The following is a 72,089-nucleotide window of genomic DNA, read 5'->3' on the forward strand; positions in this document are numbered from 1 at the left end:
CTTCCACTTTGCTTGTTGCTTGCACTCCACCCTCCACCTCTAGTTGTGGCTCCACCATACTCAATACACCAATCTCATCTTTTGTTGACCTTTGTCCCAGGATTTCAAGGCTAATCGACTGACTTGTTACACTCGTCACCTAACCCACATTGACATCCTTTGTCACTCTCTAAGCTTTTCCAATGGTCTTCCCTAGAGAATACATCTCCCCTTCCTTTATCACTACTTCTAACACACTTTTCATCACCCTAGGTAGACTACTCTCTACTTGTATCATGGGATCATCACCCAGTTCCTCCTACAATACTCACTGCACTATACTCCTTGACAATATCATTAATGCTCACAAAGGAGTTTCTTCCACCCTAACTCTAGAATCCCCTAACTATGTTTGTGCCAACCCTCCATGACTCAACTCGCCCTACTCACGAACTAGCACTTGGAGCTTAGGTTGATACAATAGTTCACTTGATGTGTATTAGATACGCTTCACCCTTTGTCCTTGCCCAACCAATCCTCCTTGGCTAACATCCCCCATCTATGCCTCCTACTATGACTGATCTAGCGAGCTTGCCATGTTTTCAAATGCACAATCACTTCACCTCTTGAACAAATGAATCTCCCAACAGCTGCACTACTTGTCCCTTCACCTTTTTTTTTATATGCACATACTCATCTATTTATGGCCATTACCCAACACACACTAATCTTCATTGACCTTGCCACACATTTACTCTATGCAACCCATCACACTAGTACCAAGTACACTTGCCACTCTGCTCTAACATTACGATGTCTCAATCCCCCCCAGCACATATCTTCCAAAGCAATCACCATACATTCCATTGGACGATTGTCACTAGCACACCCCACAACTTGTTACTAGAATCCTACAACAACTTTATCCCCGAAGAATTGAACAAACTTAACACTATTGCACACAACTGTTGACACTGTTGATCTGCAAATACTAACTTTTCTACTATTATCAGCTTCTAGTACGTCGATGATTTAAGTAACTAGAGGTGCTAGGATGAAACCATGATCTTTTATTTTCTTTTAGTTTTCACTATTTTTATCTAGTGACCCTTTGATCTTATGTATTATTAGTCTCCACTTGTAAGTACCTCCTCTTGTTTGGAAGGCCATGTGTATGTCAACTAGTTTTGCATGACATCTTAGGTGAGGTTCTTCATCTAACATGTGTCTATTTGCATGTTTGTTTTCATTCCATGCAATAGTTATTTTTGTTCTTAATGGTTATCATATCCTTTATGTACATTATTTGTTTTTGGGTCATGATTCTCGATGTGATAGAGTATTCATATTACCATAGCTGAGCTCAATGATGACATTTAATTTGCATCTCTTTACAAAATATGATAGTTAGCTGCATCCATCTAGTTTGTATTCCATCTTGGGTATCTTAAAAATAATTAGTTTTCACATAAATCAAGATTACACAAGCATGTCTACACAACATCATCCAAAAAATCCGTAACAAAACCAAGATACAACTATCAAATGGCAGACAACAACATCAACATCACTATGAGCTTTTGAACACTCAAGTATTATGAACTTTATGTCATCACAACACCACCAGCATTCATCACACTTCATTATCCCATAATATCCATTCCACCTATTGCATTATGTGACCTTCGAATCTCAAAAGTTTAGGTCACTATTTCCCTCATTACCTCGTACCTTTCATATCATCCATTGCATTATGTGACCTTTGAATCTCAAAAGTTCCATTCATTATTTCCTTATCCCACACTTCTTTTTCTACCATTATCCATCATATTATATGTATTCCCTATTTCGCACTCCTCATTGAGGCCTCGAGGTTCCTTTGTGGCCTTCGAATCTAAAATTTCAATTTACATCTATTCATCTCATTTCATCTCCAATTATCATCTTTCTCTAATGTTTCTTATTACATTCTCATGTCATCTATTATATTTCTTTATATTCCTTCTTATTTATCCTAAATCATTTACATTCCCTATACATTTTTCATTTTTTTTTTTATACCATTTCATATTTATTTCATTTGTTCATTTTCATTTTCTATTTTCACTATTTTATTTTCTTATTCCCCATTTCATTATCATCATCTCATTTTCTGTCATCAACCCATCTTATTGCATTACATTTTCATTGTCATTCATTTCCATTCTCATGTTCATTATTGTTTCACTAATTCATTCTTCCTCAATTATTCATTTTACATCATAATCATTTTTCATCACATATTATTTTTATTACATTCACCCATTTGATTCATTTTGGTCATCATCTTTAGTTTCTCTTATTTCCATATCATCTTTTTATTAAAAAACTTTCATTACCATCTATTCCATTGTCCTATTTTTCATGTCATTTCATTATATCACATTTCATTCATACATTTCATTTATACACTTCATTTCTACATTCATTATCCATGTATCATGTCATTACATTAAGCATATATCCACTACATTAATCATATGCATAACTACATTAATCATCAAAATTACATTAATATCTACGACTATCATATAAATTAAATAATAAAATCACATACATTCATCCATGACATCAAATATATAAAGTCCATGATACAAAAAGTGCAAAATTCTAAACATCAAAAAGCTCAAATAAATCGTACATCAAAAAGATTAAATCATCATACATCAAAAGGTCATCATCATACATGATACACATGATAAGTCAATAATATGCAATACAACACAGATCACCCATGTGTCTCACCACCTACATCATTAGTGTGTGTCTGGTCAAGAGGTGCCTGATCATTGGGGGAACTCATCTCATCTTGTAGAGCCTAATCTGTTGGATCTATAGCATGTGTCCCCTAACTAGTAGTCACCCCATCTGTCCTTGATGATGGTGGAGGTGGAGGTCTCAGTGCCATCAAAACTATAAATAGTTGCACTGCACTAGTCAACTAGGTCATCTGTGTCCCCATCAATCTGACCTGTGTCTCCATGACACTCATACGAGTCTCAATATTTTCTGGCCCACCCGATCTCACTAGTGGTGGCTCTGTAGCTACAAAAACTTGTGGCTGCCCCTGTGGTTGTGAGATCTAAGCCCCTGTAATAGGAACATGTACACATGGCCTCAATCTCCTAACAAACTAAACATCATCTAATAACATGGTCTTGGTATGAGCTAGCCTACCTATACCCAAATGACTTGTCCTCCTGCTTAGCCTTGTTTTGCTACCTATGACGCCTCTCATCACCACCCCACCTCACCCTTGGACTCCTTTGGGTCTATCTACTCCAACATCTCCTGGCCCTTGCATCAAGCCCCATATAAGAATCCTTTATTGTGGCAATGTTGTTGCCCTGCCTCGGCCCCCATACCTCCCCCACACTCTGGCTCTACCTCACGCTCAACCTCTAACCCTACCTCTCCCTCATCCACCACCACCACCATCATCTCCTTGTTAGATTGTGGTGACTGATCAGGAAAGTACTGTACATACTTCATAAATAGTGAATTTTTTTTTTTTGGAAGTAGCCGACATGGTAGCTGACATGGTAGCCGACATATTATGGCCGACATATGGCCGACATGTTATAACCCTAAAGAAGTTTAATACTTGTATAAAAAGGGCTTAGGGTTGGGTATTTTTAATGTGTGGTGATATGAAATTGGTTCTTGCGGCGGTATTGAGCTGTAAGGGATTACGGATTGTAATCAGGTTGTAATCACTGGATTGTAATAAGATCGGACTTGCTGTTTGGTGGACGTAGCCCAGGGATTGGGTGAACCACGTTAAATCTTGGTGCCTTGTGTTCATTTCTGTGTGTTCTATTATTTTTGTTATTGGTTATATTTGCATGTAGTTTTTATTTCTATCCGTGGTTTATCTTAACAAGTGGTATCAGAGCCTAGTTATTTCTCAGTTATCCTCTGCAGGAAAGTCTCACAGTTAAGTGGGAGTCTCACGGTTGAGTGGAAGCAATGGCAGATGATGGTAAGCTGAGGGTTGATAGGTTTAATGGGCAGAACTTCCAGTTATGGAAGATGCAAATGGAAGACTATTTATATCAGAAGGATTTATGGAAGCCGTTGGAAGGAAAAGCCAAGAATCAGGGAACTATGTCAGAGGCTGAATGGGATCTTTTGGACAGAAAGGCACTCGGAAGCATTCGGTTATGCTTGGCACCATTGGTGGCATTTAATATTACAAAAGCAAAGACGACAAAAGATTTGATGAAAACCCTAGCGACACTGTATGAAAAGCCCTCCGCTTCAAATAAGGTATTTCTCATGAAGCGTTTATTTAATATAAAAATGGCAGAAGGTGGATCTGTTGCAGATCATTTAAATGAGTTTAATACTATTACTAGTCAATTATCTTCTGTGGGTATCAATTTTGATGAAGAAATTAGGGCTCTCTTGATTTTGTGTTCTTTGCCTGAAAGCTGGAATGGCTTGGTAATGGTGGTGAGTAATTCTGTTCCTAGATCAAGTACCCTAAAATATGATGATGTGATCGGTGTTATTTTAAGTGAGGAAACTCGTAGAAAATCCTCAGGTGGATCTACATCAGGAAGTGCTTTAAATGCACAAAGCAGGGGCAGAACGACTAAAAGAGGAAGTAACTCTGGAAATCGTGGGAAATCAAGAGGAAAGTCAAAGGGGAGGAGGTCTCAATCGAGAGGACCTAATGATTGCTGGTACTGTGGGAAACCAGGGCACAAAAAGAAAGATTGATGGACTCGAAAGAAAAATGAAGGAGATAAATCAGATGGAGACAAAGAGGCAAATGTGGTAAGTAATAAATCCGAAGAGGATGCTTTGCTTTTGTCTTTAGAGAGTGTTGATGATTCATGGGTTTTAGATTCTGGTGCTTCTTTTCATGCTACACCTCATAGAGGTTATTTCATTGATTATGTCCAAGGGGATTTTGGGCTTGTTTATTTGGGGGATAATGAACCCTGTCAGATTGTTGGAAAGGGAAAAATTAAGATTAAGTTGCAGAATGGGAATCATTGGCTACTACGTGAGGTAAGACATGTTCCAAAGCTGAGTAGGAATTTAATTTCAGCAGGGCAACTCGGTGATGAGGGTTGTGTAATTACTTTTAATGATAAAAATTGGAAGGTTTCAAAAGGTTCCCTTGTAGTATCAAAAGGTGTGAAAGTAGGCACCTTATATCTTTGTACAGGTCATATTGTTCCTTCTACTTTGATTGTTTTAGAGAAAAATGAATATTCAGGAACAATTACTGCAGTTGAGCAGGGAGAACAAATAGCTGCTGTAGATTCTGATACAACGTTGTGGCACAATAGACTTGGGCACATGAGTGAGAAAGGTATGAAAGTACTTCATTCAAGGAAAGTTTTACCAGGTCTAAAATGTGTGAATATGGATTTCTGTGAAAGTTGTGTGTATGGAAAACAAAAGAGAGTGAGTTTTGTAAAGACAGGGAAGGAAAACAAAAAGGAGAAATTAGAGCTTGTGCATACAGATGTATGGGGACCGGCTCAGGTATCTTCCCTTGGTGGCTCTCATTATTATGTTACATTTATTGATGACGCAACTAGAAAAGTATGGGTTTATTACCTTAGATAGAAATCTGATGTATTTCAAACTTTTAAGAAATGGAAATGCTTGGTTGAAAATGAGACTGGTAAGAAATTAAAATGTCTCAGATCTGATAATGGTGGTGAGTATTACAGTCATGAATTTGAAGATTATTGCTCCACTAATGGTCTTCGTAGACAAAAAACTATTCCAAGGACTCCACAGGAAAATGGAGTGGCTGAACGCATGAACAGGACTATAATGGAGCGTGCAAGGAGCATGAGGTTGCATGCTGGGTTGCCCTTACACATGTGGGCGGAGGCTGTCAATACTGCAGTATATTTGATTAATAGAGGTCCCTCTACTCCTTTGGGCTATGGTATTCCAGAGGAAGCATGGACTGGTAAGAAGGTGAGTTATTCTTTTCTCAAGACCTTCGGTTGTGAAGCTTTTGCTCATATAGACTCTGAAAATAGAACCAAGCTAGAAGCGAAATCAAAGAAATGTGTCTTTGTTGGATATGGCATTAATGAATTTGGCTATAGGCTTTGGGATTTTGAAAATCATAAAATTATAAGAAGTCGGGATGTCATATTCAATGAAAAAGTGTTGTACAAAGATCTGTTGTAGCAACATGAGAAGAAAGAAGATGATTATGTAGTGCTGGATGATACTCCAAAAGCTGATGTTCCAGCCATTCCTCATGATGTGCAACAACTGCAACAACAAATACCACACACACCAGTGAATGTTAGACGATCAACAAGGCCAATTAGACCTCCACAAAGGTTTTCTCCCTCTTTGTATTCTATTTTACTTACTGATGCTGGTGAACCTAAAAGTTATGATGAAGCTGTGCAGGTGGATACTAAGATTCAGTGGGAGTCTGCAATGAAAGATGAAATGGACTCTTTGCTGAAAAATAAGACATGGGATTTGTGCAAGTTGCCTGCAGGTAAAAAGGCTTTACAGAATAAATGGGTTTACAAGTTGAAAGAAGAGGAAGGAGGTAAGAAAAGATTTAAGGCCAGGTTAGTTGTAAAAGGATTTGCACAGAAAAAGGGAATTGATTTTGATGAGATATTTTCTCCTGTTGTTAAAATGACTTCTATTCGTACTGTTTTAAGTCTTGTGGCTATTGAAGATTTGCGTTTAGAGCAGATGGATGTTAAAACAACCTTTCTTCATGGTGATTTGGATGAAGAAATATATATGGCTCAGCCACAGGGTTTTGAGGTCAAAGGTAAGGAGAACTTAGTGTGCAAATTGAAGAAAAGTTTATATGGCCTGAAGCAAGCACCTCGGCAATGGTATCTGAAATTTGACAGTTTTATGCATGAGCATGGATATATCAGGTGTCATTCAGATTACTGTGTTTATTTTAAGAGGTTGGATGATGATAGCTACATTATTTTATGTCTATATGTTGATGATATGCTTATAGCTGGGTCTAACATGCATCATATTAAGGGGCTAAAATGCCAGTTAGCACATGCATTTGCTATGAAGGATTTGGGGGCAGCAAAACAAATCCTTGGTATGAAGATTTGTAGAGATAGGAAGAACAGAACATTGACGCTATCTCAAACTGATTATGTTGAGAAGGTGTTGCAACGTTTCTCTATGGAGAATGCTAAAGCTGTCAGCACACCTTTACCTAGTCATTTGAAATTGACTAAGGAGATGTGTCCCAAGACACATGAAGAGGAGGATAAGATGTCCAAGGTACCCTATGCTTCAGCTGTAGGAAGTTTGATGTATGCTATGGTATGCACTAGGCCAGATATTGCACATGCAGTGGGAGTCGTTAGCAGGTATATGAGTCATCCAGGTTTTGAGCATTGGAATGTTGTCAAGTGGATTCTCAGATATTTGAGAGGAACATCCAATAAGTGTTTACACTTTGGGGGCTCTACTACTGATTTACAGGGCTATGTTGACTCAGATTTGGCTGGGGATATTGATACCAGGCGGAGTACTATAGGTTATGTCTTTACTGTTGGTGGGGCAGCCGTGAGCTAGGTTTCTAGGCTACAGAAGATTAATGCTCTCTCCACTACAGAGGCAGAGTATGTTGTTGCTACAGAGGCAGCCAAAGAGATGATATGGCTTCAGTTCTTCTTGGAAGAATTGGGACATCCTTAGAAGGATAATTATTTGTTCACAGATAGTCAGAGTGCCATTCATCTTGCTAAGAATTCAGCTCTGCATTCTAAGACCAAACACATACAGTTGCGGTACCATTTCATTCGGTCAGTTTTGGAGGATGGACAGTTAAAGCTGGAGAAGATACATACCAATGAAAATCCAGTAGATATGTTGACAAAGGTTGTCACAAGGGAGAAGCTGAACTCCTCTTCAGCTTCAGTTGGTCTTTTAGACTAAAATGTGAATAAAAGAACAACAGAGTCCAGGGTGGTTTGATCAAGTGGGAGCCCCATGCGGTAGTTGTATTGCTACAGGATCAGTCTCCAAGTGGGAGATTATTGTTTAGTGTGGAGCCTGATCAGTCCCCAAGTGGGAGATTGTTAGATTGTGGTGAATGATTAGGAAAGTACTGTACATACTTCATAAATAGTGGGAATTTTTTTTTTTTTAGAAGTAGCCGACATGGTAGCCGACATATTATGGCCGACATATGGCCGACATGTTATAACCCTAAAGCAGTTTAATACTTGTATAAAAAGGGCTTAGGATTGGGTATTTTTAATGTGTGGTGATATGAAATTGGTTCTTGTGGCGGTATTGAGCTGTAAGGGATTACGGATTGTAATCAGGTTGTAATCACTGGATTGTAATAAGATCGGACTTGCTGTTTGGTGGACGTAGCCCAGGGATTGGGTGAACCACGTTAAATCTTGGTGCCTTGTGTTCATTTCTGTGTGTTCTATTATTTTTGTTATTGGTTATATTTGCATGTAGTTTTTATTTTTGTCCGTGGTTTATCCTAACACTCCTCCACTAGACTGCTCCTCTATCCCAGGTATCAGCTTCGCTAAATCTGTGTACCTTAGAAATGGATTCTCTTTGAACCACCAAGCATAATCTCCTCCATCCTTGCATCTACCTCCCCATCCCTTAAAGCCCATACATGCAGAGTCTTTATCATCTACATAAAGGGCTCTTAGAAGGCCTCATACTCCAATGTCAGACCCCATATGGACTTGTCTTTCTAAACTCGAGCATAATGTGTCACTCCCTGGGGCATCCCTTGTTGACAACCGAATTGTTAGACTACCCACCTAAATAAGAATCTCTCAATCACCATTGGGATCCAACCAAGCAAATATCAAGGAGCAAAGAAATAGACCATCTCATAATCATCCTCTACCCATATCTCTATAAATCTATACAGTCTCCACATGACCTCATCAAGGTCATCCAACATATGACTCCTATACTTTGTCTTTCCCAGATGGGGCTAGATAATCACACCTATATATATATAAATATACGACATATCCTATGGGAGCTGGCACACACATATCATCTAGGTAATGGGGAGATGCTCCCATGTCCATATTTGTAATAACACAACCCTATTGATAGTGAAGCAACTCTCGAATGCACCACTTGATGTAAATCATGATATAAGTGGGCTAATATTCAAATCCCCCAAGAAAATCTCTATGGTCAGTTGATCATATCTTGAATAATATGGCCCCATCCAATGGGACATCCACACCCTTGACTATTTGGCAATAGAAATCCCCTATCAACCCATCTAATACCTCAAGAAATGACTCATACTGTGACATTTGGAACCATGGCACATTGTCATCACCAATGCCATCATCCCCAAATACATCCCTGAATGTTGTCCCATTGATAGTTTGATCATAAAATACAAGATCCCCCATAGTAGGGATCCAAAGAATTTGGTATACATCCTTAGGAGTAATCGTCATCTCTCCTAGGGCCATGTGAAAGGTGTTGTGGTCTAAGTGCCACCACTTGGCCACATCTGTCAATAATCCTCTATTCACTCAGAACTGAGGTATCTGCATAAGGTATGTGAACCCACATTTATCAATCACCTGTCGCTCAACTGCTAACAATCTTCCTATAGACTCCAATAGCCACAGATACAATCCTCGAACCATGAGCTTTTGCCCACATACCTATTTCATCAAACAACCAAACAAAAACATTAGTTTTTCATCACAAGTGATTATCCTACATCAATCAAAACCAAAGACCTAGCTATCCAACTAATGGTTCTATCTTTAACCTATTATTTGCTTTGCTTTGTATCTAGAGATGGACATGTTAGTTTTCCCTACTTTGTATCCTAAGGGGGGAACTTTTGCCATCTATCCAATATCACCAGATTGATCCTTCACATCATTTTGTAAGTATACATTCCTTATTGTTTGCCTCATTATGTGAACCAACCCTTACAACAAATCTATACTTTTGAATTCCATGTCAGGATTCTACCCTATACTTTGAGAAATGTTACGTGCATTCAACTCTACCTATCTGGACATTCTACTATTGGCCAACCCTTAAACTAGCCATTTGTGCTATCCAAGACAACAAATGTGTCACAATAATTCTATGTGCTATTTTATTCATGATTTGTACTACTATACAAAATGTATGTGCTTCAAACTTCAAATGTGCTATTACTTAGATCAAATGCACTATTCCCTAACACAGTTCTACTACCATAGGTATAAGCGCTAGTAATAGTGGTGTATGTGCTATTAAATAGACCATATGTGTTACGACATGTAAAGATGCTACTCCATTCATCGTATGTGCTACAAAATTAAATGAATGCACTACAAAAGAAAAAAGCACTAGGAAAACTAGAATATGCACTACAAAAAATGCATCCAACTTGACATTCATCATCATTTTAGACCAACAAACCCTAACTATCAGATGCACTATTCTATAAGGCATATGCACTCATGAATCTCATATGTGCTAAAAGACTTAAATGTGCTACACCATCATCCATATGTGCTATGGTTCTATAATACGTGCTAATTGAAAAACCTAGGCTTCCTATTAAAGTGTTATTTCGACCCACAGACGCACTCTCCTAAGTGATGAATGCGCTAAAATAAACTTTGAATGCGCTAAAATGTTGGATTTAAGCATTTATGGGGAAAATTTGAGTAAAAATCTAAAATTTCATACAAAAGTTCAAAAAAAATTAATTACAAAGAATCTCAATGACTTATTGGGGCACTGTAGTTGCCCGAGTGCTCATATCTATGACCCCTCTCGAATCTCTACTCTCACAATGGGACAATCATCCTTGGTGGCTCAAAGCTCCAAGACACAAAAAATAAATGGGGGTGTATAAAATGAAATGGGTAAAAGGTCTTTTGACCTATTTAACCCTCCCTTGGGGCATGTTATGATATTTTTCAGCATTCTACGTCCAAATTATTGCCTTTTTGACCCATTTCTTTGACCTAGGTATTATTCCATTTCAACTCAAATATTTTTGTCAACGCTAGTCTCCTATCAAACTTTATCATAAGAAATTTTCAGAAATCAAATTAGAATCTCCCATATTTCTGATCATTTCTTTCCAATTTAATTTTTGAAGGGGCATTATAACCTACATCAAATCAAAGCATCATAGTGTTCCAAACATTAAAAAAATTTCTACCCCAGCCAATTTCAATGACAATCAAACAAAATTGGGGCATCCAAGCAAGTTATCCTAAACAAAGGATTTTAAAAATCACAATATTGAATCAAACATCAAATTATCAACAATCAGGCATCATATCAACCTTGAATCAACAAAATATCATCGATCAGACACACAAACCTCAAATTGGCTTAAAATCATAAAATCAAGACAGTCTTTTAAACTGAAATGTTTTGTAGATTAGCTCAAAGAGGGGCATTTGTAGACACCCTAAAATTGGAAAAGACCTAAAATAATGAGAATTTTGATCAAGCAATGAAAATTAAGGACAAAATTAGATAATATAAGAAAATAATAGACTTTCAAATCAATGGTAACATCAGGTCATTTGAGCAATTGAATCAATCAATCACCTATCTAAAAGGACCAAAATCACTTTAAAAAGAGGAAAAATAATTCATAAAATCATAAAACAAAAAAAAAGGAAAAAGGTAAACAAAAGTTGAAAGTAAATACAACATTTAATAAATCAACAAAAGCCATTTATCCTCTCAAAAGTGAAAATCCTCCTTTTTAAAATTAAAAGAATTGAAAAATCTTCATTTATCCTTACAAACTAAGTTTGTTGGAATTTTCCTTTTGGTGCTTCATAAGATATTTCTAGTTTTACCATTACCCTCTAGTAAAAAGTAAAATCCTAATCCTTACCCCAACCCCCCTCCCAAAATCCTATAAATAGGAGGGAAAACCAAGAGCAAAAGGGACCAAAGTTTGTAGGCATCCATACTATAGGCATTTAGAGTTATAATTTAGCATTATTGTGTTGGAAATATATGATAGGCTAAGTTACTAAGAAGGGAGGGGTGAATCGGTAACTTATAAAACTTAATCAATTAATCCTTCATGTGTATTTGGATTTAATTGCATACATGAAAATTGAAAGCATTAAAACATTCATAACACTTTGACACACAATATGGTGACCCAGAAACCTTCCAAATAGGTGGGGATGATACCCACAATCTTTAGTACTGTAGTATAAAGTTGGCTTGTTAAGGCTTACAATGATCACTTCTGATGATCTGCTTTGTTAGGAGCAATAAGGACTTTTAGGTCCACCTTGCAAAAGGATTTATAAACATACAGTGAAGTATGCACTCTGTAAAGAGATTTACAAAAGACTACTAAGTCTACCTTGTGAAAGCATTTAACTATTCCACCTATTAGGATGAACTAGTGACTGATCTTTGATCTACAACTTGATTTGTTGAATGAGATTCCTTTGAGTGTAATGATCACCTTGATGCAATAGATAAATATTTGTTGCTCCTTATACTGTTGTAGCCCTTTTACTTTGCACTTTTATTATTATTAAATTCACATCATACTCATGTCATATCTTCTTTGGATGTGATATAATACATCACATATATACCAATCCAATTTACAAAACAACAAAGTCAACCACAATACAAGTTTCGCCAAAATACACAAAATTAGCCCAACTGTAGGAACTCAGGTTCTAAAGACTAATTTGGTGAGGTCTGATAGTTGACAGCCATCACCAATGCTCAACATCATCATGCATTTGGTATATGTAGAAGCTCAATCCATATTGATCACTTCCAAGTAGTCTAAACTCAGTTGGTACTGGTGACTCGATGAATGCTGCAAAACTCAACATATAAATAGAATCACTTGATTCACACTGCATAGCTCATTCAATGCTATTACTATGAGCTTAGTATAAATTGAATCACTTGGTTGACATTGTATGGCTTGGTCAACACTAGATTCACATTGCTGAATCTGTGAACTCGGTAACCACTGTAGTACTCAGTTTGCACTAAGTGACTCGATAAACACTATAAAGCTCAGTTTAAGTTGATAATCACTAAGTTGGTAGAAACTGCTTGACACAAACTGAATACTATTCCTGATACTTGGTAGCAACTGTAGAACTCAAAAGAGTTTGAATTACTTGGTTAATACTATTAATTGTACAATAAGCTAAGTAACTGTTGGCTATCTGGATAAGTGTGTGTCACTAATAAAGAAACTTGACTGTAATGTCAACAATCTCCCACTTTGGCATTAGTGATAAAAACACTTATCAATCAAAACTAAATTCTCAAAAAATTCAAAACAATCTTTATTCTTCATCCCGTGTCTTCAACTTGGTAGTGTTTTTGTAAGATACGTTTCTCTAAATATCTGTTCATGTAAATAATATGATATTATGATGCTCCCCCATACATATATACTCTTTATAAATTATACATCTTCACATCTTTTCCCCTTTATTGCATCTAATATCACATCTTCTTCCCCTTATGCATTATATGCTATATACATCTTCTCCCCCTATTTGACACAAATGCCAAAGGTGTAGTTTACATGGTTATTCCAAATTGTGACAAGAAGTCAAAGTGTACCTTTAGAATCAATGACAATGTCTTGTCCCAATTTTATTGCAACACCTTACTTGCATGCAATGCAATTTGCACTTTTGTTGATAATTCTATCATGTGGTCAGCAATGGAGAAGTTGTTATCATGGATGAGGGTTTTAGCATGTGTAATATGTTTCTACAATGCATCCATTTTTGGAAGGATCATGCCTTGTATGTCTACTAGTGTAGCTCTTATCCTGGCTCCTTCCCTTAGTAATTATGCCTACATGTTAGTTAGAAATCTGATCTTTGTATAGTGAGTAGAACTATAACTTGGGTCAGGTAACAACTGGTGTGCACTTGCCTTCAGGTCTTGATAAATCTTGGAGAGTTTTTATTTAATATCCTATGTAAAAATGGATGTGTCATAGAGTTTACTAAATAGAGAAGTCACATTGTTGCAAGAGGATTCTAATGATCCTAGAATTGTAGACATATCCACTTGGTATATGGCAATCTTGTGTACAATAAGCTCCAATACCTTATTTTCAAATTTCTTCTCTAATCTTTGCAATAATTTCTCTTGTCCATTCAAATTTTCATTGAATTTTTGGACCACTTCTACTAATTGTGCCAAAATAGGTTGAGAAGTGTCAACTTTAGTGTTGAGTGCTTGTACAGGAGTGTTCTTTGCATCTTCAAGAACTAGAAATTCTTTCTTTCTTTCTTATCTAAGCCTCTATTGCTTAAATTTCTTCTATAGTAGCTCTCCTACTATATGCATTTGATTAGGATTTAGATTGGAGATATCCCAATTTGGGATAACTATCTCATCATCAAGATCAATGTATTCTTCCTTTTCTTTACCTTTAAAAACTTTTGTACTTGGTTGAGGCTTGGTCTCAACTGTCCTTGTACTTATTATTTGCATGCTAGGAATAGAAACAATGGTAGAAATAGAAGATTTAGCAGAGAAAGTAGATATTGCACTAATTGAAGGAATACCTTGATGCTAAGAGACCAAAATTGATGGAGGAAGTACTAACTACTTGGTAGATGAAGTGCTGGTCACTTTTGTCAATGAAATACTAAGTTGTACAGGTGTGAAGATTGGTTGAGTTCTTGGATTAGTAGTGTTTGACACAACCAAATTAGAAGTAGCTTTCTCTAAGCTAGATGGCTTTGAAACTTTTCTCAGAGAATGAGGAAGTGACACAATAATTGTTGTTGCAATCTTCTCTAGATTGGTCTCCTCAATGCTCTAAATCTCATGGAGATTCTCCTCGGTAGCTTCTTATTCCTATTCCTCATCATCTATATTCTCATCATTTGTTTCTTCTCCATCATTATTTCCTTCTTCTTCCTTGTCATCTTCACCATCATCATCCTTATCACTAACATGAACCACAAAATCACTTTTCTTATGAAGATCAAAAATGTTCTTCCATGTGTTTTTGGCATTCCTTACCACATGTTTAATGTCATTAAGCAATATCAAGCAAGTGTTAAACTTCAAAGTAAGTTTCTCTTCATTCTACTTGATGAACTCATTAACTTCTTTATCACTCTAGCTTGGCATGAGTTGTCTCAGGGTTTTCTCATATATGTCTTTAGCAATTTTCATAGCATGTTCCCATCTTGGCTCAATTTTTTCCATTAAATCACTGGGAATCTATTGTGCAATTTGATCAGGAGAATATTTCCATCTACCCATCTTAGACATAACCATGTCTTCAACTTGCTTCTTCTCCTCTACAATTCTTATCTCATATCTTAATGATTTGAAATTTGCCATGCTGGCTTCTGAATCAATTTCTTTCAACTTTTCTTGGAATGTGGGTGGTGACTGTTTGAAGATCACATCTCCTCCTTTACCAAGTTTCTTTCTAGATGCCCTCCTTGTAAACACTGCAGTAGATGGTTTGGTAGGTTTGGTTATAATAACCTTACCTTCCTTCTTTAACGGATCTTCTTCTTTTGATTTTTCTTCATCTTTTGCATTATCTTCTTCTATGTCATCTGCTTTACCTTCTGCCAATAGGAGAGTGGTGCTGGATTATTTCAATTTTGCTATTCTTTTCTTCCCTTTGTTGACCACCCAAGGGAGTTTTATTTCTAATTCTATTCTTGCTTTAGCTTCATCATATGTCCCAAAATATGTAGCCTTTGAATCAACAAGTTCATTTAACAATGCCTTAATGATGTCTCTGGTTTCATCAATATTAACCCCATAACCTAGAGGCTTGACCCATACAATTCTTGGTCTGACTACTTGTATATACACTCTATCACAATCAACCATAAAAAATATATCATATTTGTAGTCTTCAACAAGTTTCTTTGGGATTCTCAATTTGTTATTCATCTTATCTTTAAATGCATCAAAGTAATTGTCCACGATACTAACACAATTCTCTCCCATTTCTGCTATATACTCATTGATTTGATAAATAATAGGTACATCTTTTTTCCATACAACTGTGTCTTTTGATGGGAAGAATTTTTTCACAAAGAAAAATAAATAGGTTAAGAGTGAATTGAAATTACAAGGGTTATTCTTTAAAATTTTGATACTCTCCATGTTCTTGTTGAGCTGGTTCAACATCAACTTTGCAAGGTCAAATGACATATTATTCTTGACCACTTTGAACACAAGATCCACAACTTTACATGACACACTGTTGAGATGGCTAGAGTTGTATATCTTATGTGCCATTACATATATTTTGAATTTTAGTTCCATATCATTGACACAACTCACTTTCATACCCCTTCCATCCCATTTAGTAAGGGTTTTCTTCTCTAGTTCCACTTGACTTAGGGTTTTGGTGGTTTTAGCCATTGCCAACATTGGAAGCCCTATGATCCTATGAATCATTTTTATTCATTATTAAAATAGTTTGCTCCAACCATAATTACCCATTATGCACGTGACTAAGGATAAATCTTATCCACTTTATCTGAAAGTCTTAGGGTATGTGTGGAATGTGAGTCAAACCCTTCACTTCCAAGTGTTGATGTTTTGGTTTCAACACACCATTCACACATAGCTTTTCCAAAGTTTCATCCATTTCCAGGGTTCCTATATCTTGAATTAAACATTGAGAATGTGAACGAATATCATTAATCAACAATCCCTTAGATGGAATTTGAGATTGAGCTCCACTTGGATTGAGGGTTTCTACAGTAGCCGGACTAAGCTTGAAATCTAGTGCTTTCTATTGAATGCCCCAAACTAACATTTCAAATCCTTTCTTTTTCTTACTATTAGAGGATGCCATCGTTTAGTAGGGTTTGAGAAAATATGGAAATAATTCACATAGATTGCTCGGATGCACAAAAATCACTCTTCGCAAATAGCTCTTGGAAATTCACAGTAACAAATGAATTTGATTTCGCCTTTTTATCAAAATTTTCCTTTCAATTTCCATAAATTCCTGGTATGATTGCTTGGTTGATGATAGATTATCTTCCACTTGACTTGAATTAAATGCTTAGTAGGAACATTCATGACTTGGTGTCCACAAAAAACTTAGTTACTCCTGACCTTGCTCGGTAGGGTCTTGCAACCCAACCTTGCTCGGTAATGTCTATAATTCTTTAGAGACTTTGTGATCCCTTTGCATCTTAAATGCTAATATGGATCTTTCTTTTCTACTGACTAGAACTAATGTAAGATGTCTGCTTCAAAATCCTAGTTCCAGTTCTCCTTGAGAAAGATCAAGTAGAAATGCTTGAGTCACCCAATTCTTGAGTGATGTGTGTTTCATTGCTCGGACTTGCATTCTTAGAAGATTTTAGAATCCATTGTTGTCTCATCTACTTTCTAATGTTGTTAGTCTTGGCTTTCTTTTCATCCTCAAATCTTCCAGTATTCATATAGTTCTTGGCAAGATGACCAAGTTCTGTACAAATGAAACATCTTTTAGTGGTGTCCCTTGTCCTCATGTGATTTTTTACACAATTCATTCTAATGTATCCAAATTCTCCATAATAATGACATCTAAACCAAGTGTTGTAGTCCCAACCAAATATAGCTTTTACAATCTTTTATGCTAGATTCAATATCTTAGTTTTGCATTAAGAAGATTTGTGCCCAAGCTTCTTGCATTTGTGACACTTGCCCTAAAATTTAGGTTTCTCTTTGCATTCATTAACTCTATGACCATATTGATAGAAATTGTAATATTTTCTATTGAATTTAGCTTTCCCATTGCTCCAACATTTGTTTGATGTGTGACCTAGTTTACCACAGTGACTGCCAGTAGGTTTTCAATTCTCTTGAGCTCCTTGCTTGGATGATTCACCTTCTTCCATATATCTAATTCTTGCTTTTCCTTTTTGTCTGTATTGGATTTTTTCATTTAGTTGATCCATGGCTACTTGAGATTTCATCATCCTCCTGTTAGTTTGCCTTTTAGTGTTTAGATCATTCTACAATCTTTCATTCTCTGATCTTAGATTCATGATCTCTTCATTTGCATTAGTAAGCTGATCAATGAAGTCTTCTTGTTGAAGGGATAGATGCTGAATTTCATTATTATTTCCTTCTAACTCTTCTTTTATGTTGTTTTCCTCTTCCATGACTTCACACAATCTTACTGATTGAATTTCTTGCTTTCTTCTTATCTTTCTTATTTCTTCTTGAAGTGTGACATTCTTTTCTAATAGTTCTCTAATTGCTTCATTTGCTTCATTTGAATTACTTTCTAAATAGATGTCTTCAATTATTTTTTCAATGTAGAGTTGGTCATTCATGTCTACTGCAAGATCTTTTTTTCTTTTCAAGGATTGAGAGAATTTCTCTTTTGCTTTCTTGAGTTGTCCAATAGCCAATTCCAAGTCAAGCTTTTCATTGTCAATAGCCTTATCAAGTTTGAATACCTCCATAGCTTTTGATCTTTGCTCAAGCTATTAAACTTCTTCTCTAAGAACCACAAAGCTCTGATACCAATTGTTGGAAAATATGATAGGCTAAGTTACTGAGAGGGGAGGGGTGAATCAGTAACTTATAAAACTTAATCAATTAATCCTTCATGTGTATTCTAATTTAATTGCATACATGAAAAACTGAAAGCATTAAAAAATTCATAACACTTTGACACACAATATGGTGACCCAAAAAACTTCCAAATAGGTGGGGATGATACCCAAAATCTTTAGTACTGTAGTATAAAGTTGGCTTGTTAATGCTTACAATGATCACTTCTGATGATCTACCTTGTTAGGAGCAATAAGGACTGCTAGGTCCACCTTGCAAAAGGATTTATAAACATATAGTGAAGTATGCACTTTGTAAAGAGATTTACAAAAGATTACTAAGTCTACCTTATGAAACCATTTAGCTATTCCACCTATTAGGATGAACTAGTGGCTGATCTATGATCAACAACTTGATTTGCTGAATGAGATTCCTTTGAGTGCAATGATCACCTTGTTGCAATAGATAAATCTTTGCTACTCCTTATATTGTTGTAGCCCTTTTACTTTGCACTTTTATTCTTATTAAATTCACATCATACTCATGTCATATCTTGTTTGGATGTGATACAATACATTACATATATACCAATCCAATTTACAAAACAACACAGTAGACTACAATACAAGTTTTGCCAAAATACATAAAGTCGGCCTAACTACAGGAACTCGAGTTCTAAATAATAACTTGGTGAAATTTTGATAGTTGACATCCATCGTTAATGCTCAACATCATCATGCATTTGGTAGATGTAGAAGCTTGATCCATACTGATCACTTCGAAGTAGTCTAAACTTGGTCGACACTGGTGACTTGATGAATGCTATGAAACTCAACATATAAACAGAATCACCTGATTCACAATGCATAGCTCGGTCAATGCTATTACTACAAGCTTAGTATGAATTGAATCACTTGGTTGACACTATATGGCTTGGTCAACACTAGATTCACATTGTTGAATCTGCAAACTCGGTAACTACTGTAGTACTCGATTTGCACAGAGTGACTCAGTAAACACTATAAAGCTTGGTTTACATTGATAATCACCAACTTGGTAGAAACTGCTCAACACAAACTGAATACTGTTCTTGATACTTGGTAGCAACTATAAAACTCGGTAGAGTCTGAATTACTTGGTTAATACTATTAACTATACAATAAGCTCGGTAACTATTGGCTATTTGAAAAAGTGTGTGTCACTAATAAACAAACTTGACTGTAATGTCAACACATTGTTGTTGTGACTTAATGTCATGTTAGCTTCATTTTAGTATCATTTTGATATCTATTTAGCATTGTTAAACATTTTATTTATTCTTATACATGCACTTATCATAGCATTTTAGTGTTATTATCTTCATATAGTTGGCATTTCATATAGATCTACATTAATACTATGCAATTATTTTAGAACCATCACTACAATGCTGGTCTGAGAGAAATTTTAGTAGTTATAGTTAGGGAAATATGAGATTTTCCTAGAGTAATTATTTAACAATGATTTCTTGGGTCCATATTAGTTCATTATCATTCTGATTGCACTCTACACTAAAGTTGCATGAATACATGATTCCACCATGTACAACCACTTTAGCATTTTAGTTATCTAGTTTGAGCATAATTTGTCTATCCACCTAGAGTTTATAGTGAGATTTTTGCCAGCATGAATGATAGTGATATTTCTTTGGGGGGTTATCCTAAGCATTGGAGAGTTTGTTAACATGATTGACACGTTGCATTCATGACTGTGTTTTTCATTGATGTCAACATAGTATTACTTCTATAAAGACTGATAGAGTGCAAATAGATTATGAGGTTGTATGAACTGTGTATTGATGATGAGGTCAACTGCAGTTAAGAAAATGTTCTACATTATGTCTTGATGAAGTGGATAGGTGAATGTACAGAGAGTCAAGTACATGAATTAGTTATTCAAGAATTACAGAGGACAATGTGCAGATGGAGTATGATAGAAATGGTTTTTTATTTTTGGATTGTATCTCTTAATAGGGATAGAATCACGATGAGAAAAGTTAGATAGTGATAGTAGACAACTTGATGATGATGTCAATGAGTGCACAAGATCAAAGGTTACACAAGTGAAGAATTGTATTTACTATGAGTAGACAATGTTTTGTAATTATGAAAAGATGTAATGAATTGTAATATCTTAATGAGGTTCTATTATAATTAATTGGGAAAGCCTCAAGGGAAACTCAAGGAATTATTTTGAGGATATCGTATAAAGGAAATTTATTTTTTGTGTAATTAAAATAATTATATTGCATGTGAGAAAGTGATATGCAAAGTTATTGGTAAATGTGTGTATGTGATCCAAGAGATTATTGGATGTGAAGTTGGCAATCTGTTATTGAGATCAAAAGAGGTTTAGTTTGGTCAAGAGGATAGAGAAGGAGTTTAGTTTATTATATTTATATTATTCTACAAGGAATAATATAGAGATTAGTTGGATAGTGAGTTTGGTGGTCTTGCCCTAAAGCTATTTGGACAATGGGCCCATCTACCTTCTACAACTCCTAACATGATTGGCACAATTCCTAATAGGGTTAGAATCTCCTAAAATGGATTATGTTAGAGTTTTAGGTGACTCTACAACACCCCCAGGATCAAATGAAAGACCAAGATAACTTCCACAAGATAATGGAAACAAAATTGCATGAAGATGCAAGAATTCTATTATTGATAATGGACTTGATTGACATCCAATAGATTGATTTTATAATAGGCCTCTTTATATAGGTGAGGTGATAAGAGACAATGATAAGGAGAAGATAAGCTATCACCCACACAAAGTGGAATCACATGTCCAAGAAAGGTGGATCGTCCTCCATTATGCAATAAAGTATTTGTGATGATGAGGATGATAATGTGATAAGTACACTAAAGGTGGAATGAGATAACAACTATGACCACATAGAGTGGAATTATCCTACACCATGTATTTGATTGAGGTGCAAACTCCTAAATGTTTCAATCAAAAACTACTATGCAATACATTATCCTAAGTAAGCTTAAGAGTGTAATTAGTGAATATTTAATTATAGCAACACCCCCCTTAAGTGCAACTTAGGGGAATGCACTTAAACTCATAATGTAAAATGGGTCTCGTCTACAAGGCCATTTTAGGTACCCATGTACAATATGAAAAGAAATACATGAAATTTAATCTCTCATAAAGTGGAGAAAGAGAGAAAGCCTCATGGGAAAAAGCCCTCCTCCAAAAAGAGAGAACAAAAAAAGATGCATGGATGGATGGAGTACTCAAGAACCCCCAAAAATTTCATACATCATGTATATACAAAGAATGATCCATCCATAGGAAGGAAATAAGGAGACATGATATCCCCCCCATAATGAAGAAGCTCCAATGTAGATGAAGAGTACCTGCAAGATAAATATAATCCAATGCCTACAAGAAACATGTCTCCCATGATCAAGAAGCCACTCCATGTAAAAAGTAAGGAAGGAGGAAGAAGGTCTCCAGTATGCATCTTTGAAGATTGAATAGGTGTCTCCAAGCTAAAAGATTATATCACACCATCAAGATGACCTATGAGATGTGAAAAATCAAGAGAATATGAAGAGTTGGGAAATCCAATCTCCAAAGAAGGTGAAGAAGTATCTCGAAGAGAAACTCCCTCAGATGCATTAACCAAATCTACATTATGAGACTTATCTGAAAGAGCATCTAGGAATTCATCCCACATTACAAGATCTAAAGCATAAAGATCATCTTGCTAAATAGTAGAACTCATGTTTGAAGAAGCAAGAGGTGGAGGAGTAGGAAGTTCAACACTTGTCTCAAGAACAAATGATTCAAGTGTCTAATGCTCTCCTCACATGAATTATTCACCCTTGATAAAGGGTTAAGTACATCATGAATATCATCATCATTATCAACAAAATGTGCAAAAGAATACAAGCATGATGTATGATTAACAGATCCCATAGCTATGACATCTCTAGTCTCCATGTCCCTAATATAGACATAACCAGGAGTGAACTCAACAATTTTACCTTGTGCCCCATGAGTAATTTGGTAAATGGAAAGGATATTAGTGGTCAAGGATGTACACAAAGAACATCATTAAATGTACCCTGTCCCATAGGAATAGAACCTTTTCCACAAATTTTCATGTATGTATTATTACCCATCAATATAGGTGGAGAATTACAAGGTTCAATAGAAGAAAACATATCCATAGAAGATGTCATATGATGTGATGCACTTGAATCAAGAAGCCATTTACCTTACTCAAGATGTGTGGAAGCAATGAGTGCTTGTCCTTTTCCTCTAGATGATGTTGTAGATGTAGCATCTGCCTGATATTAAGAAGCAGTAGAAGACACTGATGAGGGCAACTGTATATTGTTCTTTTGAAGAATGTGAGTAAGCTCATCAATCTTCTTATGGAAACATTTATGCTCATCATGTCCTAACTTTTTGCAATAAGCACATTTATCTCTCTTTCTTCTAGATGATGTGAAGAACCTCCTTATAGCAATATCGTGAGAATTCTCGAAATAACAGAATACAAAGTGATAGCAGAACTCAGAATGAATCTACTGATCGCAGGCCACTTCGAGGGGGTAACCTCCTTTGAGCAAGCTCAATACAATAAATTCGTCCGTGCCCATCAAGGGCCTCAACCTATTCTTATATACTGGGTACGATCTAGAAAAGTAATACTACCTATGCATGTGGGATAATAAAATATACTCACGGGACGACTTACAAAGCATATGCGTCCAAAAACACTACTCTAATAAACAGAAGGAACACACAGGTTCCTAACATCCCCTCTCCCTTAGAAAAAAGCTTTGTCCTCAAAGCTTAAGGTGTGGAAATTGTTGTTGAATCTGAAGAAGGGGTTCCCAGGTAGCATCCTCTGGTTGCACGCCATGCCACTGAATCAAGACCTCAGAGATGGAGTGAGAGCGAAGCTGGCGAGTGCGCTGGTCAATGATTGCCACCGGCTCCAGGATAATGGATCCTTCCGTATCCATTTCAGGGAGAGTAGTTTGTGCTCTGACAGTGGTACCCAGAACTTTCTTTAGACAAGAAACATGAAAGACTGGATGAATGCGGGAAGAAGGAGGAAGTTCCAGTTTATAAGCAACTGAACCAATCTTCTGCAGAACCTTATAAGGCCCATAAAATTTTGGGGCCAGCTTATGACGCCCTTTCAGCTTTAGGGAGGATTGTTTGTATGGCTGTAGACGAAGAAAAACCATATCCCCAACTTGAAATGAGCGCTCAGAACGGTGTTGATCTGTTTGCTGTTTCATCCGATTACGGGCCATGTGAAGATTATCCTGTAAGGTACGAAGAATCTGATCCCTGCTGCGGAGAACTATGTCAACTGCCTGGACTGGTGAGCTGTTGGGAGTGTAGGGAAGGAGCACTGGAGGTGCCTGACCATAGACTGCTTCATATGGAGTCATTTTAGAGGCAGTGTGGTAAGAGGTATTGTACCACCATTCAGCTAAAGGGAGCCACTTGGCCCACTGATGTTGCTGTTCGGAAGTGAAGCAACAAAGATAAGTTTCCAAGCATTTATTGACAATTTCAGTTTGACCATCAGTTTGTGGGTGATAGCCCGAACTCATCTTCAGTTTGGTGCTAGTTTTCTGAAACAGTTCAGTCCAAAAATGACTGGTAAAAGTTGCATCACGATCAGAGACAATGGAAGAAGGGAGTCCATGAAGACGAAATATCTGGTCCATGAAGATTTGTGCAACAGAGGAGGCAGTATAGGGGTGGCTGAGGGCACAAAAATGACTATATTTCGAGAGACGATCAACCACAACCAAGATCACTGTCTTGCCACCGGATTTAGGAAGCCCTTCAATGAAATCCATAGAAATATCAGTCCAAATCCGTGTAGGGATGGGCAATGGTTCGAGCAAGCCAGGAAGGAGGGTCGTTTCACCCTTGTGGCGTTGGCAAGTATCACATTCAGCCACCATCTGTTGAATCGTCTGTTTCATCCCTTTCCAAAAGAAGTTTCTCCTTGCTCGCTCATAAGTTTTGAGGAAGCCTAAGTGCCCTGCTGAAGGAGAAGCATGGAGTTCATAAAAAATAGCCTGATGTAGAGCTGGGTTCTGAGGAAGCACTAGCCGACCCTTGTATCGAAGAGAAGCACCATCCCAAGAGTAATGTGGTATAGCAGAAGGATTATTGGCTAGTTGGTGAATGATTTGAGATAAAGAAGAGTCACTATCATAGCCCTGCTGAACAGACGCTAACCAATTGGGAATGGGCATAGAAATAGCGGAAAGGGAAGCTTGATTATCAAATGTGCGAGAAAGAGCATCTACCACAATATTCTCCTTACCCTTCTTGTAGGTGATCTCATAATCATACCCCATGAGTTTGCTGACCCATTTCTGTTGTGTAGGAGAGGATACCCGTTGTTCCAGGAAGTATTTCAGACTTTGGTGATCGGTTCTGATGCAAAAATGACTCCCTAAGAGGTATGGCCGCCACTTCTGTACAGCATGCAAAATAGCCATCATTTCTTTTTTATAAGTAGAGAGGGCTAGATTCTTACCAGAGAGGGCTTTGCTAGTGAACGCAATAGGATGGTCATCTTGCAGGAGAACAGCACCCAATCCATTGCCGCAAGCATCACTCTCAATAGTGAAGGGTTTGGAAAAATCTGGCATCGCGAGAACAGGTGTACTGCACATAGCCTGTTTCAGTTGTTCAAATGCAGTCTCAGCAACAGGGGTCCAGGAAAAGGCATCCTTTTTTAACAGAGCTGTCAATGGTGCTGCAATTTTTCCGTAATCTTTGACAAACTTGCGGTAGTAGCCAGTCAACCCCAAAAAACTCCGAAGGCTCTTGAGAGTTTTAGGATGCGGCCAAGTTTTCATGGCATCTATTTTTGTAGGATCCACCCGCACTCCATGGTGTGCAACAATATGCCTGAGATACTCCACTTCCTCCTGGCCAAACACACATTTAGATAGTTTTGCACAGAGTTGATGATCAGAGAGAAGTTGCAAGACAAGCTCCAGATGATGGAGATGCTCAGCCCAAGTTTTGCTATATATGAGGATATCATCAAAGAAGACCAGAATGAATTTCTGGAGGTATGGTCGAAATATGTTATTCATCACTGCCTGAAATGTTGAAGGAGCATTCGTGAGGCCAAAGGGCATGACTAAAAATTCATAGTGACCATCATGTGTGCGGAAGGCAGTTTTAGGTATATCCTCCTCATTAACCCGAATTTGATGATACCCAGAACGAAGATCTAGCTTGGAGAAAAAATGAGCCCCATGAAGTTCATCAAGAAGTTCATCAACAACTGGAATGGGAAACTTGTCCTTTATAGTGAGATGATTAAGTGCTCGAAAATCAATGCAGAGTCGCCATGACCCATCTTTTTTGCGAACAAGCAGAACTGGAGAAGAAAAGGAACTGGTACTAGGGCGAATAATACCTTGCTTCAGTAAGTCACAGACAAGTATCTCGATTTCGGTCTTCTGATGAAATGGGTAGCGGTAGGGCCTGATGTTGGGCGGAACACTGCCAGGAAGGAGCTGAATACGGTGGTCCTCTGGACGAGAAGGAGGTAATCCCACAGGTTCAGCAAATATACCAGAATACTTGTCCAAAATGTGTTGGAGATCGGCAGGAGTGCTAGAGACTGCTGATGGCTGCATCTGAATGGAATGGAGCTGAGCGATGACACCATGTGAATTCTTCTTAAAAAGTTTTTCCATACGGTGTGAACTGATGATGCTGAGAGACCCTGGTTGTAAGCCTTTCAAAGTGTGTTGGTGCCCCTCGGCTGAAAACTGCATCCAAAGTTCAGCAAAATCCCAGAGAATGGGGCCAAGAGTGCGTAACCATTGGGCACCCAAAACCACATCACAGCCACCTAAGGGTAAGGCAAACATGTCAGAGCGCATGTTATAATCTCCAATAGAGAGACGCACATTGCGACATTTCCCTTTACAAGGTAAAGTGCCCCCATTGGCAATCATGACTTCAAAGCTAGAGCAGGGATGGATAAAGCAATCAGCCTGTTTGGCTATTCGTGGATCAATGAAGTTATGAGTGCTACCAGAATCAATGAGTATAGTAAGAGGGATCTTCTTGAAGAAACCCTGGATCTGCATGGTTTGTGGAGTAGTGACTCCTGCCAAAGCATGGACAGATATCTCTGGTGGAGCTTCTGGTGAAGGAGGTTCAGGTTGGTGAGGCTCAACTTCAGCATCCACTGTTTCCTGAGCATCTACATATTCTTCCAGTTCCGGTGGAGAATCCACATCCAAGAGATAGAGCTTTTGCTGAACACATCTATGGCCCCGAGACCATTTCTCATCACAATTATAACAAAGCCCTTTGTCTCGCCTGACTCGCATCTCTATTTCAGACAAGTGCTTGATCGGAGTAGTTCTGGGAGCTGGTATGACTGGAGGGTTGTGAGAACCTGTATTTCTGAATGGAACAAAATTAGATTTGGAGCGTTGTAGAGCACTAATCTTGTCTTCCGCTAACTTAGCCAACCCAAGGGCTTCCATCATTGTAGTAGGTTGAAACATTTTGACTTCTGAGCGAAGTGCATCCTTCAGACCACTGACAAAACAACTACGGAAGAATTCATCAGACAAGCCCTCTGTGTGATTAGCTAATTTTTCAAACTCTGTCTGGTATTCTCTTACAGTGCCTGTTTGACGCAGTTTAGTGAGTGCTCCTGTGAAATCATCAAAGGAACTAGGGCCAAAGCGCTCCAAAATGAGGGTGCACAATTCTCTCCACGTTGGGCCTACATTAGCCTTGATGTACCAACAGAACCATTGAAGAGCTTCATGTTCCAAATGAAAAGATGCAAGGGGGACTTTGTGGTTATCCAAAGTATTATGCAAGCTGAAATACTGCTCTGCCCTATAGATCCATCCAGTCGGATCAGAACCATCGAAGCGTGGAAAATCAAGCTTTGGTCCACGGAAATTGCCAGAAGAGGACCCAGTATCTCCTGAATGGTTTCGGCTCAGGGCGGACTGCTGAAAGTTAAGACCCAGAATTTTGTCATCCAGATCTTGAAGTTTGGTTTTGAGGGATGCAATTTCCTCTTCCATGATTTTTGCTCCTGTACGCGTAACAACCATAAAACAAGGTTTTTTTTTTTTTTTTTTTTTTTTTTTTGGAATGGGTAGAAGATGAGAAACAAAAACTTTTTTAGTTACAGCAAACTTGGATTTGGGTAAAACTCATATAGGAAATGGGTGTTCGACGGGTGGTGGGAGACTATCTGGGGACAAGGGAAAAAGAAAAATAAGGGTTTCAAGGGTAGGGAGGCGAAATGAGGCGAACAGTCCAAGAGGGATAAGGGAGCAAAATGAGGAATTGAATCTTGTGGCTCAGTTTGGTGGCGATTGGATGAGAGGTGAAAAAGATAGGGCAAACCCTAAAATTAGATAAATGAGGGATTTAGGGCTTTGATATGTAAAATTTGGGGTTGGGTCGCCAAGGAGGGAAGTATGCGAAATGATATTGCAGACGTTCTGCGGAAGTATGAGCAGAAACAGAAAGCAAACAAGGAAGCTACGACTAAAAAACAGAAAAATTTTTACTCCTTTTTTTTTTTTTTTTTTTTTTGAACAGTCGACTTAGAAAAATTCACTCACAGACAGAACAACTGAAAAGAGTTATTGCAATAACAAGAGATATTAGAAGTGAGAGGAACCTGAAGGCCACGACAGAAAAAAAAATTTGATGTAATTTCCACCCAGCGAGCCCAAGAGAGTGCTCTGATACCAGATGTGAAGAACCTCCTTATAGCAATATCGTGAGAATGCTCGAAATAACAGAATACAAAGTGATAGCAGAACTCAGAATGAATCTACTGATCGCAGGCCACTTCGAGGGGGTAACCTCCTTTGAGCAAGCTCAATACAATAAATTCGTCCGTGCCCATCAAGGGCCTCAACCTATTCTTATATACTGGGTACGATCTAGAAAAGTAATACTACCTATGCATGTGGGATAATAAAATATACTCACGGGACGACTTACAAAGCATATGCGTCCAACAACACTACTCTAATAAACAGAAGGAACACACAGGTTCCTAACAGATGATTCCTCTCTTGAAGAGGACTTGTATTCAATATTATCTTGTGGAGAGTCATCACCTTTTTCATGTTACTTAGGATTCTTGTGTTGTTTGTTTCCCTTTCCTTAGGGGACTTTTGGAGAGGAGTCATTTGTAACCAATTTTTGATACTTGGAAGGCTTAAATTGACCTATGTGTGCTAACTTTGCTTGTTCCTTTGTGAGATGAGCTGCAAATTCATGAAGAGAAGGCATTTTGTATGCACTACCAAGAGCATCCATAGTAGCATAGAATGTGGAAACAAAGATTGAATATTTAGGACCTAGCTTGGGAAGAATAGATAATATCAATTGCTCATCATCTTTAGTAATGCCACAATTAGAAAGATCCAATCTAATGGAATTGAACTTAGAGAAAAAGTCTTGAATATTGTCAAAATCACATGGACTTAGAACTATAAGCTCATTCTCCAATTTGAATTCTCTTATTCTATCAGGTTTACCAAAGATTCCTTCCAAAGTAGTCCAGGCATCATGAGGATGTGTGCAGGATGTAATATGATATAGCAAATCATTGGAGATGGTAGATCTAAGAGAGCCAAGTGCTTTATCCCTTCTATCAAACTATTTCCTCCTTTTTGTAACACATGTAGCTCGTTCTAGATCCTATCCAAGAATCATTCTAAGCTATCTAATACTCATCAACTGATTAGAAACTGCTTGCTTCCATTCATGATAGTTATATGGAGTGAGTAATGGAACTTTTAAAAAATCCATAATGAATCAAAGAATGACTGAAATCAACTGATAACTCCTTCAAATTACTAATTCAATTAAGAAAATTGAAATCCAAGTATTCACCCAGTCTAAATATAGCCAAAAAAGACCTATTTTTGAATGTGATATGCCTAATCCAAATCACTAAAATCTGATTATAGATCTGGAAAGTATAGGAAACGTCATGCACTTAAAAAAAATATTGCACCTAAAAATGTTACTGAATGTACCCAAATAGAGCCTTGAAAGTTGCAAAAAATGGGATTTACAATTTAAAAAAAAAATCAAAGATAGAGATCCAAAATCACCTAGACCTATATAGATTGTGAAATTCTACCCCAAAACAAAAAAAATTACTTAGTAAAAGGAGTCCGTATGAGGGAGATACCACTGTTTGAAAATTGGCTATGAAATTATTTTTTCTAAATTGCCGCCACTGTACCTTCAAAAATCAAATGGCTCTAGATTTGGCCTTAGATGTCCGATTTGGATGAAACAAAATTTGATTTAGGAGTTTTTGGACCTCCTCTATATGATGCCAACTTATGATTTACACTAGAAAGCTCAAATTTTTTCTTGTAATAGAAGGTCACAAAATAGGACTCCCAAAATCTCCTCCAAATTGTGATGTCCAAATTGCCAAATGTTACACAAACAATGAGTCAAGCAAAGATTGCACTTCTTGAGAAGAAGTCTTTACACCATGAGAGCTTAGATACCATGTTAGAGTTTTAGGTGACTCTACAACACCCCCAGGATCAAATGAAAAACCAAGATAACTTCCACAAGAATGAAAAGACAATTGCATGAAGATGTAAGAATGCTATTATTGATAATGGACATGATTGACATCCAGTGGATTGATTTGAAATGTACATAATAGGCCTCCTTATATAGGTGAGGCAATAATAGACAATGATAAGGAGAAGATAAGCTATGACCCACACAAGGTGGAATCACATGTCCATGAAAGGTGGATCATCCTCCATTATGCAATGAAGTATGTGTGATGATGAGGATGATAATGTGATAAGTAGACTAAAGGTGGAGTAAGATAACAACTATGACCACCCAAAGTGGAATTCTCCTACACCATGTGTTTAATTGAAGTGCAAACTCCTACGTGTCTCAATCACAAACTACTATGCAATGCATTATCCTAAGTAAGCTTAAGTAAGTGTAATTAGTGAATATTTAATTACACAAACAGATTCAAAGTCTCATAAAAAAGATTGATATGTACTAAATGTATTTCATTGGCTCCTAATAATGTTCATCCTCTTACAATAAACTTTTATATTAGTACATCATTTTGTGGGCACCATCCCCACTGAGGTTTTCCCTCTGCTCAAGGGTCCCTAGTTAACATATCTGGTGCTATTGTGTATGTGTATCTTCTTATGGTTGTTGGTTATATTATTCACATGGTTAAGGATTAATAAGGTTGATAAATGTTTTAATAGTTGTATAACTAATTCACCCCCCGGTTATCTTGGTGGAATTTAATTTCTAAGAATTGGTATCAGAGTATTAGGTCCTTGAAGAAAAATCTTAACAACTTAAGGAGACCAATGGCTAGTCATTTCAGAAAAGAAAGTCCTAAGTTTGATGGAGTTAACTATGATAGTTGGAAGGAGAAGATGAAGACTCATCTGCTATGTATAGCTCTAGGATATTGGCTAATGAAAAAGAATGAGAAGAAGATTATGGAAGAAAGAAAACTTGATGAATGCAGTGAAGTTGAAAGAGATATATTTATGTGCAATATGCTTGCTAGAGAAGCATTATTGTTAGCTCTTCCTGAAAACAAATATAGTCATGTAAAATATTTAGAGACATCTCATGAAATTTGGAAAGGTTTAGAATCTACAATTTAAAGTGATGTCCATGTAAAAGGAATCAAATTACACAATTGGATATGTTTGTTTCAAATGCTAAGATGATGGAAGATGAATCTGTAAGAAGTTATATAGGTAGAAGTGATCTTAAAGCAATCTAAAGAATTTCCAAGAGTGGAAATAACTTTTAGCACATTAAGTGTTCATCATTCCTTTTCAAGAAGTGCAAGCATTAGTGGAGACTATGCTAGCACATTAAAGAAGGAACTGCCCTACTTGTAAGGAGAGAACTAGATGGTAAGAGAATTTGACTTGTAATGAATTTGGTCATTATGCTTCTAAGTGCCTAAAAGAGAGAAAAAGTATAAAGATAATTTCAAATATAGAGACCTAGAGATTTTTTACATGCAAATGAAGATGATGAATCCGATGAAAGAGTTTAGAGTAAAAGTAATGATGAGCTAGGATTTGTAGCTATTAAAGAAGATGTCAGAGAAGAGAAAGCCCTAGTTTTGCAAGTTGAAAAGAAAGTTGATTGGATCATAGATAGTGGTTTTTCTCATCATATGACTAGTGACATGAATAAATTTGTTAAGTTTAGTAGTCATGATGGAGGGATTGTTAGGGTTGGTAACAATGCAACTTGTCATATCAAGGGAATATGATCTATTACTCTTGATGGAAAGACTAACATTGATGATGTTTATTTTATTGATGGATTAAACCATAACATATTGAGCATTGGATAGTTGGTTAATAGGGGATACCGGTTATAATTCACAAAGAAGACATGCATTAAAGACAAAGATGGTAATTTTATTGGCACTAGTACAACATCCAGAGGTAATGTTTTTCATCTGAACCCTACATAAATAAATGTTTGGTTACAAAGGTGGAGGTTAACTTCTCTAACTCTATTTGGCATGGTTTCCACCCATATTATTAGTATGAGGGTTTGGGGACAAAACCCCTTGCAAGGTCTTGGTGTAGAGCCCCAGGTGCACTCCTTGTTGGAGTAGAGGGTAGGGTCGAGGGGTAATGCCCCCATGGGGATTTTGGGGGAAGCACCTCTAAAGAAAGAAATGACCTGATTATTTTAAAAAGTGCCAGCTACTATATTTCTATTGGACAACTTATTCTAGCTCTAATTTTTTAAGCTTCAAAAGCTTGTAGAAAATGACTTAGGGTTAGGGATTTCATAATGTATGATGAAATTGTAGCTTCTTGTGACAATATTGAGTTGTAAGGGATTGTAAATTGTAATTGCTAGATAATTATAATACTGGACTTCCTGTTGGTGGATGTAGCCCAGTGATTGGGTGAACCACAAAAATCTTTGTATTTTGTGTTTTTTTCTATGCGATTTATTATTTTATGATCTTGGTTATATTTGCATATAATTGCTATTTATGTCTATTGTTAATCCTAACCAAAAGTCCTTAGTCATACATTGAGCATCTTGAAGGATTTCCTTTGATATAAGAAAATGATATGGTATGTAGATTGAAGAAAACATTGTATAGTCTAAAGCAAGCACCTAGAAAGTAATATGTGAAATTGGACAAGTATTTGGAAAATTTGGGATTTGCTAAAGGTATGGCAGATAGCAATTTGTATTTGAAAGAAATTGAGAGTAGATTTTTAGTTATTGTGATATTTTTGGATGACATAATCTTTGGAGATGATGATAAAGCAAGTGAAAAATTTGTTGATGAAATGAAGAATGAATTTGAGATGAGTATGATTGGTGAGATGAAATATTTCTTAGGTCTACAGATCTTGTAGAACAATGATGATATCTTCCTACCACAGACTAAGTATTTGAAAGACTTGTTGAGAAGATTTGTCTTGGAAAGTTGTAAGCCTCTTGGTACACCTATAATTATTGGTCACAAATTATCTAGAAAAGATGAGATACTTATAGTTGAACATAAGAAGTATGAATCCATGATTGGAGTTTTGCAATATCTTACTCACACTAGATAAGATATAGAAAATGCAGTTAGTATATTAGAAAGATTTCAAGCAGATCCTAGAAAAGCACATTATGCAAAAATATAGAGAATATTCAGATATTTGAAGGGTACACCTAATTTTGGAATGTGGTATGATAGATCAAGTGACTTTACTTTGTGTACAAATATAGATGTAGATTGGGAAGGCAATATAGATGCCACAAAATGTACAAGTTTTGGAGCATTTTTACTTAGAGGAAGATCTATTTCTTGGTTAAGAAAGAAATAGGATTATATCTCACAAAGAACAATAGAAGAAGAATATGTAGCAACAACAAATAATTATAATCAGATCATGTGGATGAAGCAGATGGTGAAGGACATTGGGATAGATATTTCAAAACTTGTTATCATGTGTTGTAATAACACAAGTATAATAAGTATGTCTAAGAATTATGTTTTACATTATAAGACTAAGCATATATCCATTAAGTATCATGTTTTGAGAGAGAAAGTTGTTGAGAAAGAAACTTGGCTAGAGTATGCTAATACAAAAGAGAAGATTGCAAATATCTTTACAAAGCCTTTGCCTAAGGATAAATTTGAGTATTTGCGAGGTACGTCAAGGTTATTCCCTTGGCTACTTCTGAGTAGATGATGTAGAGAGTGTATTAGTCCAATGGTACACAACACTATTGTTTATCTGGACTGAGTGTTGATGCTTCTAGTATGGGTGAGTATCTGTAATGAGCAGAGTTATCAAGGACTCTTGGTAGTTGGTACAGAACAATGCCTTTGGATACTTGAGCTAGTTAAAGACTTTAATCAATTCATTTACAAAATGATGCCTTTGTAATTGATGTCAATGGAGGAGAATTATACATGAAAAACATCTTTTGGAAGTATGTTGGATATGTATGTATGAGGAAGAAATTATTCATGGATAGATAGATTGAGTTATATCAATAGGGGAGAAGTGTGAACAACTAATACTGATCCATGTAAGAATGAGGAAGCACAGATGGAGAGTTGCTCCTATGAGTTTTAGATTTGATTGATGAAGAGGATTTTAAAAGAAGAGAGTAACAACAATAATAGATATTGATTTGGTATTCATGGACTTAGATGTTTTTCATCTATGCTACCATCAATGAGAAAGGGGGAGATTGTTAGCATGAATATTGATGGTATTCCTTTGGGTGATTATCCTAAGCATTGGAAAGTTTGTTAGCATGATAGACATGTTACATTTATGAGTGTGTTTGTCATTGATGTCAACATAGTATTATTTCTGTAAAGATTGGTAGAGTAGAAGTCAAAGAACAAGGTCATATAGATTGTGCATTGATGATGAGGTCAAGTGATTAAGGAAATGTTATACACTGTGTCCTAAAAAAGTGGACAAGTGTGCATATGGAGAGTCTAAGACATGCAAGAATTATTCAAGAATTACAAAGGATAGAGAGTAGATAGAGTACCTAAGAAGTGGTTTCTAGTGTTTGGATTGTATCTCTTAACAGGGATAAAATCATGATGAGAAAAGTTAGACAGTGATAGTAGACAACCTGATAATGACATCAACAGGTGCACAAGGTGAAAGGTTAGAGTGAAGAATTATATTTACTATGAGTTGATAGTATTTTGTAATTGTGAAGATGTAATGAATTGTAATATCTTAATGAGATCCTATTATAATTAATTGGAAAAGCCTCAAGGCTAACTCAGGGAATTATTTTTAGGATATGGTATAAATGAAAGATATTTTCCTTATGATGAAAATAATTCTATTTCATCTGAAAAAGTGATATGTGAAGTTGGTAAATGCATATAAGTGATCTAAGGGATTACTGGATGTGAACTTGGTGATATGGTATTAAGATCAAAAGAGGTTTGGTCTAGTCATGAGGACTAAGAAAGAGTTCAAGTTATTTCATTTCTATTATTCTACAAGGAATACATAGATAAGTTGGATAGTGAGTTCAGTGGTCTTTCCATGAAGATGTTTGGACATTGGGTTCATCTACCTTCTACAACTCCTAATAGGTTTGGCACAACTCCTAATATGGATTCAAAGTCTCCTAACAGGGATTGATATTTATTGAATGTATTTCATTGGCTCCCAAAAAAGTCCATCCTCTTACAAGGAACTTTTATATTGCTACATCATTTTGCGGCTACCATCCCATTGGGATTTTCTCTCTAATCAATGGTTTCCCTAGTTAAAATATCTAGTGTTATTGTGTATGTGTATCTTTTTGTGGTTGTTGGTTATATTTTTTACATGGTTAAGAATTAATAACGTTGATAAATATTTTAATAGTTGGATAAGTCATTCACACCCCCCCACAACTCTTAGTTATCTTGGTGGACTTTACTTTTTAACACTTTCTTCCATCTTTTTCCAACTTAGTATTGGAAACTTACAATTAAAACAATTGTTATTTTGTCATTGATGTCAAATCTACTAATAATACATGTTCCTATTTGATCTAAATGTCATATCTATTTTGATTGATGAAGAGGATTTGAGAGATTTCTCATAACAATAACACCTAGAGAAAAGGTTGAGTTATGAAAAGGAAGCTACAATGGAAATTTGATTAGTTAGACTTTGACAAACCAAAGTGATTGTTTATATCGTGAATAAGTAAAATATTAATGTATGCTGAGTGATGCTAGTGTTAACCAAGCTCTAGTGAAAGTTGAAAAAAATCTAGTGTTTACTGAGCATCAGTATCGACTGAGAAAGTTAGTTGATTCCAAGCTAGAAGTTCTATAGTGGCTAGCAATTAAATGATGACCAAGTTTAGAACCTAGTGATTTTCCAGTAACAAAATTTTGAATATATTTGAGGAATCATGATTTTTAGCTGACTTAATTGATTTCTTGGGATATGGAAACTTTGTTGAAGATAAGATTGATAAGTTGGATCATTAAATCCAAGGAGAGGATTAGGTAAAGACCTAATAGATAGACTCTAGATAAGTTTCTAGAGGATGATCAAGAAGGTGAATAGATTCAATGAACATGCTGAACTAGATGAACCGTAAGATCTACAATGATTATGGAAAATGACAAAGAGAGAATTACCTATATAAGGAGGTGAACATGTGAACTTCTAGAGTGTGTGTGTGAATCTATGGATGCATGTAAAGCTCTATAGTTAGATTAGATAAACTATTCATAGAAGGAGATCAAGAGTGATCTAGTGTGTAATGCCTTCCCCAGAGATCCTTGGAACAAGCATTCAATACAAGCGAAGATATTTTCTTTTCTTTTCTTTACAAGTATGAATGCACGTGACAACATTATACTATTGGAAATATTATGATAGGCTAAGTTACTGAGAGGGGAGGGGTGAATCAGTAACTTATAAAATTTTAATCTTTAATTAGCAATTAATTCTTCATGTATATTCATATCTAATTGCATGCATGAGAAGCTGAAAACATTAAAGCATACATAAAACTTTTGACACACAATTTGGTGACCTAGAAACCTTCCAAATAGAAAGTAAAATTGGGGTGGGGATGATACCCACAAGATTTAGTACTACAGTATAAAGTTGGCCTATTAAGGCTTATAATGATCATTTATAATGATCTACAGTATTAGGAGCAATAAGGACTACTAGGTTCACCTTGTAAAAGGATTTATAAACATGTAATGAAGTATGCACTTGATAAAGAGATTTACACAGGACTGTTAGCTCTACCTTGTTAAAGGATTTGACTGATCCACCTGTTAGGATGAATAAGTGGTTGATCTATAATCTGCACCTTGGTTTGCTGAATGAATTTCCTCTAAGTATACAAATCACCTTGGTATGATAGATAAATCTTTGTTGCTCCTTATACTATTGTAGCCTTTGTAATTCATCCTACTGCTCTTCTCTAATTATTACATTACTTCCATGCCATATTTTGCATTAGATGTGACACAATACATTACATATATACCAATCCAATTATAAATTACAAAGTTGGCCACAATATGGGTTTACACAAGAATCACAAAGTTGGGAAAAGTGTAGGAACTCAAGTTCTAAAGACTAACTTGGTGAGGTTCTAATACTCAACATCCACTGTCAATGCTTAGCATCATCATGCACTCGGTAGACATAGAAGCTTAGTCCATACTAATCACTCCAAGTAGTCTTGAACTTAGTCTGCATTGGTTACTTAGCGAATACTATAAAACTTGACATATAAATCGAATCACTTGATTCAGACTGCATAGCTCGATCAACGCTATCACTACAATCTCGGTATAAACTAGGTCACTTGGTTAACACTAAGTAGCTTGGTTAACACTAGACTTGCATCTTATCAACTATGAACTCAATAAGCACTGCATAACTCAATTTGTATTGGTAAAATTGGTATATACTAAGATGCTTAGTTTACACTGTTGATCATCACCATAGTAGTAACTACTTGGCGCAAATTGAAATTTATCCAAAGGATTCACTAGCAACTATAGAACTCAGTAGATACTTATAATCTGAATAAGTGTATGTCACTAATAACAAATATGACTAGAATGTCAACAATCTGCCCCTTTGGCATTAGTGACAAAAACACTTATCAGTCAAAACTAAATTCAAGAATGTTCATGAACATCTTATATCTATCACCTTATGTCTCCAACTCAGTAGAGTATACTATTTTTGAGATTTTTCAAAATTGATTTTGTAAGAGATATATTTTTGTACATGGTAATGCTCCCCCATACATAATATACAGTATACTATACATCTAATATATACTTTTTTTCTCCTTTAATATACATTTTCTCTATAATCTTTAATCTTCTCCCATCTTCTTTCTCCAATCTTCCTTCAATCTTTCCCCCTTTCTCCTTACATCTTCTCCCCCTTTTTGACATTAATTCCAAAGATTTGTGCTATATATATATTTATACAGTAATGCCCAAATGTGACAAGAAATCTAAATGTACCTTCAAGATAAGTGCCAAAGTATTGTCCCAATTCTCTTGCAACACCTTGCATGTGGGCAATGCAATCTTCACTTCTACTGACAATTTTATCATATGGTCTGCAATGGAGAAATTGTTGTCATGGATGAGCATTTTTTCTTGTGCAATGCGTTTCTATAGTGCATCCATGTTTGGGAGAATCATGTTCTAAATGTCTATCAATGTAGATCTTATCCTGGCCTCTTCTCTTAGCAATTATGCTTGTATATCTGTTAGAAATCTGATCTTGTTGAAGTGGGTAGGGCTTGAACTCAGGTCAAGTTGCAACTGCTGTGCACTTGCCTTTAGATCCTCATCAATCTTTGGAAATTTATCTCTTATTTCCTTAGTGATTTCATGCCCAAAATAAATTCCTAAGCTCTCCTTTTCCTAATTCCCATCTACCCTACCCTTTACTCATGTGGGAGCTATCTAAGAGAAGGCTAGGGAGGGATAGGGGAGGGCCCACTTGTCTATTCACTCCTTTAAGGAGGTGGGAGGTGGAAATTCACATGGGTTGGTAGGTGGGATTTTTTCCCAAGTTTTTTAATTGATTTTTTTTTGAAAACTTCCTAACTCCTTTCTAAAAGCATGGTCATCCATTTTGGGCTATTTTTTAATTAAAAAAAATGCTGCTACATTTAAGGTGCTGTTAGCTCCTACCAAGGGCTGAACTCACAAGTGAAGATTGATATATCACAAAGTTTACCAAAAGGTAAAGATACATTGATGCAAGAGGTCTTCAATGAGCCTAGAATAATAGATAATTCTACTTGATGAATAGAAATTTGCTGAGAAACAAATTCTAAAACTTTATTCTCAAAGTTTTTCTTAGCTTTCTGCAATGATTTGTCCTGTCCATCCAAATCTTCATTATATTTTTGGACTACCTCTACTAACTAATACAAAATTGGTTGAGAAGTATCAACCTCTATGCCTAGAGCCTCTGCTAGGATATTCTTAGCAGCCTCAATTATCTTAAATTCCTTGTTTCTTTCCTCTCTAGGCCTTTGTTGTTTAGCTTTCTTTTGAAGAAGTTCTCCAAAAATATGCATTTGATAAGGATTGAGATTAGAGATGTCCCAATTAGGAATGACAATCTCCTCATCAAGATCTATATCTTCTTCCTTCTCTTTGAATTTTCCCAAAAAATTTGTGCTCGAGTGATGCTTGGTCTCAACTATCCTTGCACTTATTACTTGCATGGTAGGAATGGAAACAATTGTTGAAATGGTAGAACTTGCTAAAAAAGTGGATACTGCACTCATTGAAATACCAGTATTAGAAATACCTGATGTAGCCAAAATTGATGTAGAGGGAAGTGCATGCTTCTCGATAGATGAAGTGCTTGACACTTCTATCAATGAAGTATTGAGCTGGACAGGTGTAAAGATTGATTGAGTGATCGTGCTTTTAGTGTTGGTTAATCTTGCTAAAGCTTTCTCTAGGCTTGGTGATTTCAATGTTTTTCTTGGAGAATGAGGAAGTAAGGCTATGATTGCTACAACAATCTTTACTAGGTCGATCTCCTTAGTGTGATGCACATTTGGTAAGTCTTCTTCGGTAGCTTCCTACTCCTGTTCTTCTTCATTAACTACATTATTAAAATGAGTGACTTTTTCATTATCAATCTCTTCATCTTTCTCTTGATCATCATCATCATCATCCTTGTCACTTACACTAACTTCAAAATCACTTGGCTTGTGAAGAAGATAAACATTCTTCCATGTGTTTGTAACATTTTTCACAATATGCTCAATGTCTTTCAATAGTACAAGTTAAGAGTTGAATCTTAAAGTTAGCTTTTCTTCATTTTTCTTCAAGGACTCTTTTATTTTCTTGTCATCTGAATTTGGCATGAGTTTCCTTAGGGTTTTCTCTTATATATCTTTTGCAATTTTCATGGCATGCTCCCATCTTGGCTTGACTCTCTCCATTAGAACATTAGGAATCTGCTAAGCAAGCTAGTCTAGGGAGTATTTCCACTTACCCATTTTAGTTATTAACATTTCTTCTATTTGCTTTTTCTCATCTGTAGTCTTGATCTCATATTTCAGTGGCTTGAAGTTTTTTATGCTAGATCTTGATTCTAATTCTTTCATCCTTTCCTTAAAGGTGGGTGGAGACCTCTTGAAGATTATATCTCCTCCTTTATCTACTTTCTTCTAGGATGATATTCTAGTGAACACAACAGTAGATGTTTTGGTAGGCTTGGTAATAATTACCTTACCTTTCTTCTTTAGTGGCTCTTCTTCCTCTAACTTTTCTTCATCTTTTGCTTCTTCATCCTCTCCTTTTCCTTCATTCAATAGAAGAGTGGAACTACTTTTCAATTTAGCAATTCTCTTCTTGCCCTTGTTGACTATCTGAGGAAGTTTGATTTCCAGTTCTATTCTGGCCTTTGCCTCAACATAGGTGCCAAAGTAAGTAGCTTTAGGATCAACAGGCTCATTTATCAATGCCTCAATTATGTCTTTGGTTTTGTCAATGTTCACCTCATATCCTAGAGGTCTTACCCATGCTATTCTTGGCCTAACTACTTGAATGTATACTTTGTCACTATCAACCATGAAACAAACATCATCTTTGTAATATTCAACTAACTTCTTTGGAATCTTGAATCTATTATTCATCCTTTTTTTGAATGCATCAAAGTAATTATCCATAATACTTGCATAATTCTCTCCCATTTCAGTAATATAATCTGATAAAGAACGGGTACATATTTTCTCAAAACTACTATACCTTTTGATGGGAAGAACTTCTGAACATAGAAAAATCAAACAAGTCAAGAATGAACTAAACTTACATGGATTGTTCTTGGAAGTTTTGAACTGGTTCAACAATAACTCGACAAGGTCAAGTGATAGGTTATTCTTGACCACCTTGTATGCTAAATCAACTACTTCACAAGATACATTGTTCAACCTACTCAAGCTGTAGATTTTGTGAGTGATGACATGTATGTTGAACTTCAATTCCATATTAGTAACACAACTTATCTTCATTCCCTTTCCATCCCATTCAACAAGGGTTTTCTTTTCTAGTTCAACCTAACCTAGGGTTTTAGTCATTTTTGTTGGAAATATTCAAGACTATGCTAAGTTACTAAGAGGGAAGGGGTGAATCAGTAACTTCTAAAACTTCAACAATTTCAACTCTTAATCCAACAATCCAATTGGCATTTAATCCATCATGTGTAACCCGATCTAATTACATGCATAAGAAAGTAAAAACATGAAAGCATTCATAACACTATGACACAAAGATTTGGTGACCCAGAAACCTTCCAAATGGAAAGTAAAACTAGGGTGGGGATGATACCCACAAACTTTAGTATTGTAACATAAAGTTAGCCTGTTAAAGCTTATATTGATCGCTTTTGGCGATCTACCCTTTTAGGAGCAATAAGGACTACTAGGTCCACCTTGTGAAAGGATTTAGAAACATACAATTAAGTATGCACTCAATAAAGAGATTTACAAAAAGCTGTTAAGTCTACCTTGTTAAAGGATTTAACTAATCCACCTATTAGGATGAAATAGTAGATGATCTCTAATCTACAACTTGGTTTTCTAAATGAGTTTCCTTTAAGTAAAAATCACCTTATTGTGATAGATATGACTTTGCCACTCCTTATATTGCTATAACCTTTGTAATTCTCTCTTTCTACTCTTCTTTGATTATATTGCATTCACATTGACATCTTCATAATACTTTTACACTTTGGATATGATACAATACATTACATATATACCAATCCAATTATATAAATTACAAAGTCGGCCACAATACAAGTTAACACAAATATTACAAAGTCAGCCCATATGAAGACACTTGGGTTACAAAGACTGACTCAGTGAGGTTTTGATACTTGGCATCCACTATCAATGCTTGACATTGTCATGCACTTGGTGGATGTAGAAGCTCAGTCCATACTAATCATTTCCAAGTAGTCTTGAACTTAGTCTACACTGGTGACTTGGTAGATATTGTGGAACTCGTCATGTAAATTGAATCACTTGTTTACCATGGCATGACTTAGTAAACACTATCACCTCAAGCTCAGTATAAACTAAGTCACTTGGTTAACACTGGACTTGCATCACATACATTGTAAACTCGGTGAACACTGCATAACTCAGCTTGCATTGGTAAATTTGACATACTCTGAGATGCATGGTTTACACTACTGATCTTCACTGTAACTGTGATTGCTCGATAACCATTAGGATTTTTCCAAAGGACTCGGTAGCATCTGTAGAACTCGGTAACAACTAAAATGCTTGGCAAACACTAATAGCTATACAATAAGCTCAGTAGCTATATACAATCTGAATAAGTGTGTCTCACTACTAACAAACTTGACTGATATGTCAACAATCTCCCCTTTGGCATTAGTGACAAAAACACTTATCAACCAAAATTGAAGTCAAAAAGTTTCCTAAATACCTTTTATCCATCACCTTGTGATACTAGCTCGGTAGAGTATATTGTTTTTAAGATTTTTCAAAATTGATTTTGTAAGGTATATATTTGTACATGGTAAGGCCCTTTTCATACAATATACTATACATCTTCTTTCTATATACAACATATCTTACTCCCCCATTATTTTTACAACTTATTATGTGTTCCCCATAACATATGTCTTTCTCCCCCTTTTTGACATTAATGCCAAAGATTTATTTTATTTACTTACATAGTAACACCAAAATGAGATAAAAAATTTAAATGTACCTTGAGAATGATTGCCAAGGTTTTTTTTGGAAATATAGATGGAGTAACTGAGGGGTGGGGGGTGAATCAGTTACCACAAAAACAAATCCACAGATCCCTTAGATGCCTTCTAAAACTAGTTACTGTTGTCACTCAGTAACCACACAAAAAAATGCTGTAACTTGGTAGATGTATTGTATGTTAACTTATTACTGATCTTTAAGCATTCACAGACATTTAACATGCATGCATAAAAGAAATAACATGAACATAAGAGACACCAAATTTAACGTGGAAACCCAATATGAGAAAAACCACCAAGTAACTAGCTATTGATTTTCACTCTTCTAAAGTGAGCCCTGTTAGGAGCCAACCTTGTTAAAGGTTACAAAACATACTATTAGGTGTGACCCTGTTAGAGGATTTAATCACCCTATTAGGAGTGGCCTTGCTAGAGGACATTAGAACAATTCGATAGAACTGTCACCTTGTTAGAGGATTTACAAACTAGCTGTTAAATGAACTCTGTTAAGAGATTTATGAATCAATGCTACAATGGTGAGAAAGTAACAATGAATTGACATGAATGAGATGCAACTGAATTGCTGATATAGATCTCTATTCTACTCCACTAGATCCTCTTTGATTGAATACAACTTTGTTGCTCCTCAAGGATATTTGATCCTTCTTCAAAATTCACTCACACTTTCCTCTTCACACACTCAACACAATTGCATGCTCGCTCATTACAATTTAGAATTCACAACTTGACCTTTTATTTATACCTTACAAATTGTCAAGTCGGCTCATTTACAAGTTACAATTATCAATAATCATTACCTTAGTTGGCTACAATTATTACATAAAACAATTAAGCTTAACAATGAAATCCTTCATTGGTTGACCCTACTCGGTAAACACTGTTCCAGAACTGATTTCCATTGTTAACCAACTGAAGCTTGGTTAATGCAATGAACCCTGCAAAATCCTCTGGAGACTGAGTGAGCTAGGTAAACACTGTCTTTCCTTTGCTAACCTTGTGAGCTCAGTTACCACTAACTTCTGCCACAAAATCCTTCGATAGAAAACTGTTTCCATAGAGTATTTTTTAGGAACGCTCGGTAGACACTAGAATTTGTTTTACTAACCAACTGAGCTCGGTAGACTCTATCTACTGATTGATATGACATTTGTGTGATGTTAAAGACAACACAAAATTGAACAATTGTATCCAAAAATCTCCCTCTTTGGCATTGATGGCAACACAACATGTCATAGCACAATGAAATTTGAGAACAAGTATTTTCTTGACAAAACATTTCTCCCTCTTAGATTTTATGCCAAAAGCTTCTCTAATGTAGTAATCTCCCTTTGTGAAGGAATTACATAGCTTCTTTTGAAACAACAAACTCTCCACAAACAAATTCAAATTTTAGAAAGATATGACAGTACACTCTCCCTCTTTGACAATACATGCCAAAGACAACACATACCAAATGAGTAGCAATGTACCTTAAGTACTGATTCATATGCAATTTTTCCATAGCTATGCTGCATCAAGTGATAGATCTTTAACTTGGTTCCTGTTGATGCATTACTAAATGTTTATTTTAGTGAGCTTTAGATAGGGGAATGGCCCCTAGCTTACCTCTTAGATACAATAATGCATCCTTAAGTAATGGCTTGGTGAATATGTTAGCAATTTGTTCTTTTGTATGGACATATTCCAATCTGATCTCCTTATCCTGTACCAATTCTCTGATAAAGTGATACTTTATTGCAATGTGCTTGGTTTTGGAATGCACCACTGGATTCTTCGATATGTTGACTGTACTTGTATTATCACAAAACATAACAACTGGTTCATTGATTTCAACTTTCATGCCTTCCAACAACTGTTTAAACTAAACAATATTGGGACAATTTACTGCTGTTGCAACATACTCTACTTCTATTGTAGATTGGGATGTACAATTTTTCTTTTTACTAGTCCAAGATACCAACCTCTTTCCAAGAAAGAATGCTCCACCACTTGTAGTCTTTCTGTCATCAATGTTTCCTACCCAATCAACATTAGTAAATACTTTCAAGTCCAGATTACCTCCAAAATTGTACCACAATCCATAATATTCAGTGCCTTTCAGGTATCTCAAGATCCTTTTGATTGCCATCATGTCATTTTCTCTTGGTTTTGCTAAAAATTTTGCTACTATACCAACTACAAGAGCAATATCAGGCCTTGTATGAACTACATATTGCAACTTTCCAATCATTGATCTATATAAGGTCTAATCTACCTCTTTTGATTCGTCATCCTTGGTAAGCTTTAGTCCAGTAGACATGGGAGTTCCAAATGGTTTTGAATCTTCTATACCAAACTTCTTGATTATTTCCTTGATGTACTTAGACTAAGTGATGTAGATACCATTCTTGCTTTGCTAAATCTGTAGACCAACAAAGAATTTAATCTCACCAAACATAGACATCTCAAATTTCTTGTTCATTTTCTCTAAAAAATTCTTTGCATAGATCATCATTCCCTGTAAAAAAATTATCATCCACAAATATTTCTGCCAAAACAATCTTGTTATCTAGTCCTTCCTTGATATACAAGCTACTGTTATCATTAGTTCTCTGAAAACCAATCTGAATAAGATAGTTATGCAATCTTTCATACCATGCTTAGGGGCTTGTTTTAGACCATACAATTCTTGGTGTAATTTGTAGACGATATCCTTCTTGTCTAGATCAACAAAACCTTTAGGTTGCTCAATGTAGACTTCTTCATCCAGAATACCATTGAGAAATACAGATTTGACATCCATCTGATATACCTTAAATCTTTTGTATGCAGCATATGCAAGCAAGGTCCTGACACCTTCTAATCTTACAATAGGAGAAAAGGTATCTCCATAGTCTATTCCTTCTTCTTGAGAGTAGCCCTTACATACCAATCTAGGTTTGTTCCTTGATACCTTGCCATCTTCATTCAACTTCTTTCTGAATACCCACTTAGTTCCAATCACATTTTTATCTTTAGGCCTAGGTACAAGAGTCCATGTTTTATTCTTTTGTATTTTATCTATCTCTTCATTCATAGCCTCAATCCAACTGTCATTTTCCAATGCATCTTTGACACTTCTAGGTTCAAAATTAGCAAGTAAACAAGTACTTTTTAGCTTACTTCTTGTCATAGTACCTTCAAATTTGTGTCCAATAATCTGATCTAGTGCATGATGTCTCCTAACATACTTGGCCAATACAAGTTCCTTGCCTTTTGACTGAGTTCTGCTCTCTTCATTTTGGTTTTCAATTTTTGGCTCTAGTTGATCTATCTACAGCTCGATTCCTTCAAACTCGATAGGCATTGGCTTAGTAGCATTTGAATGCGACTCAGGTTCCTACAACTCGGTTTGAACTTCTTAAAACTCGATGACCGAGGAAGACTTGGGAGTAGAAGTCACTTGATTGATAGAAGTATCTAGTACTGTATCAGGTTCAATGAAAACAAATCTCTTGCAGTATTGTGGTTTCTTTTTTCTTTCTTCTTTAGTCCTTTATGCAAACTCATCAACTTTCACATGTGCACTTTCTATGATTTTGTGAGTAGACAAATTCAAACATCTATATGCCTTACTCTTGCAAGAATATCCCAAAAATATGCCTTCATCACCCTTCACATCAAATTTTCCTTTTCTAGATTATTTTAAGATATAACATTTTCTTCCAAATTCTTTTAGGTAACTTACATTGGGTTTATAGCCATACCATAACTCATAGGGGGTTTTGAATGAGTCCTTCTTCAACTGTACTCGATTCAAAGTATGAACTGCAATGTTGATAACTTCCTTCTAGTATTTGATAGCAATGTTCTTTTCAATCATTAGAGTTCTTGCACAATCCATGATGGATCTATTCCTCCTTTCAGCTATTCCATTCTGCTCAGGAGTTCCAGGAGCTGATACCTATCTTTTGATTCCTCTTTCTATGCAAAAGTTATTGAATTCATGGGAGATGAATTCACCACCTCTGTATGATCTCAAACATTTCAATCTTTTTCCTATTTTCTTCTCTACTCTGGCCAAATACCATTTGAACTTCTCAAATGCTTCTGACTTCTCTCTCAGATACACGATAGTCATCATTCTAGAGTAGTCATCAATAAAAAGAATGAAATTTTTTTCTCTAGTATAGCTCTCAATTCTAATAGGTCCACACAAATCAGTATGCATAATTTCAAAAATTTTCTCAGACTGATGGTTTTTACTTTTAAAGCTAGTCTTTCCCATCTTACCAATCTAACAATTCTTGCATAGACCAACATTAGGTTTCTTTAAACTAGAAATGCCTCTTACTTTCCTGAATTTTCTTATTTTCACCAGGTTATCAAAATTCACATGACATAAATTTTTGTGCCATAACCAACTTTCTTCAACTTGAGCAATAAAACATTAACATTCACCAAGTTCAAGAAAGAACAAGTTACCTTTTGTTTGTATGCCTGATCCAATTAGCTTTCCTTTTTCATCTAGCAGTCTTGCTTTTCCATGCATGAATTCCACCTTGAATCCAATATTGATTAGCTATGCCACACTCAATATATTGTGTTTTAGTCCTTCAACCTAGTAGGCATTATCACATGCAAGCTCTTTGGTTAGTGAGATTCTTCCTCTTCTTCCTTTTATGCAACAAGGTTCATTATTACCAAACCTCACACTACCACCATCATAGTCTTCAAAATGTTCAAACTTTGTTCTGTCACTAGTCATATGATGAGAACAACCACTGTCTATGATCCATCTATCATTTTTGCTCACATGAGAGATAAGTACCATCTTATCTTCCTCATTATTATCAGATTCATCTTTCACAACAATGTAAAAAATTTCATCTTCACTATTATCAAAATCCTTAGAGTCCTAAGCCATGAAACATGTTTTCTTACCTTTGTCCTTGAATGATTTGAAGTCTTTCTTGCCATTGCACTTGTGACCTTTCTTATAATCCTTGTTTTTCTTGTTTGGGCACCTAGCAGCAATATGACTAATTTTTTCACATGAAAAATAGATTAGAGGAACCTTACCTCTGTATTTTCCTTTGCCTCTAGAATATTTCCTTGCAAGTAGAGCTTCAACCACCTCAAGATCACTGTCAGAACTCTATTCTGATTCTTCTTCACTTTTTGACTGAAAATCCTTTATCTTCTTACCCTTTTCTTTGAGTGAAAGCTTGGCTTCAAATGCTGATTCAATGTTCTTGGAAAATAGAACATAGTTGTCATAGTTATCTAGCTCAAATGCAGTCAATCTTCCTACTATGGCCTCTAAATTTATCTTGTGATTTGCTTCACATCTTCTTTCTTGAATTGCAGAAAATCTAATTGCATAAATGGGAAGCAATGTTCTAAGAACTTTACTTACAACTATTTCCTCCTTGATATCTCCTCCAGAATCTTTGATTGCACTGATGCTTGCTTTGAATCTTTCAACATATTTAACAATGTTCTCATCCTCTCTCATCCTCATCTGATCAAAATGTCCCCTTAGACTTTCTGCTTTAGCTCTTCTCAGATTGTCATCACATCCATAGATATCCTTCAGCTTGTTCCACATTTCAAGGCAGTTTTGTAGTCGTTGATATCATCAAATTATTCATAGCTTAGGGAAGATGCAATGTCTATCATCATGGTGTTATGAGTCTTTTTCTTAGCAATGTCATTGACAGATAATGTACCAGAAGGAGTTACATATTCTTCATCAATATATTTCAATCTTGTATCTCCAATGGAAGCCATATGGAGTCTCATGGGACCTTGCCATGTTGAAAATTTATCCCTATTAAGCCTTCAAATTTTCCTATTGTAAGACATCCTGATCTTTAGCTTAGATCCTTGAAATCCTTCCTACAAGCACCAAAAGCTCTAATACCAATTGTTGGAACTATAGATGGAGTAACTGGGGGGGGGGGGGGGGTGTGTGCGGAGGGGGGGGGTGAATCAATTACCACAAAAAAAAATCCATAGATCCCTTAGATGTCTTATAAAAGTTACTGCTATCACTCGATAACCACATAGAAAAATGCTATAACTCAGTAGATGTACTGTATGTTAACTTATTACTTATCTTTTGAGCATTCAAAAAGATTGAACATGCATGCATAAAAGAAATAACATGAACACAAGAGACACCAAATTTAACGTGGAAATCCAATATGAGAAAAACCACCAAGTAACTAGCTACTGATTTTCACTCTTCTAAAGTGAGCCCTGTTAGGAGCAAATACTATTAAAGGTTACAAAACACACTATTAGGTGTGGCCCTGTTAGAGGGTTTAATCACCCTATTAGGAGTGGCCTTGCTAGAGGACTTTAGAACAATTCAATAGAACTGTCACCTTGTTAAAGGATTTACAAAATGGTTGTTAAATGAACTCTGTTAAGAGATTTAGGAATCACTGCTACAATGATGAGAAAGTAATAATGAATTGACTTGAATGAGATGCAACTGAATTGTTGATACAGATCTCTATTCTACTCCACTAGATCCTCTCTGATCAAATACAACTTTGCTACTCCTCAAAGATATCTAATCCTTCTTCAAAAATTTTCTCACACTTTCCTCTTCACGCACCCAACACACTTGCATGCTCACTCATTACAATTTAGAATTCACAACTTGACATTTTATTTATACCTTACAAATTGTCAAGTTAGCTCATTTACAAGTTACAATTATCAATAATCATTACCTCAGTTGACTATAATTATTACATAAAACAATTAAGCTTTATTCCCAAAATAATGAAATCCTTCATTGGCCGACCTTGCTCAGTAAACATTGTTCTAGAACTGATTTCCAGTGTTAACCAACTGAAGCTTGGTTAACATAACGAATCCTGCAAAATCCTTTGGAGAATGAGCGAGCTTGGTAAACACTATCTTTGCTTTGCTAACCTTTTGGGCTTGGTTACCATTGACGTCTACCACAAAATCCTTCGATGCCTAAGTTAGCTCGGTAGAAAACTATTTCCATAGAGTATTTTTCAGGAATGCTCGGTAGACTTTGGAATTTTCTTTGTTGACCACTGAGCTCGATAGACTCTATCTACTGACTGATATGACATTTGTGTAACATCAAAGAAAACACAAAATTGAACAATTGTATCCAACAGGTTTTATCCCAATTATCTTGTAGGACCTTACATGTGTGAAGTAAAATTTGGACTTCTACTAACAATTCTATCATATGGTCTACTATGGAGAAGTTATTGTCATGGATGAGAGTTTTTGAATATGCAATATGTTTTTGCAGTACACCCATGTTGGGAAGAATCATATTTTGTATATCTATCAATGTGGATTTGATTCTTGCTTCTTCTCTAAGCAATTCTGCTTGCATATCTGACAAAAATCTTATTTTCTTGAAATGTGCAGAGCTTGAACTAGGGTCAAATTGCAGCTGTTGAGCACTTGACTTTAGATCTTCATCTATTTTGGACAATTTTTCCTTTATTTCCTTAGTAAACTTAGAAACATCACATAGCTTTCCAAAGAGTGATGACACATTTGTACAAGATGCTTCTAAATTGGCCAAAATTGTAGAAAGTTCTACTTGATATATAGCTATTTGCTGAGCAATGTGCTCCAACACTTTATTTTCAAACTTTTTTTTCCCTTTTGCACTAGCTTATCTTGTCCATCAGTATCTTCATTAAATTTTGGACTACCTCTGCTAGCTGATACACAATTGGTTGAGAAGAATCAACGTCAATACCTATGGCCTCTACCAAAATTTTCTTTGCATCTTCAATTATCTTGAATTCCTTATCTCTCTCCTCTCTTAGTCTTTGCTATTTAGCCTTCTTTTGGAGGAGTTCACCAAATGAATACATTTGGTTTGGAGTAAGCTTGGAAATGTCCCAATTTGGGATTACAATTTCCTCATCTAAATCTATTTCTTCCTCCATTTCTTTTCCTTTTCCCAAAAATTTTGTGCTTAGTTGAGCCTTGGGCTCAATTTTCCTTATAGTTAATGCTAGTGTACCCAAAATATAAATAATTGTAGACATACTAGGACTAGCTATGATAATGGATACTATACTTATTGAAGGAATATTTATAGAAATACCCGCAAAATCCAAAATTAATGTGCTCAAAACTAAAGTACTCAAAAATGATGTAGTCAACATGGTTGATGAAGGAGGAGTCTTCAACTTAGTAGATGAAGTGGAGGTCACTTCTGTTAGTGATGTGTTGAGCTAAGTAGGAGCAAAGAGTGATTGGACATTTGGATTGGTATTGGTGGTCACAATCAAACTTGCTGGGGCTGTCCCTATGCTTGATGTTGTCACTGGTTTGCTTTGAGAGTGAGGAAGTGAGGCAATGACTTTTGCAGCTATCATAACTAGATCAATCTCCTCATCATCTTGCTTTGCTTTCTTCATAGCCTCTTGTCCTTGATCCTCTTTATCTTCTTCATTGTCAAAATGAGTTACTTCTTCAATATTTTCCTTTCATCTTTCTCCTTATCCTCTACATCATCATCATCATCTTTAACATCAACTAGAAAATCACTTGGTTTATGTAACAGATACATATTTTTCCAAGTGTTTGTTGCATTCTTTACAACATGCTCAATGTCTTTAATCAAAACCAGACAAGTATTGAACTTTAGAGTTAATTTTTCTTCATTTTTCTTCAATGACTCTTTTACCTCTACATCTGATATGCTTAGTATAATCTACCTCAGAGTTTGCCCATATATGTCTTTGACAGTTTGTATGGAAAAATCTCATCTTGGCTTAATCTGATCCAACAAAATATTAGGGAGTTGAGAAGTAAGCTAGTTTGGTGAGTATTTCCACTTACCCATTTTGTTCATCACTAGGTCTTCATCTGCTTCTTTTCTTCCTTAGCCCTAGTCTCATATTTTAATGCTTTAAAGTTTGTTATTCTTGCTCCTTCCTGAAGTTCTTTTAGTCTATCTTGGAAAGTGGGTGGAGGTTTTCTGAATATAATATCTCCTCCTTCCTTGTTAGATTTCTTCCTTGAAGATCTCCTTATGAATACTGCAGTTGATGGCTTTTGTGGCTTGGTGATAATAACCTTGCCCTTCTTCCTTAATGGCTCTTCTTCCTTGGATTATGCCTCATCCTCTACTTCCTCATCCTCACCTTTTCCCTTGGTCAACAAAAGGGTTGAGTTGGATTTTAGTTTTACAATTCTCTTCTTCCCTTTGTTTATTACCTAAGGAAGCTTTATTTCAAGTTCAATCCTAGCTTTTGCTTCATCATATGTGCCAAAATATGTTGCCTTAGGATCAACTAGGTCATTCACAAGAGCTTCAATGATATCTTTAGTTTCATCAATATTAACCTCATAACCAAGAGGTTTTACCCACACAATTCTAGGCTTAATTGCCTGAATGTACACTTTGTCACTATCCACCATGAAACAAACATCATCCTTATAATCCTCAACTAGTTTCTTTGGGATTCATAACCTATTGTTCATTTTACCTTTTAATGCATCAAAATAATTATCCATAATACTATTGTAGTTTTCACCCATTTTAGCAATATACTCATTTATCTTATATAGCACATGCACATCTTTTCTCCAAACAATAGTGCATTTTGAAGGGAAGACTTTTTGAACATAAAAGAATAGACAAGTAAACAAGGAACCAAACTTACATGGGTTATTCTTTGATTTCCTTATGCTTTCCATATTTTTGTTGAAAAATCTCAACAATAGCTCGATAAAGTCGAATGATAAATTGTTCTTTACTACTTTGTATGCCAAGTCTACAACTTCACATGACACACTATTTAACCTGCTAGAGCTATATATCTTGTGCAGAATGATGTGAATACCAAACTTCAATTTCATATCTAAAACATTGCTAATTTTCATTCCTCTACCATCCCATTTTGCTAGGATTTTCTTTTCAAGTTCTACCCGACCTAGGGTTTTTGTCATTTTGGCCTTGGCTAGCATTGGGAGACTAGTGATTTGATGAATCATCTTCTTTGTGATCAACACTGGTTGTTCCAACCACAACTATCCATTATGCACCCAACTAAAGATAAACCTAATCTGTTTAACTTGAAATTCATGGGGCATGTGAGGGATGTGAGTTAACCCTTTGGTTTCTAGGTGTTGATCCTCAGGTTTCAAAACTACATTTATACACAACTTATCTAGGGCATCGTCCACTTCCAATGTACCAATTTCTTGAATAACTCATTTGAAATGAGTGCAAATATCATTGATCAGAAGTACCTTTGGCAAGATTTGAGATTGCACTCCACTTGGATCTAAGGTTTCAGCAATCGTAGGAGTGAGCTTGAAATCCAGTGCCTTCCATTCCATTCCATGAACCAACATGTCAGATCCTCACTTAACCTTGCTACTGCTAGATGCCATCTTGACTCAGTAGGGTTTGAGGGAACTCAAAAAATTTCACTAGAATTCTCTCAAATCACTTGAAAGCTCTAAAGATCACACTTCGCAATAGCACTAAAAATTTCACGGTAAGAAATGACTTCAATTCCATGATTTTTGTTAAAATTTTTTCATAAATACTCAGTACAAAGGGTAGATTAACTGACATCATGTTGACAGACTGTCATCCACTACTTTGCATTGATCATTCGGTGAAGTCTTCATGACTCGGTAACCATAAGCATCTTTATTACTCTTGACTTTGCTTGGTGGAGTCTGTGACCCAACCTCAGTTGGTAGAGAAGATAACTTGGTAGACACTTGTACTTGGTGATCCCTTTGTACCCTGAATACTGATTTGGATCATTTTGTTCTTTTAATCTGGAACTATTTTGGATGTCTTCTTTGATAGCATAGTTCCAATTTCTCCTTTGAGAACTTAAGTAGAAATGGTAGTCACTCAATTCTTGAGTGACATGATCACTATTGCTCAGACTTGTATCCTCGGTAGACTTTGGAACCCATTGCTACCTCATCTATTTTATGATGTTATCAACTTTTGCCTTTTTCTCATCTTCAATTATACTAGTATTCATGCAATTCTTGGCAAGATGACCAAGTTCTATATAAATGAAACATCTTTTGGTAGTATCTCTTTTTCTCAAATGATGCTTTATACAATTTATACCAATGTGTCCAAATTCTCCACATTAATGACATTTGCACTAGGTGTTGTAGTCCTAACCAAATATTGCTTTCACAATTTTCTCTGCTAGATTCAATATCTTGGTTTTGCATTCTAATAACTTGTGTCCATGTTTCTTACATTTGTGACATTTTCTTTCAAATCTTTGTTTCTCTTTGCATTCATTAGCCTTATAACCATGCTGATTGCAATTGTAGCATTTTCCATTGAATTTTTCTTTTCCATTGCTCCAAAATTTATTTGATGTATGACCTATCTCACCACAGTGATTGCAAGTAGGTCTTTGATGCTTTTGAGCTCCTTGCTTGGATGATTCTCCTTCTTCTGTGTATCCATTTCCTACTTTGCCTTTTTGTCTATAGAGATTTTGTCTCATCCAATTGATTCATGTCTACTTGGGATTTCATCATTCTTTCATTGATTTTCTTTTCAGAGTTTAGATCATTTCTTAATCTTTCATTGATTTTCCTTTCAGAGTTCAGATCATTTTTTATTCTTTCATTTTTGAATCTTGGGCTCATGATTTCCTCATATGCATTGGAGAGCTGATCAATAAGGTCTTCTTGCTGAAGGGATTGGTTCTAGATTTCACTGTTCCTTCCATATATCTCTTCTTTTATCTTTTTCTTCTGCTCTATGACTTCACATAGCCTTACTGACTAAATTTATTGTTCTCTTCTTAGTTTTCTTACTTCTTCTTGGAGGGAACCATTGTTTTCTAGGAGTTCTTTGATTGCTTCATTGACTTTATCTGAATTGCTTGAATGAGGGTCTTTAATTCTTTCTTCAATGTAGAGATGATCATTCATTTGAATTGGAAGTTCTTTTCTTCTTTTTAGGGATAGAGAGAGTTGCTCCTTTGCTTTCTTAAGTTGGGCAATGTCCATTTCCAAATATAGCTTTTCATTGTCAATAGCTTTGTCAAGTCTGAATATCTCCATGGCCTTGATCTTTGCTCAAGCTATTAAACTTTTCTCCTAAGAACCACACAGCTCTGAAACCAATTGTTGGAAATATTCAAGACTATGCTAAGTTAGTGAGAGGGGAGGGGAAATTTAGTAACTTCTAGAACTTCAACAATTTCAACTCTTAATCCAACAATCCAATTAGCATTTAATCTATCACATGCAACCTTATCTAATTGCATGCATAAGAAACTGAAAACATGAAAGCATTCATAACACTATGACACAAAGATTTGGTGACCCAGAAACCTTCCAAATAGAAAGTAAAACTAGGGTGGGGATGATACCCACAAACTTTAGTACTATAGTATAAAGTTAGCTTGTTAAAGCTTACATTTATCACTTCTGGTGATCTGCCCTGTTAGGAGCAATAAGGACTACTAGGTCCATCTTGTGAAAGGATTTACAAACATACAATTAAGCATGCACTTGGTAAAGAGATTTACAAAAGACTATTAGGTCTACCTTGTTAAAAGATTTGACTGATCCACCTATTAGGATGAAATAGTAGATGATCTCTAATCTGCAACTTGGTTTTTTGAATGAGATTCCTTTAAGTACAAATCACCTTGCTATGATAGATATGACTTTGCTGCTCCTTATATTGTTGTAGCCTTTGTAATTCACTCTTTCTTCTCTTCTATGATTATATTGCATTCACATTGACATCTTCATCATACTTTTACACTTTGGATATGATACAATACATTACATATATACCAATCCAATTATACAAATTACAAAGTCAGCCACAATACAAGCTAACACAAATATTACAAAGTCAACCCATATAAAGACACTCGAGTTCTAAAGATCGACTCAGTGGGTTCTGATACTTGAAATCCACTATTAATGCTTGGCATTGTCATGCAATTGGTAGAAATAGAAGCTCAATCCATACTGATCACTTCCAAGTAGTCTTGAACTTGGTCTGCACTAGTGACTCTGTAGATATTGTGAAACTAATCGTATAAACTGAATCACTTGTTTACCATGGAATGAATCAGTAAACACTATCACCTCAAGCTTGGTATAAATTGAGTCACTTGATTAAAATTGGATTCGCATCACATATAATGTAGACTCAATGAACACTGCACAGCTTGGCTTGCACTGGTAAATTTGGCATACACTGTGATGCACAATTTACACTGCTGATCTTCACTATAACTGTGACTGCTTGGTAACCACTGGGATTTGTCCAAAGTACTCGGCAACAACTATAGAACTTGGTAACAACTAACATTCTTGGCAAACACTAATAGCTATACAATAAGCTCAGTAGCTATATACAATTTGAATAAGTGTGTGTCACTAATAACAAACTTGACTGATATGTTAACAATTTTCCCATTTGTCAACATGGAAAGACCAGTGATCTTGTGGATCATCTTCTTAGTTATCAATATTGGTTGTTCCAACCATAGATGACCATTGTGCACACCAATGAGAATATATCTTATCCATTTAATTTGGAAATCCTGTGGCATATGAGGAATGTGAGTTAAACCTTTTGTTTGAAGATGTTGATGCTCAGGTTTCAACACACCATCAAAGCATAATTCCTTCAATGATTCATTCATCTCTAGTGTTCTGATATCTTGAATAGAAAATGTGAAATGCAAATGAATATCATTAATCAATAGTACCTTCAATGAAATTTTTTACTGTGCTCTACTTGGATCTAGGGTTTTTGCAATGGTAGGAGTCAACTTAAAATCCAATGCCTTCCATTCCACACCTCAAACTAACATGTCTAAAGCTCTTTTTGATTGCCATAAATGCCTGGTATGATTTTTTTCTCAAGTGATAGAATGTCATCCACTTCACTTACATTGAATACTCGATAGAGTCTTCCATGACTTGGTAACCATACAAAACTTAGTCACTCCTGACCTTGCTTGATAAGAATAGTAACTCAATAGTGACTACCATCTCTTACTTGGTGATCCCTTTGCATCTTGAATGCTGAGATGGATCTTTTGTCCTATGAAATAGAACTAATATTATATGTCTTCTTTGATATCCTAGTTCTAGTTCTCCTTTGAGAAATCAAGTGGAAATGCTGGAGTCACCCAATTCTTGAGTGACTTGATCATCATTGCTTAGTCTTGAATTTTCAAAAGATTTTGGAACCTAGTGCCGTCTCATCTGATTTATGATGTTATCAACTTTTTCCTTCTTTTCATCTTCAATTCTTCTAGTATTTATACAGTTTCTGGCAAGATGACCAAATTCTGTACAAATGAAACATCTTCTGGTAGTATCTCTTTTCCTCTTGTGATGTTTTTCACAATTCATTCCAATGTGTCCAAATTCTCCATAGCAATGACATCTGCACCAAGTGTTATAGTCCCAACCAAATATAGCTTTTACAATCTATTCTATTGGTTTCAATATCTTAGTTTTGCAGTCTGATGACTTGTGCCCATGCTTCTTACATTTGTGACATTTGCCTTCAAATTTTGGTTTTTCTTTGCATTCATTTTCTCTATGACCATGTTGATTACAATTTTAGCATTTTTCATTGAATTTTGCTTTCTCATTGCTCCAACATTTGTTTGATATATGACCTATCTTACCATAGTGACTACAAGTAGGTATTTGATTCTTTTGAGCTCCTTTCTTGGATGATTCACCTTCTTTAGTATATCCAATTCCTACTTTTCCTTTTTGTCTGTAATGACTTGGCTCATTCAACTGATTCATGTCTTCTTGAGATTTCATTATCCTTTCATTTGTTTACGTTTCAATATTTAGATCATTTTGTAATCTTTTATTCTTTGATCATAGATTCATGATTTCTTCATTTGCATCGGTGAGCTAATCAATGAAGTCTACTTTTTGAAGGGATAGGTGTTGAATTTCATTGTTCTTTCCTTCTATCTCTTAATTTATCTTTTTTTTTCCCTCTTCCATGACTTCACACAATATTACTAACTAAATTTCTTGCTCTCTTCTTAGTTTTCTTCTTCCTGAAGAGTATTATTCTTTTCAAATAGTTCTTTGATTGCTTCATTAGCTTCATCTAAATTTCTTGAATGGATGTCTTCAATTCTTTCTTCAATGTAGAGTTGATCATTCATCTAGATTGCAAGATATTTTCTTCTTTTGAGGGATTAAGAGAGTTTCTCTTTTTCTTTCTTGAGTTTTCCAATAGCCAATTCCAAATCTAGCTTCTCATTGTCAATAGCCTTGTCAAGTCTGAATACCTCCATGTGAGGCCTCACCTAATCTGTCATAGTACCAATGAGATAATTGTATTATGGTGATTTTAATCCTATGTATTGGTACACTTTTGAGACTGTAGGGTTATGTTATTTTGATATCTGCATTTTGATGATCTGCAATTACTTATGCATATTATGACCTAATTGATGCATTTAATGATTCTATTCATGTTTTAAGCTATTGACATTTCTTTAATAGAAATTGAATGGTAGAAATGCTTGTAATGTAAGAATGTAATGTTTAAAGTGGAAATTAGAGTAAAAAGATAAATTTTGTTATGCATTGAGACCTAACCCGCATACCTAGAGATTCAATAGTTGTGGATTCAACATCTTGTCGCAATGATAAAGATAGACTATGAAGCTATTCAAAATATTAAATTGACCATGTTATGATAAGTAAAGTGTGATGTTATAATATTTTGAGCATTTTAAATGGAAATTATTAGAAAGTAATTTAATTAAAAAGAATGAAGTATGGAACTCAAATGTCGAATGGGATATGTAAGTTTTGATATTTTAATATTTTGAAGGTTATATTTGAAATGATTAAGAAAGGGAAAGTTAATTTGAGATGATGAAATTTATGCAAGTCTAATGTTGAATGAGATAGTGATTATTTCACTTATGTACTTATTGTTTACATGATTTTCTTGGACTACTGATGCTTGAGTTTAGTGTGTAGGAATTTGACCATGGGTTTAAAGGGGAATTAAGGCTCAAACTAATACAAACATGACATAGCCAAGGTTGAATCAGTGGAAAAGATTTAAACCTCATTGTAATGTGTTTTATTTCGAATATGTGAATTGTGTGTGTGTGTGTAGTAGCCTAGTTCATGTATTATTGTAAAACAAGTCATTTATAATGTAATGTGATATTTTGTGTGTGTCACTTGACACTTATGTTGTCCTTATGGAGATGCCATGTCATTCAGGGTTTGTCAAAAATAAACCTAACCTAAACCTAACCTCGATGAAGAACCCAAGTTAACTTCACATAGAAAAAAATGCCATGAGGAGTCTCAATCAAAGGAAATTCGAATTTGGACTTGGCTAGGGTTTTTAGGGGTCATTAGGTTGTCCCAAAGTGCCTTTTATGTGAGAATAAGTTATCCATATCATAGTACAACAAGTTAGGGGCCTAATTTTGATCATAGGGAGCCCCTTTACCCATGCATTCTTCCATCAATTCAAATTTGGAATTGTCATATCTGTCTTCTCTCATGTTTTCCACTAAGTCAAAAAATAGAAAAGTTAGAGGAGAAAAGTTTGTAAGAAGTAGTGGCTTAGTGGTTTTTCTATTATAAGTCAGTGGGAAGGCTTTATTAGAGAGTCTTGGCCAAACTAGTGGGTGTCTACCCACTCTCTAATTTTAGAGATAGCTAAGTTTTGGAGGGAGATCAAGGGAGCTCTACTAAAACTATCCTTACCCTAGCTTGGACCAAGGTTGGTGGCTCAAACATGTTCTTTTATTCCTTTTTCTTTAGTATGGATAAGAAAATCTGCAAGTGCAAAAATTTATCAAAGGAGTATGCATTGCATTGTCAATCTTGTGTTATGAGCTTGTCATTGTGTTGGGAAGAAGTGATTGTTTTTTGTGCTTTTGGAGATCCTTTCTTGGTTTTGTTTTGTTGTGGTTTCTAGTTTGAATGTGAGTGTTGATTGTGATGATGGGTGTGAAGGCTTCACTCACCCTTGGGAGGGCAGAGAAGCCTTGGGTGAAGGGCACAAGTTCGGCTTGACATTGCAGGTGAGAAAGAAATCTTTTTCTTTTACCTCATGATGAGGTTTGTTATTATCATGGAGCATGGGCTCCATCATGGCCATGAATCTTGTTGTTGGGAGGTATAAGGAGGTCTGATGGATGAGGAGAAGATGGTTGTTTTGAAGGCCTTGAGAGGCAATGTAGTGGCAATATTTTGTTTATGTTGTGGTGGCCTTGAGAGGCAAAATGCATTGGCAATATGATATTTATGTTGTTAAAATTTCTCCTCCTTGAAGAGCCCACCTTCACCCAATATTTTATGATTCCAATGGTGAATCATTGTGCAAGCCATGGAAGGGTGTTGATTGTGTTTTGTGTGATGTATGTGTGTATAACCTGGTTCGAGCCTTGTTCCCCTAGCGCAGGGGTGGTCTCTTTGGAGGCCTATGGTTGGGTGGAAAACACCCATGGTCCTTGTTGTTTTCTTTGTGATGCATTTGCAGATTTGTGCCCAAGGGAGCAATGGAGATGGCTTGGAATGATCACCTTGCAGATTGATGTTTGGATGAGAAAACTTGACATTTTGCCCCTCCCTTGTGAAGGAGGATTCACTAGCTTGTTCATGTTCTCAATGATCATGATGATCAGTGTTCATGTTACTCATTGTTCATGTCTTTCAATGATCATGTTTCATATGATTTCGAAAGGTCTCGTGTTGTCTCATTGTGATGAAAGGAGATTGTATCATTGTTCCCTAATGTATATGTAGAGGAAATAATGGAAAATGTTGTATATGTATGTTCCTTGTTAAGATATGATCTTGAGTTATGGAAGAGTAGAATACCTTGGCATTATTGTTCCATTGGATAATTGTAGAAGGAATATGTTAGTTGGTAATGTTGTTAAAATAAAAGAAAGCTACTTCCTATTGTATTTAGTTGTGATTGTGGAATCAATTAGAAAATTGTATACTGTTGTTCTTGTATGGAAATATGTTCTCGTATGGAAACATTGATTGTGAAGGAAGACATGTTGAAATCTGATGCACAAGTTTCTACACATATGAACTTTTCTTGTTAAACCTCACAAGGACTTTACATAGGATAATCCTTGTAACATTATGCAAGGTAGATTTAGCAAAAGTCATTGTAAGTTTCACAATTAGAGATTTGATGTAATTTTGGAGAAGTTTAAGTAATGAGACATTCTTTCTTATTAGAAACATTTCATAGATTATTGTGAGGAAGTTTTCTTTTCTATTGATATAGTTGACTCAATTTGAAGCATACGTGATAGGCTTGTAAAATCCTATGTTATCACAAGAAAGCATTATATTATTAATGGAACATTGTATATGCATGGTAGATAATGATATTAAGCAAATTATTAGATTATGATTTAAATGGAAAGAAAATTAAATCTAATAACTAAGATGCAAATATGGGTTAACAATAAGTTAAAACTGGAAGTGTGCATTTCATTCTATGGAAATTTGATGGGAGAGAAGAAAATAACCCACATCAAGTTGCTATTACAGAGCAATATAATAATAGGAAGCATATTCTCAAGACAATCATTTTAATGATTGGACAATATATAGTATTAATAGATATAAAAGTATGTCATCTTGAAATTTTGTTATTGGGAGCAAGAAACCCGTGAGCAAAGTCAGCATAGAAAAGACATCTTAAAAAGAAGAAATAAATTAATAAAAAGGGAAACATTGTCTATTTTCAAACTTGACTTGTTTCACTTCACATTTTAATTTCCATGCCGCAGTAGTCTGATCACCTAGGAAGGTGGAATTCCTCTACCCAAGATATGGAGGGGACCACATACTCCTCTAGGCACCTAGACAATTTGAAAGGAAGGCATTGTTTTTAAAAAAATTGAGTTGGAAAGTGTTTGGGGAGAGGGAAGTCACGTGACTTCCACCTCTCCATGTTATCTTGTCTCCCACAACGCCTCAAACATAGGCGTCGACTTATGTGGGAAGTGTAAGAGTGCTAGGTTAGTAACATAGGATGGTTAGTGTACTAGGTTAGTATAGAGTTAAATAAGTAGTTTATTTGGTGGGTTGTAAAATGTTTTGTAGTTATTTTATGAGGTTAGACATTAGCTTTAAGTATGTCTTAAATTGTAGTAGCATACTAGGTAGTAAATGCATGTTATTTATAGAATCTTATTGAAATTTTAAATTGTAAATAGGATTAGTTAGTAATATTGGAGGTGTAATGATGATGACTTTAGTTAAGAATTAATTTAGTGTAATTTCTTTTTTAGTTACTATGGTATGTGTGTGGGTGTTGAATTTTTATGATAGAAGTTTGGTAAAAATATAAAAATAAATAAATTTTAAATTTTTTTTAAAAAAGAGACTTAATGTATGGTGTAGTCAAAGTAAGTTGGTTAGGTTGTGATGGTTACTTTATATTAGTTGGTACTTTTGGTTTCATATTTGTGCTTAGAGAGAATTGGATATAGTTGGCTAAAGGCATTTGGTATTAGGATTCATCACAAAATTTGTTAGGTTATTATTACCCGTGATCTTATCTTTCATTGATCTAGCTCTTAAAGCAAGTTGTTATAGATTCTAATATTGAAGATAGTAAATATCCAACATGATGTTGGATCTCAGGGTGTGATTGAGACATTGATGTGGCACACCATCAATCCAGAATACACATCTCTCAAAAATTAATAGCGAAATTAGAAAGAAAACTTTAATAAAATGAGTAATGGAAATTATAAAATAAATTAAGATGATAAAAGAAAACAAGCATATTAACTTCGAATAAATGCATTGTTAGAAGATGTCATAGAATTCTTAATTATACATCAATCTATATTACCCAGGGATTTAATAGTATTGTTATTGAATTAAACTATTAAATAGTAAAAAAAAAGTATTCCTTTAGCCATGCCCTGATAATTTCTACATAGTATGTAGAAAGCATGATTTCATGACATAAATCTAAAACATCGTAGAACAATTGAAAAATAAATAAAAGTATAGTAAGTATGACAATTATTTTGGAGACAAATATTTAAACGTCCTTAGTACATACCTGAAATTAATATGAGAGGATGATAGTTTTAAGGGACACTATGCAAATCCTTAGTAATGATGTTTGGGTTAAGTATAGGAATGTTATTAAAACTAACTTTAAAGACGTTAGGAGCAAATGGCTTCTAATTTAAAATAGAATGTATAATAAAAGGGTAGCTAGTATTAATTGGTTGATAAGATTTTTTAGGTTAGAATATGTTAGAGTTTAAAGCTAGTTAGTTTTGAATATTTGGTATTGTTATATTGAATGTTGAGGTATTCCTTAGGAAGCAAAAAAGAAAAAAGAAAAGAAAAGATTGTTGTGTTATTTTTGATAATAAATTTTGGGCATGACACTCCACTGCTTTTGATCTTTGCTCAAGCTATTACACATTTTCTCTGAGAACCACAAAGCTCTGATACCGATTCTTGGAAGTACTATGTTAGGATAAGTTACTGAGAGGGGAGGGGTGAATCAGTAATTTATAAAATTTAATCCTTAATTAGCAATTAATTCTTTGTGTATATTCCAATCTAATTGTATGCATGAGAAGTTGATAACATTGACACACAATTTGGTGACCAAAAACCTTCCAAATAAAAAGTAAAATTGAGGTGGGGATAATACCCACAAGCTTTAGTACTACAATATAAATTTGGCTTGTTAAGGGTTACAATGATCACTTTTGATGATCTGCCTTGTTAGGAGCAATAAGGACTACTAGATCCACCTTGCAAAAGAATTTACAAACATATAATGAAGTATGCACTTGGTAAAGAGATTTACACAAGACTATAAAGTCTACCTTGTTAAAGGATTTGACTGATCCACATGTTAGGATGAAGTAGTGGTTAATCTCTAATCTGCAACTTAGTTTGCTGAATGAGATTCCTTTAAGTGTACAAATCACCTTGTTGTGATAGATAAATCTTTGCTACTCTTTATACTACTATAGCCTTTTTAATTCACTCTATTGCTCTTCTTTGATTATTATATTACTTCCATGCCATATTCTTCATTAGATGTGACACAATACATTAAATATATACCAATCCAATTACAAATTACAAAGTTGGCCACAATACAAGTTTACACAAGAATCACAAAGTCGGCCAAAGTGTAGAAACTTAGTTTTTGAAGGCTGACTTGGTGAGGTTCTGATACTTGGCATCCACTATCGATGCTTGACATTGTCATGCACTCAGTAGATGTAGAAGCTTGATCCATATTGATCACTTCCAAGTAGTCTTGAACTCAGTCTGCACTAGTGAGTCAGTCAATACTGTAAAACTTAACATATAAACTGAGTCACTTGATTCACACTACATAGCTTGGTCAATGCTATCACTATGAGCTCGGTATAAATTGAGCCACTCAGTTAACACTAGACTTGCATCACATCAACTATGAACTCAGTAAGCACTAAACAACTTGGTTTGCATTGGTAAACTCGGCATACACTGAGATTCTTAGTTTACATTGTTGATTATCACCATAGTAGTAACTTCTCAACACAAACTAAAATTTGACCAAAGAACTTCGTAGAAACTATAGAACTTGATAGATACTTACAATCTGAATAAGTGTATGTCACTAATAACAAACATGATTGGAATGACAACACATACAAAAATCAAAAAATTGCAACGAAAGACTTTACCAATAATCTTGTCAACCAATAAATCTCTAGATGCCACAACCAAACTGACACACTCAAACTAACAACAAAAATCGAAGACAACAGAACCTAAAAACTCTAATCTATTAAAGCATGGCAACACTAGCATTCCTAAAGGGTACTCAAAATCCAAATTGCATTCTTCAAAAATTAGCAAAGATGCCCTATATTTTTGGGTGAGAGAAATTACAATTGGTAGTGTCACACAAAGAAGTACCTCTTCGCACAAGAAAGTACACTTAGCCACATGAGGAAACACCATATCACACGAGGAAATGTCAAGATCAACAGTCAAAATCACTGCATTACTGTGGGGTTTCATGTGAGGATATACCATGAGCCATGTGAGGAAACTCAACACACCATGTGAACCTTTTCACTTCATGCAAGAAAGTACAATATTGTGTGATGATCCACAATAGCAAACCAAAAAAATATGAAGTAAAAAGGTAGAAAGAATATTTCCTCCACACCAAGAAGTACTAAATCCACGTAGATTAAGGAATGAACACTTGAGTGCATAAACAACAAGGTGCCATGAAACAAGAAAGAGGAACATCTATCCATCTAAACCGTAGCAGTAAAAGAATGTACTAAAAGCAACATCACAGTGTATAGAAACAACATCACAATGTACAAGAATAACAAGACTCATGCACAGTTCCTCCCAACCATAATAGCATCATAAGACCTCAAAGGTCCTAGCCATCCCCCACAAGTAACATCCCAAATTGTCAACTAAATCATCAAAGCTATCTTATGAGGATACCACTACTAAAACATACTACATCATAAGAATAAGGAAATCTAACATGCTAAAAGTAAAGCATTAGATATTCCAATAAATCAAACTCATCATCTAATCATATGCTAAACATCATAATATAGGAATGTGTCAAATAAAATAGCATCATCTAAACATGATACCCAAGCATTCCAATCAAAGCAAAATGTCCATAGCTAATACTCATGCTAGACTGTAATGAAGACTCAAACTAAGAACATGAGACAATGCAAGTACTATAGGTCCTAGTTAGACACTCAATGGGCTACTATGTAGGGCATAACATCATGGAGAGTCACTTGGCATTGATAAGCCCAAGCTAGTATTGGTTGCTGCTCTCCCTAATAGAAGGCACACAATCTAGTTTTAATTATCTTAAGTTTTATTACCACTCACACATTTTATCTAGTTTTCACTCAAAACTTCCCATGCAATGCTTTGGGCATGGACACTAGGCTTCAGAAATAGCAACCCCCTCCATATGCTACCCTACCCTACCCATGCTCATCCAATGATGAGTGCTTGTAGGCATGAATATTCCCAACCGAACCCAAAATAATCATAACTTCTAGCAAGTCCATGGAAGATTAGGCCTCAAAAGTCACCCAACAAATGCACACACATGTGCTTATGTGTCGTGCACCACCATCACGAAGATTACAACACAAGGATTGGATGAGAACATAAGAAAAATATCACTCAATTGAAAATAAACTCAAAAGGATGGATTCTACATGAATCCCAAGAACAATAAAACCATACATCATGAACTCACTCAACTAACCTCAATCTAGAAGTATGGATTCTATACAAATTCCAATGGTGCAACAAAACCAAACATCATGAACTCACTCAACCAACCTCAATTTAGGAGTATGGATTCTACACAAATCCTAATGCCCATTTGGTATTTGTGCAAAAAAGTTACAAAAATTCAATAAAATATGGGTTTGGAGTCCATATGCAAAAATGGCCAGTATAATGGTGTAAAACCCCAAACCCTCATCCCAAAAAATAGGGAAATTCTCATACCCACCCAACTGGGTAGAGCTAGTATATATAAATAGAGGGGAACACTAGTTCTTAGCCTCCTAACAAATGACTACAAAAAGTAGAAGTAGAACGGAGTCAAAAAAATAAAATGGGAGAGCCCTACTTTTTAGCCAAAAGGGAAAAATGAGAATCTGAACCATAAAATAAAAATCCTCCAGAAGTAGTCAAAAATCACAGTAATCTAAGGTCTCCTCTAGTTGGATCTAGTGAGACCAATCTCGCAATGATTCCCCACGCATAGCTTTCATAATGAACATAATAGTAATTCCTCGAGAAGAGGATTATACTCTCAAACTTTATAATTCAAAAGTGAGAAGTCAACAATTAAATTCCTTTTTTGGATACTTATTCACTTTTCGTGTGAATAATAGATTAGAGAAAATAACAAGGAGAACAAGTTAAATCTTGAATCAACCCAAACAAAGACAAACTATTCCAAGTAATTAGAATTTATCTATAGAAAAGCTGCCATAAATTAAAATTAATTAAAATAAAGCCTGAAAACCCTTAAAGAAAAAATCATAGAAAGACTTAACAACTTTGTGATAATTCAAAACTCTAAATGCACAGACACATTCACTAGTCTAATCACATAATGAAAATGAGTCCAGATTTATGAAATCACTGGAAGGTTTAACTAAATAATTAAATAAGATATGTCAACCATACAGGGATGATATTGGTAAAATGTGAACAACTGAATCATTGACTCCATGTGCCACTACCAGGGATATAAATCCTACACACTAAAATACATGATCAAGTGCCTTTGTATATAATAACTTAGCCAAAGAAATAAATGCATTAAATCACCTAATTTAACCATTTATTCAATTATATTGAAATAATCTTTTTACATCACTCATATTCGCATATAGCATAATGAAGAAAGAATGAAGTAAATAACCATAGCATTAATCCATCACATAACATAATCAGATATATGTCCAAATATTGGATAACTAGACATCATCACAAAACATACTATCATCTCAAAATGGCATCATCATGAAAATATGATAAACTAAACATCATAGTAGTATAACATCTATGATACTAAAATCAAAGTATAACATTTGGCCCTCAGGTCATCTCAAATGTAAAACATAACATGAGTAACAAGTATCTCTCAGATCAAAATATAACAAGGCAAATATCTACATCACATAACTGATGAATTAAATATGGACAATCCATTTCTAATTATTTAAGCATTTAATAATGGTTGTTTAAACAACATAAAAAGACACTTAAAACACCTAAGTGAATACAATAATATATATGACTAACCACTACTATAGGAATCTAGTCTAGAGTAGCAGGGTAATAGTATACAGTGCAATCTCTGCACACATCTCAAGTTAATCATAGAACAACATCATGATACCACATTGATCCTGGTAACCACTAGCACAAACCTTAGTGAACCATATAACAAATCATAATCTCATAAATCATCCATAAGCATAATCAGAGCAACTGATACAGTAACATAAATCAAATCACCTCAAGGGTGTAGACTACTCATGGTCTCAATCATGATCACTCACCAAGAAAGATCATCAAGGTTGCATCCATCAGGATGACTTATAGAAATCAAATGGGAGAGGCACTACATCATCCCCCCCAAAGATTAGGCTTACTCTTGGATGCCTGCAATCCAAGAATAGAAACCAAACACACCAAGAATGAAATCAAAACCGAGCAATATGAATGACTCAAAAAAATCTCCACAAGTCAAACCTAAATTACTTTAATATTCTCAAACCATCTCATCAACCCCCAAATAGGTTAACCACCAAAAAATAGGTGTCATACTGACACAAGGTCCTCCAACAAGGAACTTCATATGCACTAGGAAAACACATATAACCATAAAGTCAACAATAAAAGGTAAGGACAAACCCACTCTACCTCATCAACAGGTGCCCAACTATGACATGCACCTTCCATGTGACCACAAAACTAGGTCAAAACACTACACACTTGCAACAAGTGTTAGAATCATGGGGAATAACCATCCCAAATCCCAAGAATACTATCATGCCACACATGAGCATCCTTGGAACCACGTAAACTCACCCATAGAGGATGATAGTTTACTAATGAAAGTGCATACCAAAGGATATTCTCCACAATTAACCATTATGTGTAGGAGCACATCGTCTATATAATACAAAAAGCTCAACTATCATTGGGAATTCAAGTTACATAACCCAAGTAGACAAGATATCACCTTTCCACAAGGTTGTGAAGAATTTCATTAGTGGACAAAAATTATGTAATATCTTCATACCAACTCATAAGATGCTAACATGTGTCCAACGGTACCATGTCCCTTTAGCAACATGTTGGGAATACAACACCCAACCTACAAGCCTGTAGTCAATTTTAAATGAGGAACTCAACTGAGATAGTCCTCTTGAAGATATAAGATTAGGGAGGAAGAAACTACAAAGTATTAGGACTGAGAATGAGTCTCTTTCAACCTTTGTGCTAAATCAGCCCAAGATAGATTAGGGAAATCTCATAATTCTACTAACCATCAACATACTCAACCAACACAAACTAAGCTAGTGGCATAACCACAGTAGCCTACTTTCTCACAAGAGAAAAGAGTACAAAGATGTGCCAAAGTCAATGTCTAAAGGCAGATCTAGACTCAGAAAAAGATAGAGTCACTCTCAAATGATAAGGTAACATCAACCTCAAGCAAGGAACACTCACAATCTACACTTCTTCTCGCCAAGGTTGGACGGGGTTATAGGGAAGACACAAACCTAAGCATGAATCCCAAAAAGTACCTAGTAGATTATAAAGGCTTGTTAAGTCCTCTTTTAAGAATAATATGAAGGGTTAAACTTCTCCCATAGCCATAAATGTGATATGTCATGATTGAATTGGCCTCTACTTGATAAAGGGTACTTAGAACATCAATTTGTACCTTTAGAAGTGCGAAAGAATTGCTTGTTGTTCTCTAGGCAAAATTTTGCATTAGCACAATCTCCTAAAAAGTTTCTCACCAAACTAGATGAGATAATGCAAATAACTGGGTGAGAAAACACATGACCACTTGTTTCTTAGATGAAATTTTAAATTAGGACAAAAATTGCCTTCACTTTGGAGGCCATAACGTTCGTGTCCAAACTCTGATTGACTCTATTCAAAAAGTGTTAGAAAGATATCAATAAGGCCCAAAATATGATGGAGCTTAGAGAGTCCTAATACCTTAGAGTTTTAATCACCACTCAAGATAAAACATCAGAGGAAAACTCAATGGTCTTGGTTACCATGACAAGCAATGAATGAAACATCCAAACCAACTCAAGAGCACACATGCCCAAAATGCCATAAGACATGAAAAGAAAGGTGATTCGCATTATGAAACCAATATTACTTCTCTTTCATAATTCCATCCATTAACCATAAAACAAACATTAATGCACAATGAAATTGAAATGTTTCAAAACAAGGGTCCAAGAGTCACTTTCCATAAAACAAGTACCTATTTTTTCAATTTTCTTTCTAGAATAACATTATGTTTAATCACCATTTAAACTATCCAATTACATTAACAAATTTACATCTATGACAACCACACTAGTATTCTCTATGATAATATCCATTGTACGTACTGCTAGAGGTTTGAGATGAATGTGATAGAGTCACAACACACAATTGGGCAATAGTTAAAACATGTAGAATAGTCACCATGAAACTAAACAAAAAGCCCAAATCGGGAATGGTCAATTCCACAAAAGATATCAGTTCAAAAATAAGTCAAATGTGACAATTGTCACAAAGAGAGTGATAGAGAAATTTGATGACTATTCCAAGAAAGGCAAATACTAAAAACCAATGCTAGCCCAACAACATGAGGAAAATACCTTGAGCCAAATAAAATAAGGCATCAAACAAATCACATTACATGTGATGACTAAGAATAGTCACGCAAGAGGGATAAATCACCACACAATGCTAAGGAATACATAATCCCAGTAGCATTAGAGAACACACTCACACACACAAGTAATATACCATCAATAACCCCATGCATATGCATACTACAATAATTTTGTTAATTATTTTCCATGCAATACAACATTTAGATATCCATCAATTTAATACAATTTCCGTAAGCTTATGAAGTAATCAAATTGGGAACTTAAGTCATTAAGCTAAAGTATTTAATGTAAAACCTACTCCTTTGCAATGATTCATAATAAACAGTCATTTCTCAATGAAAGGAACCATTTCATTACTATATTGACATAACAAAAAATCATAAATAAGATTAATTTATTTACTAACAAAAAGGAGAAAATAGGGAAACAATGCACCTTACTCCACAAGGAGAAACAAGAAGAGGCTCTCTAATCCAACACTTGGCCACCAATCAATGGCTCCATTCAAATAGGGTCACACACACAACCAACCAAACAAGGCACATTGATTATGTCTACAAAACTAGGAAGTCTCACTTCCTTCTCCTCACATTGCTCTAGTCGTATCTACTAGACAAGTAAGTCCGTCCAAGTAGATACTGTTGAGCTGTCGTTTTACACAATGCTAAACAATAGGAATTCTTATGAACTCCTCTCTTGAAAGCTAATTTTGTAAATCAACTCCAAGGTTTCGGGTGATCTTACAACCTACTAAAACCCACCCAGTTGAAGATAAATGTGAATGTTCACGAGGAGGCCTTTGCTAGTTCATTTTTATTTTAGATGGAATGTAGAATCTGCACATTGTTCCAAAAATAACACTAAAAGAAAACTATGTTTTTTTATTTTCTATTTTTTATGAATGCAGTCTAACAATGCAACTAATATGAGTTCCTATTCTAACAAGGGGGTTAGCAAAGAAAATAATAGAACTTGAAAGAAAATAACATAAAATTCAAAGCAAATAATGTGAAATTGAAATCCTAACCGACATAAGCTATAGAAAACAACACATTGTGAATTAGGCTTTCAAAGAGATCGGTAGGTAACTTATGAAAACTAAAGCAACGCTTCCTAGATTCCATTGATGCAACCATTGATGGGAAATTTCAATAACCGAATAATGTTTCACTCTTCATCAAATCGCAAGGCCATGAAAAGTGTACTCATGTGAGACAAAGAATTATGTAGGCACAATTTGGTGATTTCTTCTCGAGGTCAATATGTTAGCAAAATTTGTAAATTTGTAGCAAACACCAAAGCTAAAAGATCACACAACTAGAAACAACTCAAAAAACCTTTGGCTCAATCACAATCTCATGAATAAAATTCACAAAACAATGACACATTCAGGCAAGAATCACTACACTCCAAATGCAAGCACCAAAAGCATAATTTTATTGCATAATAATGGTGTCCCTGATTACATATTACAATGGGGTATTTATAAGAAATCATCTCCTCAATTTGTATTGAGAGTGAGAGATATTCTTCATGCAATAAAATGCTTTTAAATAATAAAACAAACTAAATATATGCAATCTAACAATCTAACTAGTGCTTAGTAGGACTCCATCCATATTTTATTCATTAATTGGATGCATGAGCCCTTTACATGTCA

Source organism: Cupressus sempervirens, chromosome 6 (assembly GCF_028749045.1).
Source record: "Cupressus sempervirens isolate cs-2001-9-10 chromosome 6, ASM2874904v1, whole genome shotgun sequence".
Classification (NCBI taxonomy): Eukaryota; Viridiplantae; Streptophyta; class Pinopsida; order Cupressales; family Cupressaceae; genus Cupressus; species Cupressus sempervirens.